Source organism: Pseudorca crassidens, chromosome 1 (assembly GCF_039906515.1).
Source record: "Pseudorca crassidens isolate mPseCra1 chromosome 1, mPseCra1.hap1, whole genome shotgun sequence".
Classification (NCBI taxonomy): Eukaryota; Metazoa; Chordata; class Mammalia; order Artiodactyla; family Delphinidae; genus Pseudorca; species Pseudorca crassidens.
Window position 1 is genome coordinate 7,303,772 of NC_090296.1, and position 72,089 is coordinate 7,375,860.

Below are 72,089 nucleotides of genomic sequence, written 5' to 3' on the forward strand. Positions count from 1 at the left end.
TACGTATTGGTTATTAGCATCCCTGTGACTATGGGAGCCACGTTCAAAAGCAGGACCTCCACTGAGGATTACTGACTCCTTCTTTGTGTGTGTGTGTGTGTGTGTGTGTGTGTGTGTGTGTGTGTATATATATATATATATATATATATATATATACAGAGAGGGAAAAAAATCCATTTGAAATTCTGTAGGTTAGCACCTTGTTTATTTTTAAAATCAAGCACTTTCATAGGACTTATTTTGTGCCAAGAATTGTATTAAGTACTTCACACATATCAGCATGTTTGATATTAGCACCAACAATCCAGTGAGCTATGAGCTACTATTGCCTGTCTTTTACAGGTGAGGAAGTTGAAGTACAGAGGGTTTAAGTAGAGTTGCTCAAGGTCCCATAGCAAGTCAGGTTTGAAGCTTGGGTTTGAAAAGTGTCGGTTCATTCACTAGTCCATGGAATAGCCTGTCTTAATTCACACAAAATGCCCTAGAAGCAGAGAGGAGGGCCCCAGTTGAAATTTTAGATGGCAAAGGATAAGGAAACTGACCTCAAAGAAGTGGCATTTGAATGGGACCATGAAGAAAGTGTGGAGCTGGGAGATGAGAATTATGAGAAGAAAGGAGTGCACACAGATGGAGGGGTGGGGCTTCTGGACACTTCCAGGGACCAGACGGTAATAGTAGTTGGTTTTGGCTAAAGCATAGAGTGCTGTCATTCTGTGGAGATGATCATGAAAGTGCCACCTGAAAGCACAGCACAGGTTCCGTACTGAACGGGCTTTATTTTCGGGGCAATAGGAACTTGTCTAAAGTTCCTATTAAATAAGAAAAGTATTAAGAGAGGGCCTTGGCAAAATTGCTACAAATGTCTAAAGATTTTAACTAATGTTAAAGAAAAATACTTACAGTTGTATGAAATTGTACATTTTAGAATGTATTTAAACATGAAAGTGACAAAGTTTGGGGGCATTCTAATTTTCCTTAATATTTAGGACTCTAATTAAGACATCATGTAATGTTTCCCCTCTCAATTCTTGTAAGAGAAATACATACCTTTAAAAATAATAGGAAGTTGCAAAACAACCCTCTAAAGCTTAATGGAAATGTCTAAATCACCAACTGGAAGATGCAAAACAATGTACCCATCCTATATACATGTATTGAAACCACAGGAAAGAGAAGCAGTTTGATTTAGTCCTTCCCCATTAATTGAACAGGATGACTTTTGAAGATGGAACTTATATATTACCATATTTTGGAAATAGGGACCATTTTATCCACTTGGAACTCCCTGTTAGGAAATTAGAAGGTCAGCCTGTCTGAATCCCTGAAGGAAATCAATGGGTTTTGGAGAGCTTTCCTAGGAGCACAAGGCAACTTCTCTCATTTATTTGTTACTGAATATCTCCAGTGTACATGGCACATTATGGTGAAAAGCCAAAGTGAATGGAGTACAGTTTTCCTTAGTCTTTCCATCCACAAGGTACATAGTTATGATTTACATGCTTGGTTCCATGCACCCATACACAGAAGACTCCCGTAGGAGTATTCATGCTATTTTCCATACCAGCTTGGTGGCCTGGAACACAAAAACATCACTAAAATGAAAATGCTTAACTGATGGAGTGCTGACTTATCAAAGTATAACCTCACTCACACATGCCTCCCATTTACAAGCTTGACAATGGCCAGTCACCAACCTCATTGGTCAATCTCATACTAACTCACCGATTGAGAGATTCTGGAAGAATCTACCAATTCAAAGCAAAGAGGATGCATGCCATTTGCAAAATGAATTTACAAGTCTTGCAAAAGATATAAGATGTCCTAAAGTTGATGGAAGTGGTGGAGACTTTGGTCAAGTCAGGTGTAGAGTCTGGGAGGGGAAGACTAGTCAACATCACATTACTGCCTTACTCTGTTTGTCCCCATATGTGATGCTATATTTGTTTATATGTTTTAGCCCTGCTAGAAGATACTTTTCAGGACAACAGAGATCTTTGAGTTTCTTGTTCTCTAATGCATTCCAAGCACCTAGAAGTGTGGTCTGAACATAGTAGATGGTCAATCAATGTGTGTTCAGTAAATTAATGTCCTCCTTTCTTTTCTAGAATATTACCGAAGGCAAGAGCTTAGTCTATTTGCTGTTGTTGCTGTTTACTCCTTCACCCCAACTTATAGAAAAATGACTGACGCACAATAGAGACTCCATAGACATCTGTTGAATGAATAAATAATGACACATGCTTCTAGTGAGCAAGCTTAAATAAGAAAAGTATTAAGAGAGGTCCTTGGCAAAATTGCTACAAATCTCGAATATTTTTGCAAAAAGTGACCTCTTCATGAACTTCTCACAAAAGGTAAGTACAATATAAAGCTTATTTCATCATGCTATCAGTTGCTTTTATTAAAAAATGGAAAACAAATCCTCCTTCTTTCACTCTTTGTTCACTTTAAAAATTTACATGGGTTTATAATTATAAACTATATATATTATATACATAAAATACATAAGTTAATTTTCATAATGATATTTTTGTTTTTCAAGATAAATTGCTAATTGAATCTATTTTGCTCTGTTATTAACTGTGAAATTTTATTCTTTTCTTTTCCAAATTGATTATTTAAAATGGCTTATTTCCAGTACCAATTCATCCTGGGACAATCTTGAACTTCTTTCATATTTAATTTTATATCCTGCACTTGTCACCTATATTGCACATAAGTCTGTTGTGATATTATTTTGTTAAGTCTTCACAATCGAAATTAGCTGGAAACTATTTCATCTTATGGCTGTGAAGGTTTAACTATTCTTTATTTTAAAATATTTAGTTTTCAACTTTATGCTTTAAATCACATTGCAATGAGTCTTCTATGCACAAAGGTTTCCCCCCACCATCTCACATGATTTCCTTGAGAGTCATAGAATAAATGTTTAAGACTTAATGCTTTTGCCAAATTGCTTTCCAGAAGGGTGGCACCTAGTATATGGCCATCATTAATGTACAAGATTATGAGTTTCATTGAAGCTTTTCATGTTACATGTTAATTTAATAGGCTTAAATAGGGCTCATTATTTAAATTTTTTATCTTATAGTTGACGAATGAATTTGATCTTTCTCTTCTACACCACTCAGTGGTTACCCAGATGTATTTAATCTTGTCTATGAGGTTCTGCTTACATTATCTTTCCCATTTGAGGCAATCCATATTCAAATCCTGGCTTTTGTACTTAATATCAACTTGACATTGGCGGTCATTTAAGCTCTGTGCTTTTCCATTTTCTGATCTATTAAATGGGGGAACCCACTCTAAATAGAAAATCTAGTTCTCTCCTCTGTTTGGTAGCCTCATTACCCACAGAGGAAGAGTCCAAATTTGGGGTAAGATAAGAAGTCCATGAGCTGCCCTCACCCTACACCTTCAGAATAATCACTGGAAATTCCCCCTCCACCTTACACTCCATTGACAAAGTGTTCATAGTTCTCAACAGAGGATGGCATTACCTTTCCGTTCCTCACAATCTCCACACATACTGTTTCCTTTCTCTGAACTGCTCTGTCATGCTCGCCTTTCTTCGCTTTGAGGACTTTTCTTTGTTCTTAAAATTCAAGTGAGGATTTCCCTCCCCTGGGACGCCTCTACTGTGTCCTCCGTTTTAGGTTTGATGTCCCTCCTCTCTGTTCCCCAAGGCCCCGTTGCAAACCCCACACCCCTATTGCTATTGTAGTCTGTAGAAATGTATGACTGTTGCCAAAATCTTGGCTCCCTGTACACTGATGCTGAAATGAGAAACAGAGACAGAGTTTTGGAGGAGAAAGAAAGGGTGGCTTTATTCTTTGCTAGGCAAAGACAGGAACACAGCAGGCTAGCACCTCAAGAACTGTGCCCCCCTCCCTGGGGAATAGGGAGAGGTCTTATAGTCAGGGTTCATGGTCAGGGGTATGCGATAAGGATCAAGACAGTAACAGTCCTGCATTCTTCTTTCTTCTGCAGAGTTTCAAAAGGGTAGGGCTGCTGACAAGATTAGGGTATGTGTAGGGTCTCAGGTGGTCTTCTAATCTCGATGAGCTTCTCTGGTCCCTTTATTCTTGCCTCAGGTGGTTTCCTGGATGCTCCTCCCTTGATTTGCAACTGTTCAAGAATCTACCCTTTGGAACTCAGGGAAGGTCATGGAGGCTGGAGTCTTGCCTACAAGAAATGGGGGACAAAAAGGCCTCTGTGTCTGGGAACCCCATAGGGTCCCACTTGGTTTCATGACCTCTACTACTTGCTACCAATGGGGAGTTCTTAGAGGTAAATGTCTCAGGCAACAGTCTTATGTCTTGGAAAATGGTACTCATCACACTTTGTAGCAAATAAACAGATTTGTTTGAGTTTCTTGTGAGCCTATTCAGACAAGATGATAATATACAACAAGAAATTTAGCTTTTGAATCCCTGATGATCAGGAGATTACTATAGTGCAGAGGTGTTTTTGTCATTGAAGGATGAAACCCATCTACCACTCCTGGGTCCACTTCCCTCCCGAGCTGGGAAGTTGTCCTGAGCCAGGTCTCCTGCTGCTCCATTCTCACCAGGGAAAGCTCCAAGCCGTCAAGAGTAGGCAAGCACAGAAGCCTGGGACACAGGTCCTGCCAACAGAACTAATTGTACAGCAACAATTTGGCAGCTCCACAAAGAACGTCACGGCTGTCAAAGGTGTGTAGAGGAGAGGCCCCACCTACGTGCCCCGTGGGGGGGTGGGTGTTTGTACCCTCAGGATGCCAGGAGGCATGGACCTGGCAGGATGCACCTTTGCCTTACTTATTCATTGTACTCGTAAACTGTGCCTGGGCACAAATAATTTCTCAAGCATATCTCATCGGCTCAAGCAGCAAATCTGGCCTGAAAGGGGAAGTCAGGGAGCCACCCCAGAGCTATTCCCTTGAGCAAATTCCTTGTATCAGCTTGAGCTTGGACCTTGCCCCAATGAAACCGTGCTCTGTTCCAAGGAAGAGAGCCATTTTAGACACAGCCTCCAATCCCCCAGGGTTTGAATCCTGGAGACCCATCTGCAGAAGGGAGTGGTGGAATCGGAGCTTCTCTAGCTGACTTGCCTCTGAGATAACAGATGCTGGGAAAGAGGTCCTCATTGGCTGCCCCATCCTCCACCACAGTCCCGTGTTGAGACCAATCGCCTGGAAAACCCAGAACTCCAGTACTATCTCCTGGACCCTACTTCCAAAGAAGGAAAGACCAGCTACTTATTTCCAGGCACTGTCACATGTGTGCACCCATTTTGCCCTCACGACAATGGAAACCAAGCAGGACCCTGTGGGGTTCCTGTGCATGGAAGCCTTTCTGTCCCCTGTTTCTTGTAGGGAAAGAACTCCAGCCTTCAGGACTTTCCCTGTGTTCCAAAGGGCAGATCCAAACAATTGCTAATCCAGGAAGGGAAGGGATGCAAAGTCAAGGGAGGGGCAGCCAAGAAAAAATAGTGCAGCCTTGGGGCAGGGTCCTTAAGTGATACACATAACAGTGTCTTTAAGCTCTTTATAGAATTAAAACCCAGCAAATGGAAGATTTCAGCTTTCTTCGTACCAGAGAAGCTCAGCAAGAAGACTACCTGAGACCAGATTAGAGGACTGCAGAGATAATTCACACACCCTAATCTTATCAGCGCCTCCACCCTTGAACTGTTGCTATAAAACTCCTCATCAAATCCTCCCAGGTGGGGACACATAGTTTTCGAGGGTAGGAGCCTGCTGTGTCCCCCTTTTCCTGGCAAAGCAATAAAGCTATTCTTTTCTACTTCACCTAAAACTCTGTCTCTGAGATTTGATTCAGCACCGGGTGAAACTCAGCGCTGAGTTTTTGGCATCACAACCCTGCCATGTGTCTACTGTTGCAGTCGGTTGTTTGAAAAGAGCAGCCTGAGGTCTAGGGAACAGTCTTCATTTCTCTAAAGTCCTTCTATTGAATCATTCTGGAGCCTGATTCTGTTCAGATCTAGATAAATTAGGCATGCCCTCTGTAGATCAGTTGACCCCCAGATGACCACGGGTTTTCCAGGAGAAGCAGAACTGCCTGACTGCCCTAGCATGAACGGAACCCCAGCTCAGCTCAGCAGGATCCGTCCACCTTCAGCCAACTGCAGATCCATGAGAATGGGTGCTTATCATATGTGACAAGAAAATAGTAATGATTATGATAATAATATGCATTCAATGTGTGATGTTTACTTAACTAATAATTCAAACAAACTATAAAAAATATGTATTTTTGAGACAAGGGAGAAAATTGAACATGAATTAGATATTGCAAGAATTAGCTATTTGATGATATTAAGGAATTCTTGTTAAGTGTGATCTATTGAGAGCATGAGTGTGTGTGTGTGTGTGTGTGCGCGCTTTGCCCTTACCTATAAGAAAATTGCACGATGAAACACTTCGGGTAAACTGACATGATATCTGAGACTTGCTTTAGAATGTTCCAACATAAGGAAAAAACAATGGGAGGAGGATGAATGAAACAAGACTGATAAATTGTCCCTAATTTCTAAAGCTGGGCAAAGGGCACATGGGTGCTTTTTGCATGTTTGGAAATTTTCATGATTAAAAACGATGTTAGCAGAATTGTCTCTGAGAAATGGGAATTGGATGTTTTTTATCTTCTTTGTGCCCCTTAGGACTTTTCAAATTTGATATAGAAACAATGCATAACTTTAGTTATATTACAAAATAATCTTTCTTGTTCCACATCTTGCATTTTCTAGATACATAGTAGTTCAAGCTTAGTTGCTTAACTTTCTCTCATTAATTTGTATGAAAAGCTCTCAAAAATATTTCACATACTTCCCTGTTTTCCTTGAAAGATATAGTGAAGTATATAAGCTAAGCTTTACTTTGTGACCGCCGTAGATTGCAGGAAAGTCCCAATTCCCCTCCCTCCTTCCACACCCTCTGCAACAAGATTTTTCATCTCTTCCCATCATGAGTTAGAGTCTGTTTCCCATTCCCTTGATCCTGGACTGGCCTGTGACTTGCCATTAGAACATAGCAGAAATGATTATGTACCAGTTCTGAGCCTAGATTTTAAAAGGCTTTGAGGGCTTTCTTGCTCCCTCAAACCCTTATCAGTACCAGGAGAACAAACTCAGGCTAGTCTGCTCAAGTGTGAGGAAGTGTATGCAGTACAGACACTGTCCTAGCTGAGACCACCTAGAATGGCCAGCCTGTGACCTACCCACCAGCTGACCAAAGATTTATGGTCAAGCCCAGCAGAGAGAAACTAGCCCACCCCAATGCCCAGATCCCCCCAGGACCCATAGACTCCTGAAGAACACTCACTGCTTATTATTGCATGCCCCTGAGAGTTTGTGACTGTCTGTTACTTGGAATTATTTTGGCAATAGATAACTGATAAGGGCCTCTGAGTTATAATTTACGAAAATAAGCTATGGCACTAGCTGAATGAAGCAATGGCCTTTGAGCAGTGGAGGAATATTTGTCTCTGCCCTGAATGACCCCCGGGTCCAATGCTTTGGTGCTTTCTGTTTATTTTAACAAATATTTGGCAAGATTTTACTATGACCAAGGCACTGTGTGAGGCATTGCTGAGTAGGTTCAGATTGACATTGCCAGTTTTAGGAACCCATGTTTAGCCAGAGTCATTTACTCATTTTATCCCTTTTCCCAGTGTGAAACCATGGGTAGACTCTTGTGTCTTGGTGAGAATACACTGGGGAACTTGCACAGGTGCTCACTTCTGAGAGAACCACACACCTAGTTTAAGGCTGTTGGACTCTATTCTGAGGATGGTTTTTCACAGACAGAGAAATACCTTACTACATTAAATCCATTAATGATGCTGAAGATCGGTCTTTTTTCCAACAAATCCCTAGAGTTCCAGGCAGGAACTATCTCATGCAATTAAGGAGATACAATCAAACAAGATATTTACTACAGATTTTTTTTTCTTGCACACTCAGACATAATGAATTAAAAACTCTGAACGATAGAAAAACTAGTGTAGCTATCTATAAATCTAGAGAAATAAAAGTACAAGTTATGCAATTTAATCCTAAGTGCCCTTTTATTAATGAAATGAAGCACACTGAAATATTCATGTACATTAAATTTCTTATAATTAAAGTACTGACATATATTTTTTAAAAAGTATTCAAAAGAAGTGACTAGAGCTGTGACGTGTATTCAAAATTACTGTGTTTTCATTCCTGGATTACACTAAATCACTGATTTGAGTACAAATTACAGTTTTTGAAAGTATGTATATATAAAGATTTTCTAAGTTGAGTTCAGTTCACTTGAGCAAGCATATTTAGTTCCTATTCTATATTAAAGAATACCAAGCTGAAGAAGACATTGTACAACCACCAAAAACTTATGTGGATGATATCCTTATAATGAAGTAAATGCTATCCTAACAATAATGGTAACCCCCAGAATCAATATGGGCCCAGGAAAGGACACTTATCCCTGCCTGGGAAAGACAGTTAGTTTAGGGGCCAAGGGAAAGGCGAAAAGTAGAGAGAGTGTTTCTTTGGGTCCAGTCTTCAAATATGAGAAGGGTTAGCCAAAGGAAGGGATAGAGGTGAAGTCTGACCTTGATAGGAAAGTTTGATCTCCACCTCACAAACAAGCACACCAAGGCTGACAGGAGTTGGAGTAGATTTACAGGTTTATAGCACAAGGGGGAGAGCTTGGGATTTGACCTAGGGCTGCCTGATCCTGAAGTCTGTGACCTTCTGCTACGGCTGTCATCTTTTTTCCAGGCACCTCCGTCCTTGTTGGAGGGGTGAGCGGTTTGGGATTCTTGATAACTTACTCTATGTGCACATGAAGAAGCATCTTTACAGGTCAACAACAATGTGGGTTGGAGAAGGAAGTGGATGATTACTTTGGTCTAAAGTCAAACGTGGTTCTCAAACACACTCGATGCATTCTGAGTAGGCAGGTTTGCAAAATGAACTGCTTCCCATAGGAATATAATCCCATCCCGTAGAGTCTAGCTAAAGCCATATCTCAACCATGGAGCTGTCCACTCATCTGAAGATGGCTTCTGGTTTTGAATAATCCTAGCACAGTTATGCATGTCATCATATTTGACTAACACTAACTGCTTACTAAAGGAGTCCTAACTCATGCAGTTCCTCCCAGCCTCCTCAACATCGTCTTCCACTACTGGTTGCTCATTTACTAAGCTCCCACTAAGCTGCTTTTATTATTTCTTCCAACATGTCCATCTCTTTGCTGCCCCTCTGCCCAGTACCCAGTCCCACCCCCTTCTTATCATTCTCCATGGATGCCTGGCTCCTTCTCATCAGGTGGGTTCCAGCTTAAATGTTGCCTCCTCAATAAAGCCTTTCCTGACCATTCAACCTCAACTTTCCCTGAACTTTCCATAAGCATCATCAATCTCTATCACTAGTGCACATGTTTTAAGTCCTCTTAGCTGTGACTTTCCTGGTATTTCTAGGATTAATTATTTGTGTCTGTTGATTTTCTGTTTCGGGGCACATGAATGTGTGGGCTTTGGCTTATTTTTACTGTTTCTTTAGGGCCTAAAACAGTCCCTGACACATACTAAGTCTTTAATAAATATTAATTGAATGAAAGAATGGAAGAATCATGATTCCCACCTGTGGTTGGTTGGTGACGAACATCTTATCTGACTCTTTTTCTAAATGGTAAACCTTTGAGGGCACGAGCTGTTTCCTATTACCATCAACACACAATTAGAACTTAGCTGTTGAGTTGGGTTTGCGATCAAGGACTTAATAATGCCATAGTCTGTGCATCTCCCTTCTAAGCAGGCTGCCTTTTGGTGCTGGTGATTAATATCTTATTTGTCTTTAGCATAATCACTCATTCCAATTATTGGCTCCACAAAATGCTGTTTTGGGGGGCGTACACCTTTCTCTGGCCCAGTGATAAGTATTTATAGTGGTGCATTAGGCTTTGCATATCACTTTAAATGTCATCAATGCTATCCAGTTGATTTTCTCCTCTGTCTCAGTGATGCATTATTTTTTTATCCCCATGCACAGGTGAGAACGCTGAGCTTCACTGAGATGAATTCACTTTTTTGAAACAAGTTATGCCAGAAGCAGAATGGGAACTGTGTCTTCAGGTCTTGTTTGAGTTTACTTCTTATGGCCTCAGCCCCAGTGGGCACCGGAATCGACAAGAAAGGATTGAATCATCACCTTCAAGTAACTTACAGTCACAACCTGCTTTGATGTATTACAAGGTGAGCAATGCAGCTGGCATGGAGTACAGATCCAATAAATATTTAATAAAAGACTGAAAAAGTAGTGGTAAAATCACAGCAGGCTGAATTGTCTGCTATGATTCTATGAATCTCTCAAATGACAATAAAAGGGTCAGTAATTAAAAATCTTCAATAAAGAACAAAAGGTGATATGGTGGTCTTACATACTTAGATGGAGGTAATTCCAGTGAGGTCAAAACAGGATGAACTTATTAAATGCACTTGTGGACCTATGTGTAGTTGAACTTTAAAAATATCGGGCTTGCTATTTCAACAATTTCTGCTCTGCCCCATTGCAAAGTGGCTCAGACAATTTAAGGTGGCTGCACTAAAAAGATAAGTGAGAAGAGAACACCATCCTCTTCATGTATTGTATGTTTTCAGTAGGTCACTCCAGAGGTCCTTGTCCCTATCTGCTCCTTAGAGAGGTAAAAGGTCCCATAACCTTGCATCACTTTAATATTTCAGGTATAGGAAAAGACAGAAACAGCAATGAGAGGCAGAGGACACAAATATACAAGCTGTGGGGAAAGAATGATGGGGGTATGATATGTATAAAAGTAACAGGCCCTTCTGGAAAATGTGTACGGATGCCATTTCTATTTGAAAGGCAGGACCCAGGCCTTTTTCTATTCACTTAATTAATAAGTGATTATCTTTGGAAAAAATGATAGGTATTTTGAACCTGAATGAGTTATTATAATGGCTTGCCAAAAAATAAGAACAAACAAGAAAGCCACAATGCATCTGATATCGTAAATGGTGAAGTGGACCGTTAAAGGAGCTCATTTGCAATCAATGTTCATTTCCTATTCTTTTTAGATTTTAGAGAACCCAAGTGAAAATGTATATTTCTATCCTGTGATAAGATGCACCTCTATTTAGAAACTTGATCAAACAAACCAGTCCAGAACGTGCTGGCTTATATGATCTGCTTGCATAAGAGGAACTCTATGGACTCCCTTGGGTCAGTTAATTCAGCATCTGGTGGAAGTACCAAACACACACTCCATCTGATTTTATTCACAAGTTGCAAGATGTCATATAAAAACCCTTTTAACATATATTATTGGAAATCTCTATTATAGTCCTCCAACTTAGTGAATTTGATTAAATCTCCATGACAGAAAATAAGCCATTGTAACATATGCACTCGTTTTGCAAAGGTCCTATTATAGCATAGGCATGCTAGCCTTATTTTGTTAAAAATGAATGGTCCTGGGAAAATAATTTAGTGAGAGATGAACTTAGGAGAACTAAATGCATTTAGTGCTGAACAAATTACCAAGTGAAATTGCTTTGCTATGAAACTTTGGGCTCATTGTCAGAGATGTTTAGTCTGCTCAAAATGTTTGATCTAGGAGAATGCCTGTGTTCAGAGAGAAATTCAATTTCCATGGTGGGGGCTGGAGAGCCTTCATGAGGCTACCACGAGTTGGCTCAGCAAGGGGCTGGATATGGGCCCTGGAGAACGGAGGGTCCAGTCACACATCTCCAAAGCCCTGGCTCCAAGTCCTGGTCTCAGGCAAGCACAGTGATGTGTCCACGCATGGCTGCCCATTTGCCCTGGTGAGCAGTGAGGGATGTATACATCATAGCCAACTAACCCACACAGACACCCTCACTCTGAACAGGGGCCATCCTCGCAGCTGGGCGTTAATGTAGCCTTCCAGCACCATGCCCAGCCTGGACCATGAGGAAACAACAACTCTAGGACCAGCAGCATGCACAGATCAAACAGTGGGATCCAAAATTATTTCTCTGGTGTGTGCACACTTTCAAAATATTTCACATCACTTACACTGAGGAAGTGTTGCTTCTTAATGGAAAAGAAATAGATAGACTCATAGAATTCTCCAGTAATCCTGGGGCACCTGAGAGATCATCTGTGGTCTAGGTCTAGGCCAGACTGCACATGTTTCTAGATGGGAAATCGAGTCTGGGACAGGTGGGACAAAGAGTTAAAGGAAGTTTGAGAGCCTTGACTGGAACTCGGGTCTCCCAAAATCACAGTCCAGCCTCTTACTTTACACTCAACTTTCTCGGCCTTGATGAAGAAGGTTGTACACTTAAGACTCCACATTACTTCTTTGGTTTTCACTACCAGGAAGCAGCCAGACCAGGAATTGCCCCTTCCAGTTTACAGATGGGGGAATGGAGGCTGACCCAGGTCCATAGGTGGCAGAGCAAGGTGAGGATATAAAATCTTTTGGCTCCTTATCCTGGGGTTCATCCCCATACAAATTCCCTGAATATAAACAGTCATAACCACACACATCAGGCTGGTTGATATGAATTCCAAAACACCTGTGTGGCTCCCTACACCTAAAATTAGTGAAGTTACTCCTAAATTTGGTATGATGTATCATGTTTTATTGCAATTTGTGGTATGAGATGGCATTGAAAAGGTCAACCAAAGACCAAAGGGTCTTGACTAGCAGCAAAGTCCACATGGTGATGTCATTCTCCAGGCTAGGATGTATCCTTGAGCGTTTTGGAGAAATGATGTGACTTGATTGGAAGTGGTGGTTTAAGATGATAACTGGTGGAATTAATTGATAATCATACACTTTGGGAGAGATCCAGAACTGTTTAACCCAGCTGAAAGGAAAGCATGAGATGCTTCCTGCTTGATTCACTTAAAGGTCGAGAAACTGTAGATTTTGAATTGCCTCAAAACTTGAGGTAGCAACGGGGCAACCCACACCTTACCCTCCAAACAACCTTCAGGATTTGGCTCAGAACACCTTAGAGGCATTTCTGAATGTCCCCAAGGCTGTGATTGGGGCTGTCACAGCACCTGGAGCCTATCCCTATTCTAACACACATGCCACCTTGCTCTGCCATCCAGTCCATCTCTCAGATGGACCCTGGGCCCTTTGAGGAAGGTGCCATGTCTTATCCATGGTTCTTTCCCCAGTGCCTGGTACCTAGGGCTGAGACTGAGGTCTCCACACATGTTTGTTAAGTGAAGGAAGGAAAAACAGCCTGCATTACCATTTCTGTCTCAGTAAATATTGACAGAGTCAATTTTCCTACTTGCAGTCTGGTGTCACTGTGTCTGCTATTGCTGTATAAATGTGTGTTAGGCTGGCAAAAGTTCTCTTGCTGCTATTGTGTATAATGTGTGTGTGTGTTTCCCTCTTTAACTGTATAAAAAGCAAGCGTCTCCATAAATCTCCATACTGATCATATGCATTAAAGAAAAAAAACAAAAACAAAAAACACACTCAACTCCTGTCCAAATTCCAAAGGGAGTGTGTGGAAAAGAATCGTGGTGCGGAAGGAATTTGAAACACAAGCTAGGCCAACCCCTGCTTTTTACAGATGAAGGAGTGAAAGGCCATGTAAGCGCAGGGTCTTGTGGATAGTCCTTTGCTTAATTAGAAGTGGAGCTTTTACTCAACCCTGGTATCTTTATCCCAGTCTATTATTCACCCTCTAGGAGCTCTCAACTTAATTGATTTATTTTGTCACTGAGATGTCATACTTAGGATGGGACCAAAAACTGAAACTGGCTATGTCCGTAGCAAGGAAGAATAATTGGTAAATTCACATGCTGTGCTGGTTTTTATCCTTCTAATCACAGGGCCAATTATTCCTTTAAGTAAAGCCGGAAGGTGGAAATAGAGATTAAGAGATGTGAAAACTTTTTCCTGAATTTAACAAGGTAGAACTTAAACGTTTTCTTGGAAGTCTTCTGGACTGAAGGAAGAGTTCAAAGTCAACCACTTCTTGTCCTGTCCCACTTTTCTTTTCTCTTCCCCTTTTCTGACACCATGGTTATTGAGGGTACAAGATGGTATACAATGGGTCTTTTACAGAGTTATCACATTATTAACCATTAAATTATATTTTCCTACTAGAATATTAACACCTTGCACTAGGTTGAATTGTATCCCCCCAAAAGATATGTACAATCCTATGAATGTAATCTTATTTATAAATAGCATCCTGCAGGTGTAAATAACTATCTCCAGATCAACTCATCTTGGATTTAGAATGAGTCCTAAATCCGATGACAAATCCTTCCTGAGAAAAGAGAGGGAGATTTGAGGCACGGAGATACAGAGGGGAAAACCATGTGAAGATGAAGGTAGAAATGGGAGGGGTGCTCTACAGACCAAGGAATTCCAAGGACAGCTGGCAGCCACTAGAAGCTAGAAGGGTGCTGGAGGGTTGGTTCCTTCTGAGGGCAGTGAGGAAGTATTTGTTCCTTGCCCTTCTCCTAGCTTCTGGTAGACTCACATGTTCCTTGGCTTATACATGGCATTGTCCCTATTTCACACTGTCGTCCCTCTATGCATGTCTATCTCTGTGTCCAAATTTCTCCTTTTTATAAGGACAGAGTCATATAGGATTAGGGCCTGCCCTAAAGAGCTCATTTTAACTTGATCATCTGTAAAAGTCCTATTTCCAAATAAGGTCACATTTACAGGTACTGGGACTGAGAAGTTCAACATCTTTTGGGGGGACAAATTCAATCTGTAGCAAAAGGAAGAGAATTGCATCTCTTCTAGGGCCTTCAGAAGGAACCAACCCTGCTGACACCTTGATTTCAGAATTCTGGCCTACAGAACCAGGGGAGAATACAGTTCTGTTGCTTTAAGCTACTCAGATTGTGAGTAGCTTCCTACGACCACCCTACAAAAGAAATAGATACCTTAACAAGCCCATGCCTTCTCGTTCTTTGCTTCTCTCCCTCTTTTCCTTTTGCTACATAATTAGTACCTCTTTACAGGCCAGCATTCAATCTATGAGTTGATTGTATTTAATTTTAATGCAAAATTATGCAGAAATTTATACTTCATTTTGTTATATAATAGTTACTCATAGTTATTGTGGAGGCAAACTGAGCAAAATGGTAGCTTTGATAATATATGTATAACTAGAAACACGTTTTTTCTCTCTCAAGGATATACTGACATAGTTTGGCATTTCAAAGTCACTGTTTTAGGTTGACATCTTTGTCATTCTCTTGACTTCCTCCTCTTGGCTACAAAATAGCTGCTGAACAACAAGCATCAGATCCACACACATTGCATTCAAAGTCAGGAACATAAGTTGACATAGACATGAGGTTTCTCCTCACGTACATTTTTCTGATCAGGAAAGAAATATCTTTCCCAAACACCCCTAGATCCCTACTTACATCTCAGTTGGGAGAACTCAGTTTCATGACCACCTCTAGCTGCAAGAAAATACATGACTTTCTAAGTCTCTGTACTAGAGGATAGACAAGGGAGAAGGGAGTAAGTAATCAATCAACAACCCTTGCCACAATCATAAGCATGCTTTTCAGGGCTATGGGTGCTTTTACAGGCAACAGTCTGTAGATCAGTGGTCCTCAAAATGTAGCATAATTCAGAATTTCCCAGAGAACTTGTTGAAATACCAATTCCTTGGGCCTACCCAGGCTGAAATCTACCCAGGGATATTGAGGCTGCCAGTCCATGAACTGAACTCCAAGCACCACTGGACCAGCATCACTTTTTGTATTATTGGCATCATTGTTTCTGAAAGATTGCAGGAAAATGAGAAGTAGTCAAGAAGGCTATTCTTTTAATTCTATTCTTACTACCACTATTAAATTTTTTTGAAAAAATGTAAAGAGAAAGGGGAATTTCCAACTGCCCTTTAGTTAGCAGCAACTTTATCCATTGACCTGTAGGTAATAGACATTGGTCTAGGATTTTGGAGAACTCTTGTGTTCTGCCGTGATACACCCGTATGACCTTGGCTCAGTTAATACACCTGTGTGGGTCTAGTTCATTAGTGAAGTGGGAGTGCTAAACTGTATTTATTATGACTTCCTTTTCTGCTCTCACTTCTATGAATCATTGTTTTGTTCACTTAGCAAAATGCACTCTTTCCTTTAACAGATACTTTTGAGCATCTACACAGGGTTAAGTCTTGTGTTGGGAGCACCCAGTTTCTCTGTGTTTGCTCTTTGAATAGGATGTTTGATTTCATTTTGCAGATGTAAGATCAAGGTTAAATGAAGAGTCTATGTGTGTTCAATGGCGGAATAATTATTGGATAGAACTGTGCAGACAATGAACACAACTTTTGCCTTGAAAGCTGATTAGATCACCCTTCAACTTGATGCACCTTGAAGGGCCTGAATGGAAAGACTCAGTGTTCCTTAACTCAGATGCAAGAAAAGACTTGCTTCCCTTGCTCAGAGTATATGTTTGCTGTCTTTTGAAAACCAAAGTATGAATTGCTTAATGGATTTGACTTTTCAGTTTTAGTGTGTTAAGAAGAAAGAGAAGCAGAGAGAAAGAGGATCACAAGCCCATTTAGTTTGGTCTCTGTCCCTTGATTGTCTCCCAGGTAGACACAAGTAATTTCAGCACTTAGCACATCAGTCAAGTCTGATTTTAGCTCCAACTGGAATGAACAAGCTCTTCTCCAATGGACTTTTGTCCCATTCCTGCAGATCCAGGTATGAAGATGTCCTGTGTCAAGAGAGAAGGAAGCTGACTTGTCATGGACTCCCAGTCCAGTATCTCATGCCAATTCTCCACATTCCAGAAGGATTAAATAATTACGAGGGTGGAGGCGCGACTGTCACAAACAATTTTGAATGCATCCTGCATTAGAAAGCAGAGGTCTCTTAACGACATCAGATCAGTATGCCAGAGGCTCTTTCCAAACCAAGAGTCTGGCCGGCGGGAGTGGGGCCACAGGCATCTAGGACCACAAACGTCACCCTCAGCTGCTCTGTCAAGCACTCTCTGGCTATTGTTAAAGTTAGAAGGGAGGCATCCTGGAAATCTTCATGTTCCTGTTGATCCAAGGACCATCCTTTCTTTCATTCTCTTTCATAGAGCGTTTGCATGCTTGCACTTTACCGGGGATTAATGAGACTGCACAAGCCAAGTTGGAAAGCCAGAGGGAGAGGCTCAGCCTGTGGACACCACTGAGATCTGAATTCTTCTAGATCCAGCTTTGAGGATAAACCCGTGCCCCGTAGGACAGCCAATTTCCCATTTATCTGCTGAATCCTAAGCTGGACAGCTGCCTCACCCGACTAACGGTCCTGCAGCCCTAGTGGCTCTCCCTGAAATAGGAAATTTGGTTTCTCATTTCAGATGTACTGCTTTAATATTTCTTAGAACTTTTAAGTAGAAAACTCTACAAACAGTATCATAATTTTAGATCTGACTGTTTTGGGGATTGGCATTAGTGGAAACTCCTTTAAAAAATTTACTTTTTTTTTTTTTTCCTTTATGAGACTAATTGTCTCCTGATAGCACCCTGAGTTGTCAAAACTATGGCTCTGTCTATGTCTGGAGATAATAAAACAAGCAAGGTTTCTGAACCATCAGCTTAATAATTACTACTATACTTATTCCTACTACTACTATTACTATTACCTTTAATGCTGTTGATATTATTATTTATATTACTACCAATACTACTACTGTGATGGCTCCTACTGCTACTACTATTGTTATCACTAACAGTACTATTGCTGCTGTTGCTGCTACCATGGCGACAATGATATTGATTACTAGCTCTACTACTTCTACTACCACTACCACTACCACTACCACTACTACTACTACTACAACTCTGTGATAAATAATTGTCATCCATGGCCTCATATACCCTTCATAGTAATCCATTTTACAAATAAGGGTTAGATCAGTTAAATAACTAAAAATCTCAGCTAGTTAATAGTCAAATAGAGACTTCAATCCAGTTATATCTGGAACCAAAAGCTGTTATTTTAAAGATGTTGCTGTATCGCCTCTGATCTCAGTGGTGTGAAAGAAATAGTAAAAATAGCAGGGTCTAGCTGGGGTCTAGAAAGCTCCTGTAAACTTGATGATCATTAAAGTCATTCATTTATTCATGTATTATTTAGTGCAAAAATATTCATGAAGCAGAATCTTGTGCCGGGCTCTGGGCTGGGGCCACCAAGGGGATGAGGACACCAACCACCTGGAGGCTGGAGGTGCTTGGCAACAACCCAAGGTGGGACAGGCCCTGACCTAGAGGCCATTCAACATGGAGGTGGAGAAATAGCCCAAATAGCTGAGATCATTTGTTCCCAGGCAGCTTGTGGGAGGAGCGCCACATGAGCAGAATGGGGAAGCAAAGAAGAAAAAGAGTTGGCCAGAGGGATAAGAGGGCAAGGCATTCCAGGTGAGGGGCACAGCATGAGCAAAGATACAGAGGAACCAAAGTATGACAAGCTTTAGAAGCTCTTCTGGAACTTCTAGAAAGTCAGAGCAGAGGGGCCCCAAACTCTAGGCTCTCAACAAAGGTGTGCACCTGGTCTTTAAGCAGAGGAGTTGGGCTGCTTGAATTTCACTGGCCTGCCTTTGCATGAGTCTCCCTTCCTGGTTTCCATTCCTTTCCAAGCTCAGTATATATGCCATACAGTAGACTCACCACAGCACCTGGTCCCTGTTTAACATCTTCCACTGCAATCTCTGATAAGCTTCCTTGGTTTAACCACTCAAATTCACCCTTTCCTCCTAGGATAGATATGTCTTCCACACACTGTTTCTCCAACTAGTAACACCAGACACTGATGCTCATCCACCCTTATGCTGAAGCCTGTGCCTGGAGCCTGAGATGGTGCTGTGGTAGGACAGACCTGGTTAGGGGAAGCTTATCATGGTTTTACATGCATTCCTCATTCTTACTTAGCTTTTCAATTTGTAGAGTGGAGATGATGATAATTTACTCAAAGTATATCATAGAGGAGCCTGCAAGAAAGTGGTTTATAGAAACTGTAAACTTTGTTGCTGTTGTTGCTGTTATTGCTGTTGATTATCCACATCTCCATGGTCACTTTATACACAATAAACAAGTCATCATCTTGACACCTCCCCTACGTAGACCGTCCAGTCTGCTTATCCCTCTGTTGGTGGTGGCAAATGTTGCAGTGTTCCCAAAGTCTTTGGAGTTGTGTTTTTTTCAGCTCTCAAGTTGAATTTTTCACATGTCCTGAAGCAGTGGAGGATGACTTTTATTTGGGGTGGTTGTTTGGTTTTGTGCCTTAGGAGTGGCTGGATTTACCTTCTACAGTCAAATCTATTATTTTAACCTGAAGCTTTGGGTCCCCTGAGCCACTTCAATGGCTGCCTGGAGAGGGGAAGGGGTGAGCACATTGGGAGGGCGATCAGGTTGTGTTGACAGATGGGCTGGCCAGCAAGCAGATCTGGACTGGAAGCAGTATTTGACAAAGAGGTAGGTTCAAGGTTACTAGTTCCTCTTCCCTTGGCCTCTTTGCTTCCACTCCTCAGTTCTTGGTATGATACACGGTTCTGTGGATTCTCTGGCTCACTTCTCCTGCCACATTCCACGTTTGACTATGTCCCTCTTCCTTCTTCTCTATCTTCCTTCATTGGAAAAGGGGATGGGAAGTCTAGAGGAGGAATAACCCAAGTGAAAAAGCACAAGTAGATGAGGAAGGAACAATTCAGTGTGTCGTTTCTTCCCCGCCTCAAATTCTGTTTTGTATTTGGGGAGGGAGGTGGGGAAATTTGTGGTGCTTGTCATCTGCTTCCTATCATAGTATTTTCTCAGATATCGTGCTAGGTCCCATGAAGATGTTAATTTACCAATTCTCACAACAAGAATAATAAAATAACTGTATGCATATGGTATTTAAAAACATAAAGTTTTGCGAGAGTTTCCACATATTTTATTCATTATTCAGTAAACATTCATTGAGTGTTTTCTCTGCTGAAGCTGCTATAGATGGTGCTGGGGAGTTTACAATCTAGTGTTAGAGCTAAAACAAACAAACAAAAAGCAAACAAATGTAGTAGAAGGACGTAAATCTCTATTACCTTCTCAGAAGAGCATGAGTAGATGACTGGCTAGTGGCCCCTGGTAATGCATCACCGTTGAAATTCGAAGATGTAAACTCATCACCTGTGGACACGAATGTTCCCTCCAGACGGTTAGTTCTTTGAGGCAGAGACTGTCTTAGCTTTCTCACCATTCAGCGCAGCCCAGCACTGGGCACACTTCTGCTTGCCCTTTTTTCAGCCCCTTGGCTGAATAGTCAATGCTTTGATCTGTCCCCATTTCATGAAACTCTATCCTCACTTAACTCTCAGACACCACCATCTCCCAGTACTCCTCCTGCACACAGGATACTCCTTCCCAACCTCCAGATATGGTGAACCCTCACACCACGTGGGGTCTGGATCCTCTTCCTTCTTCTCTCTCTAATCTCTCTCCAGATTTTCTCATTCTTTTTCATGGCTCTAAATAGCTTGTATAAACCAAAGGCTCTCAGACTTCAACGAGCTCTTAGACATTTGACCTCTCCACTTGGGTATATGATAGGAACCTCAAAAATACTTTGTTCAAGATGAATCCCTGTTCATCCTAAACATATTTTCCTCCTAGTCTTCCTGGATTGCCTTCCCCTCCCTACTCTTCCTCACCCCAGTGTTAATATCAGAAGGTAGGAGTCCCTTGCTCTTTCTATTCTCTCAATAACCCACCCCAGTCCAACTCTTGTACCACACTTACATCTCCAATCCCCACACCAATCCCCAACTCCAATGTCAGGATACTGGCTGGTGGTTCAAGCCACCATGATCTCTTGCTGTGCTTACTGTAGTAGTCTACCAACTGGTCACTTCCTGACTAGCCCATCAGAGAGAAACAGGATACATTTTAAAATCTGTCAATCATTTTTTTTTTAAAGCGAACACTCCAATGGCTTCCCATGGAAGCAAGTTTAAAATCCAAAGCCCTCATTATGATGCACAATACAGGATACAGAAATTGGTCTCTGCTTATGTACTTCTCCCAACTTCATGCAATGCCACTTACCTCTTTGTTTCCTAGTACTGTAGCCAACTGAACTGTATTTAGACTTGGCACCTTTTCCCAGGCTGGAAAGCTCCCACATCTCATCTTACAGGTCTCCTCGTAAAGAACACCTCCTCTGGAAGGCCCTCCTAGTCAAGCAACCTCCCCAGTGACTTAGTGTTCTATCACCCTGTTTTATTTTTTCACTGAACTGCCTGCTTACTTATGTCATATGTGAGTGTCTGGCCGCCTAGAATGTAAGTTTCTTGAGGGCAGTGATATGCTCCATGGCTGTTCTTTGCCACAGTATAACTCATGTGCAACACAGTGGCTGGGGCTTAGTAGACTATAAATAAATATTTGTTGACTGAATAAGTAAATCCTTAAAAGTGCCCTGTCCAAGGATGTGTTTACAAGTAGCCTAGCATTATAGTAGCCTCCAGTGTAGGGATTATATTTGTCTTCAAACTAAGTAAAAAAATGTATTTGCTCAAGACTCGTTTCTTAAAGAAATATTTTTTGGGAGAAGAAAAAAAATTCTAATCTTCATCCTCTATTTAAATGCCAAGAGCATTGAACAAACCTACTTAGGCACCTAATATTAATCGCTCTTATGAATTACTTATTTTTAATTAAGGGCTTGATTATTAAACAGTGAAATCTATTCACTGCATGCAGCATATTTTACTCTCTGCTTTGACTTATCTAAGTCTGGCCAGGTAGGAAGGCTTTGAATCATGGGTGTCTATAAGTCCCATGCTAGGGATCTATTCTGTTGACCACCCTGTCTCAGATTCTTCTGTGAACACTATCAGTCTCCTGAGGGGTCCTTGTGAACAGCGAGTAGATCGGAGCTACTGGAAAGCCCAGCAGTAAAGATACCTGTTTACCATTAGGATTCCGTAAACTTGTTTGGGGATGCAACACTTTCATCTCAATGTCCAATGTCTTGCCATGAGAGGTATGATCATTGCGCCAACATCATGTGCACTATAATCTCAGGCCCTAGCCTATGTGCAGTGAACCAGAATGTTGATTTTTAACGAGCTCCCCAGGTGATTCATATGCACCTTTAAGTCTGAGAAACACTACTTCAGATGGCAGAGGATCATCTTATCTCACGTGGCCTTCTCAAGAACCCTTTGCTGTCACTATTATCATCCCTATTTTAGAGATGAGAAAACTGAGGTCCAGAATGGGGATATGACTTGCTCAGTTTCTCATGTCTAATGAGAAGCAGACACAAGATAAGAAGAACCCACGTTTCTGTCTCCCAGTCCTTCAATGCAATGTAATACAGGAATACTGGATTAGAATGAAACAGCAGGAAGTATTTATTTTTTCAGATTCCAAAATAAAAATTTCATCACGAATCAGAACAATGAACCATCCATATTGTACAGACTTGGGAAAGAAGGAAAAGAGACAAAGGAAGTGTAGACAGGAATTTTATCAAGGTTTCTGGAGAAAAGTACTAAATTTGGAGTTTTTGTTCCCTTAGCTCCATCCCTGCAGGGTTGCCATGGCCTGGCTGTGTTCCCCTCCATACAACCTCCTCTCCAGCAACTACTACCTACATGGACCCATTCAGGCCTAGGGGTGGCCCAAGTTTCCTGCTCTTACCAGACCCAACTCTTGTACTATACTTGGATAATTTCACGAAAGCTGACCAGACTTTTACAAATTGTCCCATAAAAAAGGAAAACAAATTAAAAAAAAAATGACCAGAAATATAGATTATCCCAGACTAAACTCCTCTCAAATTCCCCTGATTTCACTGTACCATCTGTTATCCGTTAGAACTCCAACAATAGTGTGTGCTTTTGTAATCCCATTATTATACTTTTACATTTACATGCAATCCAAAGAAAAAATTAATGTATACGATCTGTATAATTAATTAACCATGCATTAATAGATTGGAGAGTGCTAGATATTGTGTTCTGCAACATGTTTTTTTCACAAAATATTATATTTTTTGATATGTATTAAGGAGGAAATCCATCTATCTAGTTTGTGTCTTTAAGAGCTATTCCGCCAGATGTAGATACCATGTTTTATTTAACCATTCCCATGTTGATAGACTTTAAGGTAATCTCCAATCCCTTTGCTCTTGCAAACTGTGATGCATTGGATATATTGCATGGTTCTTCTGGGCACATGTGCAAATGTTGGTCTAGGGAAGCAATTACAACTGGTATTGCTCGGTAGCTGGGCATGCCCAGCTGTCCCAGGTAATGCTAAATTGTGCTCCAAGGGGTCTCCAGCAGTCTGAGTCCTATCAGTGGTGGATGAGTTCTCCAACATTTGGATTATCAAATCATTTAATCTTTGCCAATGTAACATGTGATAAATGCTATTAATTCTTGTTTAATTTGTATTTCCTGATAGCTGGAGAAGCTGAGCATCTTTTTCTCAATGCATGGGCCATTGAATTTCCTCTTCTGATAATTTTCACTTATTTTCCTTTTCATGATTTTCAACATGAGTTTTCGACATTAATTTTTAGACATCCTTTATATATTTTGAATAATAATACTGTTTTATATATTGTGAGTGTCTTCTCTCCTAGTGCCTAGTGTTATGTCTTGTATTGTGTTCATTGATATTTTTGATCTGAGATTTCTTTTTAGGATTTTGATATATTTAAATGTCATTTTTTTCTTTAAGATTCTTGTTTTATTCCATTGTGTGCTTTGCTTAAGGAAGCCCTCTTCATTCCACAGTCACAGGCTATTCTCTTATTATACTTTTAAAAGTTATTTTTAAATTATTGGGTATTTATTCCTCCTTGAATATTTTTCTCTGCTAGGAAGCAGCATACTAGTTATATTGCAGTTTTGTTTTGTTTTGTTTTTCCTTTATAATGGATGAGCATTTCCTCTATGCCACACATTAGTTAGTTGTTTCCTGTACTGTAGTAATTAGGGATTAAATTCTAACTGTTGTAACAATCCTTGTTTCTCTTTGACTTACACAGCTCAATGCAGATCACCTTCTTGCTCTGCCTGGAATCTCCCCCTCCATGGAAGGTCACAGAGATCGGGTTCATTCCATCTTAAACTTCTACCGTCTTGGAGTCCTGCACTTACAACCATGAAGAGTGGAGAAAATGTGACTAATCACTTGGGACATTTTAGGGGCCATATCTGGAAATGCTGTATATCACTTCCATTTATATTCCACTGACTCATTCCTAGACGCAAGGAGAGATTGGGAATGTCAGTTCCCTTGTGCCCAGGAAAACAATGAAATGATTTGGCAAATATCTGGCAGAGTTTCTGTCACACCCACTGATAGTCATATCTCCTCCAGACATGCTAAGTTCTCATATAAGCAACGGTCTGCTTCTGTACTCGTGATTGAACTCATCATAGTTCAATGATCTATTTATCATTTGTTGGACAATACTCTGTCATTTTAAGTTCCAGAACATATAATATATCTTGGTATTTGGTGGAGAAAATGTAACCACATTTTTTAAAATTTGTGAATTTATATTGTCTATTTTGCACATTTATTATTCATGTGAAATTTTTAACTCAATTTGTCATATATTCTGAAGAATGCTACTGGGCTTTTGATTGGATTGCATTAAATTATAAATTTATAGGTTAAATGAGAGATAAGTAACATTCTTTAAATATTGAATCTTGCATGTTCAATATCATAATTTCGGTGAAGTGTTCCAGTTGTATGCATTTTCTTAAAACTTACCAAATTATAATTTTAAATGGTGACCAAAAAATCTGGTGGAGTTGAATACTTGTTTATTTTCAAACTTTCTTCTTTTCTAATAAATGCTTTTCAGCTTTGTATTTCCTTCTGAACACCACTTTAGCTGAATCCCTCAAGATTTTTCTTAATAAAAATATCAAGTGTATTAATAGTAAGTTATAGTACAATGGACTTTCGATGCTCTCTTCACCTAGATTCAACAATTACTAAGATTTTACCATATTTACTTCATCTAGCCTCTTTGTTTGTCTGAACTGAAATAATTGAAAGCAAAGTCACACATATTTCATTTCTGTATGCATATTCAGTAAGCATTTCTTAAAACTGTGATTGTTTCTTATATAACCACAAGGCCATTATGACACATAAATGTAAGCACAGTTGAATTAAATAAAAAATTAAATCTTAGTCTCTTTTTTAACAGATGAGTCTAACCTATATTTATTTATTGTACTTAATATATACTTGAACACAAAGAAATCATATTATTTTGCTTTTTTCCTTATTATTCTGTTATTAGGTTTTTATCTTTTTCAGTCTTGAATTAGAAAGACACTTCTACTCTTTTCGTATAGAAGTTAGAGATTCATTTAATATATTTTACGGCTACTTTCGTATATTAACACTCACATTTAACTTTTCCTTCTGAAAAAGTCTACATTTATAATGACCTATATGGGAAAATAACCTAAAAAAGAGTGGATACATGTATAACTGACTCACTTTGCTGTATACCTGAAACTAACACAGCATTATAAATCAACTCTACTCCAATAAATTTTTTTTAAAAGTCTACATTTATCTTTGTGTTCTCCATGTACCTGAGGAAGACACAGACTTTAATCTCCTTTTACTTTCATTTACTCTTCACTATTCCTATGTTACCTTTTACCAGAAATTTAGCTTCAGTTTCTTATTAAACACATAAAATTACAATTTCATAGTAATTGCTACAGTTGGACAGCAGAGGCTTTCTCAGCTGACCTATACTTAACTGACCTGCCAGGTTAACTGGTTCTCTGCATTTTCTCGGTAAAATGCAGGTTGGAGGCCACTACCATGGGACAAAGCTGCTGCCTTGTGTGCCTCTGCTCTTCTGCTCCCATAGAAGTGCCACTTTTGTTTCTCCTCAAAACTGATTACACCAGGTATAAACCACGTGGTTTAATTAATATTACACAAGTCAACGGAACCTAAGAGCAAAAGGAAAGAGTTGTTTCCATGAAAACCACACTGAATGATTGGAAAAAGGTGAGTAACATAAAAATGCTGTCTAATTACATGTAGATAAGATAAATGTAAAAGAATGAAAACATTTATAAAATACTAGGAAGATCCGACACTCTGATTTCTTGTCAAATTAATTATTTCTCTCTCTAATTAAAAGAAATTAAAAGAAAAAGAAAAAAACACTAGTGATGTGAAGTAGATGTGATTTGTCAGAAACAACATGTAGAAAACTATTCAGCAAAGGCACACTCAGGTTAGAAAACCTTGACCCCAAAACTGGGCAAATGAACCATTTTCAGGTAAAAACTTTAAGGAAAAATAAATTTATTTTAAATAAAAATAAAACCTTGTGGTATTCAGACATTATTTTTATTTCCTTTTTTTTGCCTATCAGTCTTAAATTTGTAGCTATGAAAGCTTCCACTGTAGAATCATTTCCTTACTGTCAATAATTATTATTTATTACGTATTTCTTTGTCCTCTATTAATTTTTGTCTTTTGCTGAATCTCATATTTTGTTTTTCACGTCATATATCTTCTTTCTAGATTACATCCATTACGATTTTCTATTTGTTTTTTGGTGAGATTCTGGGGCTGGTACATTGTTTGAGACACTGTATGGGAGATAAATGTCTTTATAGCCTTCATTCTTTACCTATAACATGGCTAAGTGTGGAATTCACTTCCTCTGTGTGTGCATCTTAAGTGAGAAACTCACAACTGTTCAAATAATCCTATGCTTCCAAAGATAGATATCCTTTCCCATTAGCTTGCAAAGAACTGATATTCCTAAACTGTTCACAAATGGATATAATACTATTTTGGCATCAGAGGCATCTGGATAAAAGGGAATAACATTTTACATATGCAAGTGTGTGCATATTTACCTCAAAATTTACAGAACTTAAAATAACCTGATTTATTCCAGTGCCACACTCTTATCACATATCAAAAAGTACTTCTGGATTGGGGGGGGGGGAAGTACTGTCTTATTTTCTTTAGAAAAATTATTTCAGAAGTGGAAAAACACTTTACATGAAACTTAACCATGGGGATTCATCAAAATACTGTATAAAGATAGTTGTTTTCAGACTTAAAATACAGATATTTTAAAAATTGTATTATTTAGTGAATATAGGAAATAATTTCCAATGGAAAAATAAGTCCTTTCAAGCTACATGAAAGTGAACTTCAAAAATAAGAGAACAGTGTGGAGAAGAAATGAAAAGACAAAGTCAATAATTTTATGTTCCTTTTTTTTAATGCAAGTAAAATTTGGGATGATTCAGGGAGTTTTAAAAACATTTGTATGATTGGAAAATGAGTTTGTTATCTCAGAGCTGTCACACAGCTACTGTTGTATTATTTCTAAAGTTTTGAAATCGGAGCCCACAGAAAAGGCATCAGAAAAGGAAGGAAGGGAGGAAAGGGGGGAGGGAAGGAAAGGTGGGCTTTAAAACATTCAATAAATGAAGAAGAAATAAAATAATTCCATCAGTCATTACAGAGAAGACTTTGACTTAAATCTGTCCTACTAAGTTATTTTAAAAAGAAATATATGAAACTGGCTCATGGAAGGGATTTCATTTCATTTTATAATTTTCTTTCTTAATCTTTAGCATTCTGACCCTTCTTGTCTTCCATTGTGTTGCAAATTGTGCCCTCAAACAATCACCCATGTACCATTTTGCCACTGTGATATGCAGAATAAAGGCCCCCAAACATGTCCATCTCCTAATTCCTAAAACTTATAAATAAATGTTACCTTGTGTCACAAGAAGGACTTTGCAGATGTGATTAAATTAAGAACCTCAGACAGGGAGATTATCCTGGGTTACCCAGTAAGCCTCTGAAATTTGGAAAGGACAAGGGAATGGATTATTCCCTACAGCCTCCAGAAGAGATGCAGTCCTGTGACACCATGATTTTAGGACTTCTGACCTCCAGAACTGTAAGAAACGTGTACAGTTTTTAAGCCACTAAGTTTGTGGGAGTTTGTTACAGTAGCTGCAGGAAACTCACACAGCCACCTTCCAGTTGGAAATATGTGCTTTCTCCAGGTTTCCTCCCTGGCTTTTCTCTCAAAGCTCTCAGAACTTATCCATGAAGATTTTGAGGTCCCAATACTCAGAAGGAGCTCCCCTTTGGATATCCAAGTTTCCTTGTCTGGTGGACCAGAGTCTTTATCTTTTACCCTAGGCCAGTTCCATTTAATAACAAGAAATCGTCTGAGTCAAGCCCCAGCCCAAGCACCCTCCCAGAGTGGAGACCTTCCAGTCTCAATTGCCATCCCAATATTTTCCCCACCCCAGCGGGGGCAGCCACGGAGATCTTTTCATAGCAATCCTGACCATCTGTGCTTTTCAATGACCTTCTACTGCCCTTGGCATAAATGACTTTTAAGCATCAAAGTCCCTCCCCATTTTTGTCCCTTACCTGTCTGCCCTCAGCACCCTTGCCCCCCACAATCCACGCCCCAAACTCACCCACCTTCTCTGGGTCGCCCTGTGTTCCAAGTATGCTCTAACTTCTCCGATTCCCTCCACCTAGAGACTCTCCTATCTCTTCTGTCCCTTAACTCTTCTATCCTTACCTCTTCCCAGGAAATTTTCCCTGATGTCCTCACTCCCTGGAAGAAGTTCAAGTCACCTCCTTTTTTCTCCTTAGGCTCCCATCAGCCACCCAGACACTCTCTATTCATAGCACTTATCCCATTTTTCAACTGCCTGTTCTTCCTAATCGTTTGTCATTTCCCAGGACAATGTTTTTCAAAGCGGGGTCCGCTCTCACCGGCAGCATCAGAATCACTAGGAAATGTCTTTGGAAAGATAATAATCAGGTCACACCCCAGACCTACAGAAGGAGACATTCTGGGGTAGGTACCAGCAGTTTTTTGTCAAGGTGATTTTGATGGATGTTAACTTTGAAAGCCCCTGTTCTGGAGGATAAATGCCATTTCTGTCTTATTCATCTGGGAATATCTGAGCACATATTTAGTGTTTAATAAGTATTTATGAAATTGACACAGTAATTTTCTACTAGAGGGCAGATTGAGTGGCATAGTGGGTATCAGAATTTTAGTACTAGTAAAAATTTTAAGCAGGCAGCATTATTATTTCAATATTATAGATGGGGAAAATAAGGCTCAGACAAAATTGCTTAAAGCCTCCTTCCTTGTATGATAAGCAAAAATTAACAAAAAATGTTTTTTTTACAAATATGGGACATTAATCTAGATCTGACCAATTCCACAGCTGCTTTCCTGTGTCCACACCATGCTACGCTCAGATACTTTCATTTGATGGTTTTCAACCTTGGATGCACAGTAGAATCATCTGGGAACTTAAATAAACGAAGTCTGGTCTCAATGACCAAGTTTCTCATCAGATTGGTCTGGAATGGGGTACTGCTATCAGTGTTTTTAAAAATTATACTCTACTGTGCAACCAGGGTTCAAAACAATTGTTTGGATGGAGCTTCCTGTCCTGACCTGTAGTTTCTTGCTACTTTTCTTTTTTTCCCAAAAAAACTCTCTTTTTTTTTTTTAAATTGAAGTATAGTTGATTTACAATGTTGTGTGAATCTCTGCTGTACAGCAAAGTGACTCAGTTTTACACATATATACATTGTTGTTAATATAGTCTCTTCCATTATGGTTTATCCCAGGAGATTGGATAGAGTTCCCTGTGCTGTACAGTAGGACCTTGTTGTTTGTCCATTCTAAATGTTATAGTTTGCATCTACCAACCCCAAATTCCCAGTCCATCCCTCTCCCTTGTCCCCTCCCCCTTGGCTTCTTGTTATTTCTTGTTGTAGCACTTTAGCCTGGGTGTTTGTTCCATTTCCTTGATGTCTGTAATTCACCTTGTCCCTTGACTGACAACTTATCTCAGGTATCCTCTTTTGGCAACACTGAGGAAATCCTTCGGGTAAGGCTGTGATTTGTCTCCTAACTGCATATACCGTGACTGTGGGTAAGGGGCACTCTCCCCGCCCTCAGCCCCCAGGGTCTTTCTTCATCTCTTGATTAGCTCTCTGCTGGGGGAAGGGAAGTGAGCAGATGTAAATTTTAAAGTGCTTGCAAATATTCGGTATTATTCTTCAACCAGTACAGTTTTGAGTCCACACTGAGAGCTCACGGACTGGGTGGCATCATCCTCAGATTTGAAACATACGCCTCAATATGTGACAGAGCCTAGACTTCAATGCAAGTGTGTTGGTCAAAGTTGAATACTCACACTCCGTTAATGTCTCTTACAAATTACTTTTCTAATTAAGCGCCTGCTTATTAAAGATGCAATCTGTCACTGCACGGGTGATGCCCGACTACACTCCCGTTTCTTCTTTGCTTTGTCCAGATGTTGTTTACTAAGATGTGTTTCCTTAAAATTCTACTTTACTATCCCATCCCTGAAGTCGCCTAGCTGTTAGTAGCCCAGCCAGGTGAGGACCACTCAGTGAAGAACTACAGCTGGGGGTGGGGGCTTGAGTTAGAAGGGCTTTCTTGTTTGTTTGTTTATTTTTTGTTTTTTTTTTCTTTTTTGTTTTTAGACTGAATGAGATAATTGCTATTAATCTGTAGGCTGGGAAGGATTTCTCTTTATATCAGTGGGACAAAAGATGGGTGAAAAACTGCTGGCCTTTGAGATAAGGAGTTCTCCGTCCCAAGGCACAAAACCACGAGTGTCTATTGTTACTAGACATGCTCTATTCGCAAAACTGATGGGGTTGGGCTTCCCTGGTGGCGCACTGGTTGAGAGTCCGCCTGCCGATGCAGGGGACGCGGGTTCGTGCCCCGGTCTGGGAAGATCCCACATGTCACGGAGCGGCTGGGCCCGTGAGCCATGGCCGCTGAACCTGCGCGTCCGGAGCCTGTGCCCCTCAACGGGAAAGGCCACAGCAGTGAGAGGCCCGTGTACTGAAAAAAAAAAAAAAAAAAAAACTGATGGGGTTATAACTGGGCACACATAGTTTGACCATGGAGTTTTTTATGTCCAAAAAGTTTACGAAACAGAAGTAAGTAAAAGGATTCCAATTCTCTACTCCATTTTCCTGCAGTCTATTGAAAGGGATGTGGTGACAGTCCATAGAAACAGTTACGAGCATGTTCCTTGCCCTGCTTCCCGGTCCTGCATGGTCACTCTTCTTAAACACATCTCCCCACAATAAACACACAGAACCATCTTGTCTTCTGTCCCTTATCCACGTGGCTCTTTTTCTGCCTTCCCTTCTCCTTCAGATCTCTCAGCCCTTAAAATGTAGACCCACCTAACCCTTCTCTCAACTGGAAAGGAACTTCCTGTAGGAAGGAGGAAACTGGGGAGTCTAGTCATTAGATCCTTTGTGTGTGTGTAATTTGAAAAGGGTGATATCTGTGACTATTCTCCTATTAGTAATATGTATCCTATAAAATACTAATAAGAGAGACAGCTCATTTCACATTTACTATATTTATTATAGCAAGCACTTTATTGTTTTCATTAAATGTCCCTGGCAAATCTGAATAGGTCTCACTAGGTCCATTTTACATTGTAGGAAACTACATTTTATGGAGGTTACTTGATTTGCCCTAAGTTATAGTGTTGGGCCTTTGAGTCAGAGTCAGTATGCTTAACTGTTCTGCTGGCCTTTCAATGGGGTACCACCTGCCCTAAACATTGTTTTAAAAAAAAAAAGAGCCCTGCAAACTGAGTCTGTCTCAGTTCCTCAGTGAGAAAGCAATGAGGAACAATGAGGTCTCGGAGTGAGTTTCCCCTGAATAGTTTTATCCATGTTTTGCAAACGCTGGCTGAATGCTTTCTAAGAACCAGGCAGTATTCTTGCTTGTGAGATGAGTCTGGACACCAGCAAGAAGCTGGTACAGCAAGAAGAAGCTGGGATTCTAAGGTAGACATCCCTGGGTTCATCTCCTTCCCTCTCACAGTTGTGAGCGACAGGCTCCACCTTTATAAACACCATATAATCATGTGTACTATAAGAATGCCTAGGGTTGTTATTAAGTCAGAAAATACTTAGAAAGGATTTCACCCAAGTCCTGGTCACATTCTGTGATTTCTGCAGTGGGACAAGATGGTAATGAAATGTGGCTCTAAAAAAATGTGAGTCACAAACATAATCCCGAAATTGTGATTCAACAGCAAAACAAAGGCAGGTGACCAACCTACAGTACGTCTTGGGCATCCTAAGTTTCTTCCTTTCCTCTGGCTCCAACAATCTGTTCTTTCTGAACTGGAGAATGACTTGTCCAAACAGCAAGTTGCAGCCAATAAGAGTTGGACCAACATTCTAGTCTGTCTAATGCTTTATCTCCCACTCTGTGCCCTGGTATTAACTACTCAACCTCACTACTCAATGTGAGTGCCACTGCTGAGTGCTGGTATTTCCAACATCAGCACATGAGGGGGAAGTTTCACAAGGGGTACAGAGGAGTGATAGGCTCTGCTGGAGACACAGAACCCATGGATAAATCAGCGTATCCAGTCATGTTGGTTTCAGAAAAAGATCCAGAACTGACTCTCCTTAGACCAACTGGGTCACGTACCCACAGTTGGATCTGTCTTGAATTTCACTAAAATTTTAAGGAGGCTTCTCAACAGGTAGTAACTACTAAGCTAAGGAGTAGACCCAGCTGAAAATACAAAGAAGCAATCATCTGGGCTAAAAACTGCTCATGTGGCTTAGGGGAGAGGTAGGGAGAAGAGGCTCATCTGCAGAGTCTCCTTTGCTGATGACAATTTCATGTTCAAGTGCAAACTATTCCAATAGAATTCAAGGTCTAGTCAAGAAAAGTGAACTCCATCTAGGTATCTCAGAATCATGTTGTTTAATAGGGGAATGGGTAACACGTGTGACAGAGAGTGGAGAAATTCCATCTGGATCAAGGGGTGCCCACAGCAGGGATGGCCCAGGGGAGGGGGGACCATGGAGGGAAGGTTATCCACTGGAACCAGAGCCAGCAAAAGACACAACAACTGCTGGAGATGCTCAGAGAAGGGTAAGGGGAGATATACTCTTGTTTCTCCCCTGTTCTTACACTCTGGTCTTCCAACAGTGTCTCCCTGTAGACCAACTGTGCAGGAAACTGGGCAGTCAAGTCAGGGAAACAGAGCAGGGCGTGGCTGGGAAGGGATGGTCTGAGATGACACAGACAGTGGCCACACCTGTCTTGGAGGACTTTGCCTGTGAATCTGCCTAATAGGAATCCAGGTGTCTGAAAGAGTATGGCCCATCTTCTGCTAGTTCTCTCCCAGCCCAGAAGAGAGGAACGAGGTGGGTAAGGAGGTTGTGATGCTAACCGCTCCCCTCCCATGATATTTAATTAGCTAGATTGTCAAAGCTATAGCCAGGATGCCTTTTTATTTGTGTTGAAGTGGAGAGAATATGGATGAAAACAAGATCCACTTTCTCCAGGGTTACCCTGTGAGAGGCACTATGCTAAACATAATCTACTGATGTCTCATTAATCAGCTCAACAATCCTAGGAAGTCAGTTTTATTACCTCCATTTTACTAATGAACAAACCAAATGAAGTTGTGAAAGGGCAGTCGACTTGCCCTAGGTCACACGGCTTCTCTGCAGAAGGTCCAACAAGGGTTGGAACCCACCTCTGTGTCTTAAGCACACTTTCTAATATCCCCTGTCAACCAAACGGGTGACAAAAACACAGGAGTGGTAGAGAGTCCTGATGTGTTGGTTGTTTAGTGAGCACTCTAGTTTTCTCTGTTTTAGCATTAAATGAACTAAAAAAGGAGAGTGAAAAAAAGGAAAGAAATGAAAAGAATAAGAAAAAACCAGTCTGTGGATTTTGATGGATGATAAAAGCTAATTTCAGCAGAAAGTATAAAAGAGCTGCCTCCTGTTCTCCCAGAAGTAACAGTGTTTCCTGTTTTCTGTACAAATGTTGAGAGATATCAATGCTGGATCCTTGAATCCCTTGCATTTCCCTGCCCATTACCTTCTGCGAGCTGTGTGTCACCCCTTCTCTTCCTTGGGAACCGAGGTCCCCTCCTAGAACATCTCTGAACTACTCCTCTATTGTGGAGAACAAAACAGCACAGTGACAACGATGAATGTATTGCAAAGTCAAAAGCATAATTACTGAAACCAAATGGAAACAAATTAAAAAAATGATAATTCGTGTGAGGCACCCAAGTCACTCAGGCTGCTTTCTCAGAGTATCTGAATAGCTTCACTGCAACAGGCGGACACAAAGTGTTCTTTCCAAATTATCCCCAGGGAGGGAGCATGGCATGGAGGCGAAGAAAGGGCAGCTGTGGGACCAAAGCTCATGGCCTTGCCTCTGCCTCTGACCCTGCCTGGAGGGGCCTGGAGAGGGGGCTCATTCATCTTTTTGTTCTTCCTTCATTTTCAAAATACATTCCTGCGGCAGCCGGGGCTCTTTAAAGAGTATGACTGAGTGTTTCTTTGAGAAGCAGGCGGCGGCAGATGGGTAAGTGTGAAAACGTGATCTATCTGGGATCTCACACTATGCAACATGCACCAGACACCGCTGGAATCACAGCTTTCAGGGGAAGAGCTCTCAATTTATGGTCAGAGCACCAAGCCTAGCATTTGGCTTTTGGACCGGAATGAACTAGGATATCCAAGAGGTGGGGAGTTGAGCCTCCTTTGCGGGATCCTCCCCCAAACCAACTCATTTATATTATCTTGAAAGATATAGGCAGCTGACCAATTTGTTCCTGTTCATTGTAAATTTTTATGCACACCACAGTATTTGGATTCATAATGTTGCCAGGGAGGTGGTGGTCCTTTTCCCCCAAAATGGTATCTGTAACTGACATCTGGCTTAGCCACCCTGGTACCAACAAAACCAGATAAGGAAACGAACAAACACAAGCAAAGCCAACTCGATTGAAGATGCACAACTAATTTAAAGATCATTAATACAGTATTTAATTCCACAAATATTAGTAAGTACAGACCATGTGCCAGACAATATACTGACCCTGGAGGAAAAAAATAGGAGACATACTTTCTCTTCAAAGGGATCTGCGCTAACAGAGAGAACCCAGGGGATGACTCTGGATTTCCCTGAGTGCATAGAGGTGTTCACACTGGCCTGGAGCCCTTAGAGACCTGCCGGAAGGGGTTTTTGCCTTTCTCCAGCTCCTAACCTAGTCCCTGGCCCCAGGGGAGCCCTATTCATGTGGTGTGAATGGAAGGGAGCCGACCGCAATCAGAGAAGGTGATGTTTATGCTGGATCTTGATGGATGGATTGAAGTTTGCCAAGTAGGAAAAGATGAAAGTACTAGAAGGTGGGAAATAAAATTGCAAAGATCAGGAGGGTGGGACACAGAGGTGAGCTTCTGTATGTGTCTTGGTCCCTCTGGGGTTCTGGAGGCTGGAAGTCTGAGATCAGGGTGGCAGTATGGCTGGATGCTGGCGGGACCCTCTTCTGAGTAGCAGATGGTTGCTTCTTGTATCTTCACTTGGGCAAGGAAGCTCCCAAGGCCCTTTGATAAGAACAAATCCCTTTTTATGAGAACTCCACCCTCAAGACCTCATCACCTCCCAAAGGCCTCACCTCTAGATGACATCACGTTGGGAGGTAGTGTTTCAACATGAATTTTGGAGTTTTGGACATCCGGTCCATAACAATATGGGAACAAATGGAGAGTTTAGATACAGGAAGGTGGGATTCATGAGGGGAAGGGTATCCTCATCATCCCCCTTTCTCAATACGCTTTGTCTTCACAACTAGCTGTCTTTGCAACTAGCATCAGATATGGATCTTTAACTAAAGTCTATGCCCTGAGTCTCTTTACAACCCAACATCAGACCCCAAGCAAAAGTGAAAACCTCATGGAGTACACTTCAGATTGTCAGGTTTTCTGGATTATTCACTGTTTTAAAAAATTAAAGTAACTATACTTTTTGAAGTTTATCTCTAAGTTATTCGTATCCTTATATTTTAATATTTTACACAAGCTAATCCTGTACCCCAGAATTTTGCATTAGGACACAAGGCGTATTCGACTTCTATACGGCAAAACTAATCCCAACATTTTTAATGATGATTTAGGACATTTTAATACCCCGATAATTGTTTACTCCATTTTAAAACTCAGTTTAACAAGTCTTTTTTTTTTTAATTCAGTTAAAATTCAGATCATTCCTCATCCTTGCAACAACGTCATTGGTGAGCATCACTTTCCCATTTGACACCTGAGGAAATGGTGTATCAAAAATCTGCCCGAGTTCATAACTAAAAGCAGCAAAGAGAAGCACTGACCTGAGCCCTGTCCTTCCCTGTGTCCTGATGTCCTCCCAGCGTTTGAAGCTAGACAGAAGATGAAATTACCTGGTTCAAGAATGAATAAGCCAGAAGTCTATTAACCCTCTACCAGCTTATTTCCAGGTTTCATGATGGCCATTCCCTCACCTGTAGAGCTGCCCTCTAAAACCAGAAGAGAAATAGCATCAATTCTTATCTGTGCTTCCTGTCCACCCTGGGCTGCTTTCGGAAGATGAACCAGGAATCTGGTGAGCTGCTCTCCAGAGTGATTTGTGGAGTCATCGCTGATCCTTATTCCAGCTGCTCCCATCCTTTCTTAACAGTTAACTCATGTCGGAATGCAAGAGAGCAGATGACCACAGAAATCGAACTCTCCAGACTCGGGCTGATGTCAAGTTCCTGAAGCATGAGTCATCCAGGAAAAATGAATAATGAAAATGGCTAATTTATAACTGGGCACATCCAAGAAAAGGGTATGTGTGTGTGTGGAAGGAATGGGTAATGGTAATTTTTCTCATTAACAACAGAACTGACTTGAGTGATTAATCTGCCACACAAATGAGCTGTTAGGATCATAAAAGCCGCCGTGCTGGACACTGGAGGACAGGTTGGGGAGGCCGCCTGTGCTTGACCACCAGCCCAGCACATTGTCTAGCACTTCTCTCTCCACCAGCATCACCCAGCCACTCAGAACTGCCAGGTTCCCATCCTGATATCAGCTGGTTGGTGCCTGAACCCTGGGTAAGCATGTCCCTCCCTCTTTTCTTTTCTTCTTTCTTCTCTCCCCTTGCCTTTCTCTTTAACTTTAGATGTGTCTGCATCTCTCTCTCTTGCTCATCTTTCTGCCCCTCCCCCATCTTTTGTTTGTATTCTGTCTCTGAATTTGCAACATCTGGAATTTCCATCCTTCGCTCCCTCATCTGTCTTTCTTCACTGCTTCTCAGCATCCCCCCTCTTCCTTTTCTTGTCATCTTCCTATCCTGCCCTTTCTCCTTCCTACATTAGCCTTTGTCGGCACCTTTGACATAAAATCAAGCCTCAGAACACTGAAAGTGGAAGGACTCTTAGGACAGAGCTTTTCAAACTTTAATGTGTACACGAACTACCCAGGGATGTTAAAATGCAGATTCTGCTCCGGTAGTGCTGAGCTGGGACCTGGGATTCTGCAGTTCTCAGAAGGTCCCAGGTGATGCTGATGCTACAGGTCCCAGGTACCACACACTTTGAGTACCAACACTTTCAAGTAGCTCTATGCCAAGTGCTGCACTGAACAGAGAAGGAGACCAGGCCCTAAAGGGGGAGAGACTTTCCTGGAGCTTGGACACTGAATGAGCTGCTGGCAGGATGGGAACTTGGTTAATCTCTGGGCCTGCTATCTTTACCTGAGTCAATGTGACAGCAAATACCTCCTTCCTTCTCTGAAGCTGGCTGGTCTTTGATGCGCTTTAGTTTTCATATCTACAACTTAGGGTGGAAAAAACCCTATCTTCCAATTTTGAGGCAAGGTTTATAGTTCCGAAAAACAGATGTCTTAGACTCAGTTCTGGGTTCAAATCTCAGCTCTGAGTCTAAGAATATCACCTCTTTGAAATTGGATAAATCATCTACTGTTTGGGGGCCTCAGTTTACATTTAGATAATTAGTATTTACTCTGGGTAATTTGGAAAATTAAGCTTCAAGTGATATGCATAAGGTACCCACTTCAGAGGTGGTACTCGGTAAAGTCATGCTCACCTCGAGCATGTGCTCTCCACATTTACCTTAGGGTTTCAGACTAACAGTTCTTATTTTCAGGGTGGACACCTGTCTTTCACATGGAAGATGAGGAACAGCAGGACCTTCTCAAATCCACTCCAGGCGTTTGTGGTACAACAGACTGGTATTTACGTCCCCATCTCCCCGAGCAGGCATCTTCAGGCTATGACCCACTGCCCACCAAGTCCAAGTCAGCTTCCTACCGTGGTTTCTTATCATCCATCATCTTTTCTCAGGATCCAGATGCAATGTCCACACCTTCCCTGAAACAATTCATCCACATCCTGGGCTACATACTCTAGCCCAGCTACAACAATCTCGGGAGCGAAAGATAATTTCACGTGGGAGGATAAAATGCTTTACTTTGATATCCTTTATATGAGTGAAATGACCAATCCTCGGGCAAGAATCCATTGGTGTTTGCTATTAATTTTGCCTTTATTACAATTAGATTTCAATGGCACTGCTTTTCCCCACCTCTCTCTTTTTTCGTTTCCTTCTTTTTCTTCCCCACCAGTGCAAGTTTAACTTCATTTCTCCGGATGAAATAACTTGCTCCTTTTAGCCAAACTCCTACACTGCCAGACGACATCAGCCAGCTGAGAAAACTGTGAGACTGTTGGCAGTTTTTAGGGTTTCCAGGGGGAAGGGAGGTAGATATTTTATTTTTATGCTCAACCCTATAAGTCACAGGGACTTTGAGTTTGAGGGTCTTTGGTCCCTCTCAACAGAGCACAGCATCTCATGGTGCCATTTCCCCAGGGTGGCCCAGGGACGATATTTCTTGAACAGCCTGAAAACCAGAGTGAAGCTGAAAGACTGTGCAAAACATAGACTGAAAGATCAGGTGAAAGTTCTGGGCTTTATTCTGGGCTCAGACTGGCTGCTTTATTTGTTAGAAATGTGACACAGGGAAGCCATTCTTCCCTTCAAGTTTCACTGTCCTCAGATGAAAAATGGAGTTGACACTCTTTGTCTCCTGCAGTAGTTTCGAGGGTTATTTGACTGTGTGTATTTCTCGTGCCTAGCAGGGTGTCTGGCAGAGAGAGATGCTTTATTCATGCCTACATGCTTCCTGCAGCCCCAGGTCCCCGACCACTGCTCAAGCCATCCTTCCCCTGCCCACAGCCCCTGCTTTCATATCCCCATGACATCTTTCTGAGCTTAGTAAGACCAGGGTTGTACATATGACCCTGGTTTATGACTCACACCAACAAAAGCTCCTGCGCAAATGATTTTGGGATGTGTGTGTGTGTGTGTGTGTGTTTGCTTTTGCTTCGTTGTTTTATTTTTATGACATCTACCATATAGCTGAATATGTTTACATTCTGATTTCAGAAAGCAGGAAAGGTAAGATGTTCACTTAAATTTAATTAAAGGCCATGGAGTATGATTAAAACAGATGGTTTTTGAAAATATGTTGTATGTGGTTGTTTTTCTTTTCTTTTTTTTTTTTTTAAGAAAAATCAGCAATATGATTTTGCTGGCCTTCTTTTCCTGAGTCTCTTCTTCCCACTTGGATTTCTTGTTCTCTCTTCTTTTCTTAAGTTCTTTCTGCCTTTCTTTCTTATTTTCTAAAAGGTTCTGGATTGCTGCCAGTTATTATTATAAGCTGAATGCTTTGGCTTTGAGCCAAAATGCTGATAGTTAAGCATGAAGCCAAAATGGATGGTTTTTCTCCTGTCTCCCTCTCGCAGACTGTCCCCCACTGCAGCTGACGGGAGGGAGGAGTGGGCAAGCACTTCTGCTGTCCAGATTTTGCAAATGTGCTCCGATAGTTGGGGGAGCAAGTTCATATTAGGGATATAAAAGGGAAGATAATTGTAAAAGGTTAGTGTGAAGATTTTTAGGGTCATTTCCTAGCTATTAGTTATTTTGGGAATCAAGTTAATTATCTTAATCGGGGTCGGACAGAGGTGTAAGGCTTATCCGTGGTGTGTAGTGGTTTCAACGTGCAATATATTCCTTGAAGAACAACCCATTTCAGGGAAAGGGATCCTGAAATGTTAGGGGAAAAAAACACCAATCTTTGCACTCACTGAAAATTTTCAACCCTCATGTTCAAAGAGAGGGGCCTTCAGAATAAAAATCCTGAGAAGCGGGGTGTGTGAGTTTTCTATGGCTTCTGTAACAAATTACTACACCTTTAGTTGTTCAAAACAACATGCAGTTATTATCTTATATATATTATCTTATTATCTGGGGGTCAGAATTCCTGAAATCAAGGTGTCGGCACGGCATTCCTTCTGGGAATTCTGAGGGAGACTATGTCTCTTGCCCTTTCCAGCTTCTAGAGGTCACCCACATTCCCTGACTTGTGGCCCTCCCAGCAATGATATTACACTGACCTGCTCCACCATCACACCTGTTCCTCTGCTTCCATGGTCACACCACCTGCTTCCTCTGATCCTCCTGTTTCCCTTGTTATAAGAACGCTGTCACTAAATTGGGCTCCCTTAGAAAATTCAGAATCCTCTCCCCATCTTAAGATTCTTCATTTAATTTTATCGGCAAAGTCCTCTTTGCCATGTCAAGTACCATATTCCCAGCTTCCCAGGCTTAGGACGTGGGCATCTTTGAGGAGGGGCATTTTTCTGTCTACCAGGAGGGGCTTTGCTGCTTCTCACTTGCTAGCCCCCGGGTAACTTGTGGAAGGCCCAGAATGTGAGATTCCAGATGGCTACAGTCCCAGAGAAGTCACTCTACCCTTTAATTTAGCTGAAGGGCATCCCTGTGGACATTCAGGGTTTGGTTGTTCCACTTCATACTCTATTTTTAAAGCCTGGGACTTAGGTCTGCCTGTGGAAACCAAAGCACAGGTGTCAGGACCTGGAGGAACCCACCTCACCCTCATTCTCAGCTGCACAAGTCGTGGGAATGACTTCTTCCTCCACCACTTGCTTGGCATCCCCTCTGCCTTCCCAGCATCCGCCCCTCCTGCCCCAGTGCACACTGGCGCTGTCACTGCGGAACAAGCAGATACACTCCAATACAAACATCTGGAATGACCTTAGGTCAAAAGATAAAAATACCTAGGGACTGATTCCAAACTACACCTGGGCATCTTGAGATTTGCTCTTCCCCATAACATACCACTGTGCTAAAAAAGAAGAAAATTGAAAGAAAGAGTTCCTCAAACTCAAGTCTTCCCACATTCTTTCTTCCCTTGCCGTTGTGATAACAATTTCCACAGAGTCAGGGTCCTTACACTCAGTTCCTTTTGGTAGAGGATTTCACAAAATCGTAAAATGAAATTGTATGAAAATCATACAGACAAATCCAGAACATCACATGTACAGGACATTTACATCTCAAACCCAGTTCAAAATGTGTGGCATGAAGAATCTCAATCTTCCTGGATTTTTAAGCAACAGTTTTTGTAAAAGTGAGCAAATTAATATATTGGCAATTCAAAAAAAGATAATCAATCTGGGTAAAAAAACAAAAAGAAGAAGAAGAAGAAGAAAGAAACACTAAGTCTTGCCGGAGATGAGAGATCTCTGAGGTTAAGAAATAGAGTACACATAGAAGTGTGTTTGTTTCATATAGAAACTCGATATTGCACATTTGCAATAACCTTTGCTCGATGAAGATATTAAAACTTCATGGCTTGAATATGTTTTTGTACAACTGAATAAACAAAAGAATATTATTTATAATACTCCCCAGAGGAAAGGCTTAATATCTCTTCATTGTTAAGGATATGTGACTTAAATTGTTTTTTCAGGTCTCCAAATGAACAAGATTTCTGGTCTCGCTGACATTCATGGATGTTAGAATATGACACTGAAGTGACAGCTGACTCAAGGAAAGAAACTCGCATATTTTTTTTCTGAAAATTTGCCTTTATGGTAAGGGAAATTTGGGGATCATTTTGTGGCATTTTTGTTCCCTGTGTCTTCAAAGTGAACAAAAGAGTGTGTGAGGCTGTCCTTAAAGGCAACACAGGGGACAGAACTGAGATTCTTTGCCCAGCACTGCAGGCAGGCTTGAAAAGGAGGAAGTACAAAGGCTGGGAAGCAGAAATGACTCCAGAAAGAGCAGGAGAATAAGCACATGGGTGCTGGCCTGGAGCTGAGAATTGGCACGTGGTAAGGACATTTTCAATATGATGCACTGAACTGACCATTTGGGTGTTAATTAAACTCACTCGGCTCTTAAAGGGAGAACTGGCAGCTAAGATTAAAGCCTTATAATTTGTCAGTTGCTCATGACAGATGTAAAACTATTCAATATAATCAATTATAAAGGCATACACTTTATCCTCAACATGTATAGTCTATACTTCAGATATTTTCAAGTCTTAAAGAGGGAGAAGCATTCCAAGTTATTTTTCTTGTAAATAAGGCCCAGGAGAACATATTTCAGGCTCTTGTTGAATTTGGATCTGCTCTCCACCCACACTCAGAGCTTCTGTTTATCTTTATGCACACACATGATCTATTTTATGAATCCCTAATTTTAAATCTCTTAATTGAGGTAGGGGTCCTCATTCCTATTCTTGATGCCACATTTTCTTCACATGTCTCTGTTGTAATTTTCTTATCTAGCATAAGTCCACAAATTTAAGTCTTTGGTCTTTACCTGAAACCTCCTTCTACTGACAAAGGAGGAAAATTGGACATGAACTTGTAATAAAGACATCCACGTTCTAAATACAACTTGGCCCCATGACGTCTTCTACCTGAGCCTGGCTTTGGCCTTTGAGATAAGAGTAGATCATACCCAGGGTCCTCTTCCTACTCTACTTCCATCATCTTTCCACCAGGGGAAACTCTGCAGAAAGAGCTTACTTATTTCAAGAGTTTCCTATCCAAACTTTTCAACAACTGAATCTTTTCTGTCACTTTTTGTGGGGGAAAAAATAAAACATCTTTCTTGGCAATCAAGAAAATTATCTCAAAGACATCCCTAATTATTTCTTTGCCCTCCTGTTGGGCTGACAACTGTTGGGAGAGAAAACAGGCTATTGTGTGGATCATATCAGAAGATCTGAATTTGCTTGTTCCCTCTTTATAACTCAGAGAAGGTTATGTGATCTTTACAAACTGAATTTTCTCCTCTTAAAATATAGACATAGTGCCTGCCCTGCCCTACTTCAGAGGAATTTTTGGAAGATCTAAAATGAGAATGTGTGTCAAAAGAATTTGCCGCCCAAAGATGCATTAATAACACATGTACCTTGATGATCCGTCCCTTGGAAGCCACAAATTTCACTGTACCGTTCCCTGGATCCCATCACCTTCAGGATAAGTTCTTTTGTTTCACCTCTTCTCCCATCCAACAAAAAGCCTGTTCCCCAGCCATGTGGCCATCTTCTGGTCTTGATCTATGTCATCCTCTTGTACACTTCAGAGACCTTCACATTCTTTTTCCTCTGCCTGGAGTATCCCTTCTCACATTTTCCATCTGATTAAATACTTCTGTTCCTTTTAGTGATGTAGTTTGTAAGAAGGCCTCCCACTGCAGCTTTTTATTTAAACACAACAGTGATGAGAAGATGTGACAAATACAGTTGAATTCTTCTGGTCTCCTTCACTGATCTCATTTTTTTTTTCCTCCCCAGAAATGAAAACATTCTTTTCAACTTAGCAATTATCAGTACCTTGAGTAGTTTTTATAAATGTCTAAATATGCATGTTGCCATAAAATATATTGTATTATGAAGCATGTTTTAGTATTTATGTATATGCTATCATACTGAATATATGTTTTTGCAACTTGTTTCTTTTTATTGACTATAATGCTAGAATCTCTTTACTAAGACCAAAGGATCAAAAGGTCTCAAAACCAATTTTTTTTTCTATAATGTATTTGGCAGCCAAATCTAACCTAACCTGAACCCATTAGGTGGCAAAACGTGACCAGAATTGATATGAGGCTATTTATGGCCTTGATTTATTCTACTTTAGATTTTTTATATTTTTTTCTGCAGAAATATTGGTATTTTTGGTTTTGTACTGTTGGCTCAGGTTCTGGTGGAGGTGTTACCAAAATATAAATATATGCCTCTCTGAAATGAAAAAAAAAAAAAGCAACAACAAAAAAAAACAAATCCTGAAACACATCTGGCCCCCAAAGCTTTGGAAAAGAAATTTGGACTGGCATGTTTTTGAGATCAATCCATGTTGATTCATAAAGCTCTAGTGCATTAATTTCAATGGCTTTAACAGCTTGATAATATGACATTGTATGATATGACTCAATTTATTTATTCAGTTTCTGCTTGATGGACATTTAGGGTATTTCCAATTTTTCACAATTTCATACAGTACGGCAATGTGATTCTAGTACATGAATCCTTGTGCAATGAATAGAAATTTGCTAAAAGTTCAAGTAGTGATGCACAGGGTATATGCTTTTCTAGTTTTATTATCTACTGCCAAATTGCTCTCCACAATGGCTGTTCCAACATAGACATGAACTATTAGGGCAAGAAAGATTCCTTTGTTCCACATCCTGGCAAACATTTGGGGATCTATGGTCTAGGAAATGATCGTTTGTGTATTCTCCATGCATGCTCAAAATGAACAATTAATCTCCAGTTTAGAGGGTACAGGGTTCTGTATATTTCATTATATCACACTCAGTAATTATGTTGTTTACATATTCTAGATCTTTATTATTTTGTTCCTGAGACATCAGTTACCGAGAGAGGCATATTAATTTCTCCTGCTATAATGTTAGATTTTTCAGCTTTTTAATGCAATTCTGTCAGTTATTTTATATAATTTGAGAGTATATAATTGGATTATGTAAGTCCTGAATTGCAACATCTTCCTGATGCATTTTTGTTCCCTATAATACTTTTGGACTTCAGCGTTTTTGTTTTGTTTTTTTCTTGATATTAAAATAGCTACACAAGCTTTCTTTTGGTTAGTTTTTCTCAATCCTTTACTTCCAGATTTGATAAGTGATTATGTTTCTTTTTCTCTCTCTTGTGCAATCTATCTATTTGTTATCTGGCAGGTTAAGCCCATTTAAATTTATTATGACTACTGATATATTTGTATTTGTTCATAATTTTTTATTTTATGTTTTTTATTTATTAAGTTTTTTCCATTTTTTATTTCTGTATTTCTTTTGAATTGATAAAATATTTTTTATTCCTTTTTTCCCCCCAATAAGCTGTAAATTAACCATTCTATAACTGTGCTTATAACTATTACTATTACTATTATCTTTCATCTTTGATTTAACACAGTCAAAGATTGAAAAATATCTTTCCTCATTTCTGGAACAAGGAAAGAACCTTCACTTTAACCAACAAGGACCTACTGTCTAGCACAGGGAACTCTGCTCAATATTATGTAACAACCTAATTAGGGAAAATAATTTGAAAAAGAATAGGTACATGTTTATGTATAACTGAATCACTTTGCTGTACAACTGAAACTAACACAACATTGTTAATCAACTATACTCCAACATAAAATAAAAAGTTAAAAATAAACAAATAAAATTAATTATTGAAAAAATAAACATTGTTTCAAAATTTAATACCACATGATATCTGTGTGTGTGTGTGTGCACACCTGTGAGTGTTTCTTTCTGACATACATCATTTAGTTATTCTTTCAGCAAGGTTCTGTTTCTGGTAAATCTTCATTTGTGTTAAAATGTCTTTATTTCACCTTCACACTTGCATGACAGTTTAGCTGGTTATAGAATTCCTGGTGGACTCTTCTTTTCTCCAGCAATTTGAAACTGTGACCTGTTCTCTAGTCTGACTCAACTGACTGCTGTTGTTACTGTTGATTATACAGGTCATGTGACATCTGACCTCCTGTTTACCAGTTTTCTTCATCTGATTTGAATCTACTATTTAACTTATCCCTTGAATTTTGAATTTTACAATTTTAATTTTTATTTTATATTTTCTATTCGGGTCCTTGTTAAATTTTCTGTTCTTTTTTGGATTATCTAGTTTTTGTTTGTTTGTTTGTTTGAGTCTTTATTTTTATCGTTTAAATATTTTTTATCTCTATTATACTGGTTTTTACTTAATTTCTTTGATATTTTGTCTATCCTGTGACAAAGAAGCCACTTCTCAATAATACCAAAATAATAATCCATGTGTTTGATCTCACATTACATGTATACAATACCCTCAGTATAACAATTCCTACACTATTACCAACAATATAATTATTAAACTGCTTAAGGTTTTACTTAGAGTTGTATTTAACCTTTTACCTCCTCCACTTTATTTTAAAGTTGTTGCATATATTACAACTATATACTTAGAATAGCATCCAGACAATATTACAATTTTGTGTTTTGCATTCATTCATATTTTAAATATTTTAAATGGATGAAAACACACATATATATGCCCAAGTATTCATCATCTCTGCAGTTCCAAGTTCCCTTCTAATATCAATTATTTTCCATCACTCTAAACAATTCTATTTAGCAATTCTTTAAAAACATATTTGTTGGTGACAAATTTTCTTAGTTTCCCTTTACATAAAAATGTCTCTATCTTTATTGCTGGTAGGGATTTTTGTTAGATATAGAATTCTAGGTATACAGCTATTTTCTTTCAAGAATTTAAAAATACTACTCTCCTGTTATCTGGTTCCAACATAATTACTAAATGTGACTTAATGAAGTATACAAAACCCTATACTCTCAAAATGTGACTTAATGAAGTATATAAAACCCTATACTCTCAAAATTAGACATCAAATGTTGTTCTATGATTTCTGATGGAAAATTCACACTCATTCTGAATTGTGTTGCTTTTATATGTAATTTATTTTCCCTCCTCTCTGCTCTAAAGAGGATTTTTTTTTTGTAATTTATTTTTGGGTTTCAGCATTTTAAACTATATTTTTGGGCATATTTCAGATTATCTTGTTTGCATTTTGCTGAATTTCCTGAACCTATATATGTATATCTCAAAATATAAGAAGATTTTAGCCATTATTTCTTCAAAAATTTATTTCCTTACCTATTTCTTTCTCTTCTTCTGGAAATTCAGTCTCATGAAGTTAGACTTTTAAAACTTCCTCATGGGTTCCTGAGTCTTCTCATTTTTAATTTTCTTTTTCTCTCTATTCTTCAAACTGTATAATTTCTATTCATCTATCTTCAAGTACACTTATTCTTTCTTATCTCACCTCCATTCTGCTACTGAGAACTTTCAGTGAATTCTTTTATTTTATATATTGAATTTGTCAGTTCTAAAATGTCCATTGTGTTCCTTTTTATTGTTTCTACTTCTCTGCTCAGAACTTTTATCCTTACATTTGTTTCAAGAGTGTTTGCCTTTATTTCAAGGATGAGATTTTATAATAGCTGCTTTAAAAGTTTTGCCTGGTAATTCCGACGTCTGGTTGATCTTGTAGTTGGAATATGATGATTGTCTTAGCTTTATAGAATTGGTCAGATTTTTACTTATTTGTTTGTTTTTCTTTATCAAGTGATTTGGGATTGCATCCTGGACATTTTAAATATTATTTTGTGAGGTTCTGGGTTCAGTTAAAATGCCCCAGAGAACATTTATTTTTGTTTTGCTTTAACAGGCAATCAACATGATTAGGCTGACACTGCAACTTCCATCTTACTTTCTGTGGTTAGTGGCTCTAACGTCAGCTACATTTTCAAGGTCCTTGCTCTGCCGTTTGGATCTGCCTGCACATGTACCACCCAGGAGTTAGTCTGGGGTTTAGTCTGTGGGTAATTTCACAGTCCAGTTCCTAAAGCCTTTGCTCTGCTCCTTTGGCTCTTCTCCACCCATGCATGGCCCAGGAATGAGTCTTGAGCTTATGCTTATGCATAGAAACAGTGGGCCATTTTCAGATCTCTCCTCTCTGGATTTTCCTCAAAATCTTTCTTAGTATCCCCTTAACAGAAAGCAGGGTCTTCTCTTAGAATTTTGGATGTCTGTGATGCTGTGGGATTGGTAGTACAGTTCACTACTAGGGTTGCCCTCAAAACATGACTAAGAGAGAAAAAAAAAAATTAAAGGGGAGGGAGAAATTACCCCATACTCTCTGACGTGATCTTGTCTCTGTCCTCTGGCTCAAAACAGGGTTTCTCTAGGATTTTTTTTTTCCATGCCCACTGTACATTTGATCATTTAACCTGTTCTTGAATCAAAGCTGGGAGATGAAGGAGGGAAAAAAGAAAACCCTGAAAATATCCCTGTAATGGAAAGTTATTCATGTTCTTACTTCAGCTTACAACCCACCTGTTATTGTTTAGTTTCCAGAATTCTCAAGTAGTTTTATTTTGTATCATGTTCAAAGATTTTAGCTGTTATCAGATTATAGTTGATGTACTCCATCTTGGCAAACATTGGAGTTTTTTTTGTTTGTTTGTTTTTAATTTATATATTATGTTTAGGTATTGCTTTGGACAGTTTTGACTTAATTTTGCTTTAAAATATATAATATATTTATATGGTTCTAAAGTTAAAACTATAAGACATGTTTGTTGTGGGTTGAACTGCATTCTCTCAAAAATCACATGTTGAAGCTCTGACCCCAGAACCTCAGAATATGACCGTTTCTGGAGATAGGGGCTTTGTTAAAATGAGGTCATTACAGTGGTCCCTAATCCAATCTGACTGGTATCGCTAGGAGGATATTTGGACTCACAGAGAGCCACAGGGCTGTGCATATGCAGAAAAAAGATCATGGGAAGAAGCAATAAGAAAGCAGCCATCTGTAAAGAGAGACACCTCAGAAGAAACCAACCAACACTTTGATCTTGGACTTCTATCTTCTAGAACTGCTAGACAATACATGTCTCTTGTTTAAGCCACCCCATCTGTGGTACTTGGTTATGGCAGCCCTAGCAAACTGATACAAGAATGCTGCACTTTATTTTTTTCTTTCTTTCCTGCCCATTCTTCATTTTCTCAGTGTTTATGATTTTCCTTCCTACATGCTGTAATCCTCCACAAAATGTAGCTCTTCTTTATTTGCAACAACCTCTTAAGCTTGGTATTTTTATGTCTCTCTTTATAGATGCAGAAACTATTAGAGCTGGTGAGCAGGAGAGCTGGCCTCTGACACATGGCTACACAGTCCAAGTGCCTCCTGCCCCATTGCACTGCTAAGTTAAACTCACGGCAAATATGAAGAAGAAGGTGAATGAGCAGGCATGAGATTCTCTAGGCTCTCATTTAACTGCAGCTCAAAAGCTGAAGAGTAATGTAAAAAAATGTCATTTTAATTCAATGATCTTTTTCTTTTTTTTTCTTCAAACTATTGTTCATGCAGTCAGGGCGGTGCAGATCCCTTCCTGAAAATTTTTTGACAAACTCCAAGCACCATTCAAAAATGTGAAGGGCTCTCAGTGGGACCTTGTTATTCCGAACATTAATAACAAAGCTACTCTGTACAATACAATACAACTTGATTTTGTATGGCACCCCATTCAAGCAGGCACCCCAACGGAAGCCCACGTATCCTGTTTTTAATCATATTTGAGTGATTTAATTTCAAACACACAACCACTTTTGCTTAATGCAACCTGCACTTGAAGAAAGTTTCCTTCGTTGACAACCAAGTGAGAGCATGACAAGGGTTTTATTCTGACTCTGACTCAATAGGCCACATTTTGTCTCTGATGAGGGCATATAAATACCACATAGGGGAGGGTTAACGGTGGGTGGCATGGGATTTTTTTCCATTTTCCCCCTGGTAGGAAGTACTTATGTGCTAAAATTACAGTATTGAATGACAACAAGAACTATCAAAAATGCCTTAATTTTTTTTCCTTTCCTTGAAAAAAAAGAAAATGTTTACCCACCAATAATAGAAAGGCAGCTTGGTAAAGTGGAGCGAACAGCAGATTGAGGTTCTTGGCTTTTACTCTAGTCTCTGCCAACTAACTGACCAACCTTGCATTCTTAGGCAAGTCACTCTTCTTCCCTTATGTTCAGTTTCCATGCCCTGGGGAAGCAAAAGTTCCACCCTTTGAAGCTTACACTCTCTGTCCTCTTTCTTAACATGGATTCCTTCTTAGCTCTTTCTTCTTAGTCTTGGTATTTCACTATTTAAGAGTGTTCACTGATCCATGACCACTTAAGTTACAGATGCTCAAAGAAAAGTTCCTGTCTGAACAGATTTTATGAGCTAAAGATAATGTTTTGGGATGGGGTGAGACCATGCAACTGGATGGAAAGATAGGATTAACATACACAGTTGAAACTGACACCAGAAATCAAGAATAGAGCTTTCTTACCCTGGTTGTCTATTTTTAATTATGGGTGACCAACAAAAACTTACTGAATGACAATGAGGCAACCTCTCAACAGGAGGATGTTCCTGTTGATGAATCACACAGACAGGAAGTGGCAGAGCCAGCATTTGACTTTAGTTGGTCTTAATCTAGCATAAGCCTATTTAGTCAGGATGCTATTTCACTTTGCAATTTAAGGTAGAAGATTTCTGTCTCCAGATTTGCTTCCTTGGCCATCCCTAGCACCACTGAGTTCTTTCTCTGACTCTACATCACAGGAATAGAGAAGCAACAGACCTCCTCTTAAATAATATATTCCCAGGCCGCCAGGGCAACTATCCTCAGACATGGGAAATAAAAATGCACATTGTCTGCAGTGTGGTCTAACAAATTCAGAGAACAAGAACAATTATTTTTATTTATCCTACAGGGCATCTATGACTTCTGTTGGCTGTTTACTTGGTCTTCCACTTCCTTCTATTCCCAATCTTGCCCATCATGGTGAAGTAAGACACCAGGTAACCTGTCTTATGACTCTGTTTCCTTAAGTGAAGTTGATTTTCAATTGCCCTGATTAAGAGATAAAAAGGAGATGAAGACTCTCCAGGACCTTTCAGTACTATTGCCCTTGTTCACCCCTCACCCAGTCCCAGGCTGTGCCTGATGGCTCAAGTCCTGAACTGGACCCTGACCCTTGGATTAAGCAACCTTTTATGGCTCCAAGGCCATACATGTTGGTTCTTGTTTTCACGGACTTTGATCCTTGGGACTTTCTATGCCTTTGACTCAACCTTAATTCTGGCTTATTTAGCTTGTTTTTATCAAATACCAACATCTCCAGTCAAGCCCAGCACTCAGAACCCAATCCCAGCCACTGACTTATTTTGAGCTGCCTCTGATCCCTAGTGATACGGTTTCTTAGATCATACTTCTCCACTATCATTCTAATCATCTTCCAAGAATTAATCCTAAATCTTTGACAGGAGGAATTTAAGAATACTGAACTAATAGGCTACCTTTTAGGAACTGCGTGGCTTTTCCCAGAATCAACAACCAGTACTCCAACACCAACTGGATGTCTGACAATCCAATCCAGTTCTGACACAATCTATGTGAAGTCAATGCAAGTCCCATAGGTTAAGGGACCACAGGACTTCCCTGACTTCAGACACCAGCTGCAAGTGGGGTCCCTAGGCAACCCACACTTCTACCTAGCCAACTACAAATTTGGAAGCTTCCACAACTCCCTAATCAGGTTCAATAATTCACTAAAACAATTCACAGCACTCGGGATAACACTTACAATTACTGGTTTATTACAAAGGATACAACCGAGGGACAAATAGAAGAGATGAATAGGGCAAGGCAGTGAGGGGATGCAGTGCAGGGTATACCACCCTCTGAGAACATCCTTGTGTTCACCAACCCAGAAGCTCCTCAGCCTCAACCTTTAGGGGTTTTTATGGAGGTTTCAATACATAGGCATAACTGATTAAATCACTGGCTATTGGCGATCAAACTCAATCTCCAGCTCCTCTCTTCTTCCAGGGGAGGTAAAGAAGTAAGACTGAAAGTGCCAATTTTCTAATCATGGCTTGGTCTTTCTTATGGCCAGTTTTCATTTTGAAGTTACTTAGTCCCCTCTCTTCCGTGAGTCATCTTATTAGAATACAAGCAACACTCTTATTACCCAGAAAGGTTTTAGGAGCATTATATCAGTAACTGTTGACAAAAACCATTTTTTTTTATTATTATACCACAGGAAGTTATTAGAATTTGAACTCATGAGCATTCAACCCAGCCAAGATTCCAGAGTGATTCATTCATTGGGCCGAGGACAAACCCTTCTTCAACTTGCAGGATGCTGGGTCAGCGAGAACTGAAAAAGGGCTCAGCTGAGGGTCAAGCACACTTGTGCTGCCCACAGAGAGACTGTAAGTCACCAAAATTTCAAGTACCTGTTACATGCCAAGTGCTAGGTGAAGCTGTGAGATTACATCTGGGCACAAGGTGAATCTGTCCTCCAGCAGCTATGGTTGCATGAGGCATGCAGTACTCATGCTATGCTGAAGAATGAGACATCTCAGAAGGAAAGTATGTTTGAGAGGAACGGGAGCCATAGGGAAGTAGCAGGAACTGAAGAAGAAAATACTGAATCCATTAATAGGATCTAAAGGGAAGAAATGGGGTGAATGACCTCTCTCTGTGAAACCTGGAAGTCTAAGATGTGTTTCTCAGTTTCCTCTACCAGAGGGTCCAAGCCACAGGATATCCACATGAGTTTGACCCCTCTCCAAAGCAAAGAGAACTCGTGACCAAGCACCTGAAATAATCATGATCAGCAGTGAATCCAGTGATTAGGAAGAGCCCCCCAAAGCCTTGAGCTCAGCACCAATTTGCAGGCCAGGTGAGGAGGGTGAGGATGGCCAACTTTGGGATGCGGAACCTCAGGCATCTGAATTCAGAGCTTCTGTTTTCTGATGCGCTTTACTTTGAGTGCACTTCACAGCCAATGGTCCAGTTACTCCTGGGAAACCATTCTGTGCATTTACCCCGTGTGGCACTTTGGGAAATGTGGTAGGCACGGCCCTACTCATTAAATATGTGTATTCATGTATTGACATTAAAGTAGAAACAAACTAACCTATTTATTATTTGTTTTGTTTTGTTTTCCTTTCACATGATCATGCCTATTGTCATATAATAAAAAAAAAGCTTGTGCTTGAAAAAAATTTTTCCACTCTTTAAGGACTCAGGAAAGGTGGGGGCTCTGATTCCACCATGTGTGCAAATCTCCTACCCTCTCCCTGCTCTCACGTCAATGCAACAACACTCTCCTATGGGATGTTTCCCAAAAAAAAAACAAGCACTTTCCAGGACATTAGTCCCAGAGGTTCCCTTCCAATACTCTTCTTTCCAATAGTCAATAGTCAAGTTCACTCCCATGTTGCATTTAGAGCTTGACTCAAGTGTAGCCCAGAACGGCATTCCCTGCCTACCATGTATCTAGTATACCCATCTCCCACACACATCGCTTCTACCCTCTTACTTTGAACTTCCTTTGCATCTTACAAGTTGATTTAAATCTATTTGCACACATCTCCCCATTCTAAGAAAACTCTGTGGAAAGTTCTTTGACTATTTTATTCCTGGCTTGAATTTAGAGCATAATCTAGCACAAAGTACATAATTAACTATTTGATAAATGACAGCTGTTTAAGTATAGGTGGTCATGTCTTATGGTATGAGACCCAGGAACTCTGGTCTAGGATGACTGGACTAAAGAAGAAACAGCCAACTTACAGGGTGGCAGGTAGCCTAAGAGCTTTACCTCTCTGGAATGAAGTAACCATCAGATCTTTTGTCTTTGGGGTTGGAATGGGAGATCCTGAGACAGAGGCAATTGATACGGAGAAAATTTGTAGGACAACAATTTCTAGGTCTCATTAGAGTATGGGTGTACAAGTTCTTACTGCTGAAGGCATAAAAGCAATACTCAAGGGTTCCAATGCCTGGAAAAACACTGAATCATGAGGCCCAGAAATACTGTGATTCCTGTTCTTTCCAGATAGTTTTGAAACCATCCAGGGGTTGGACAAGTGGCTAATAATCCAGTTTTCTTTTTGCACATGTGTCTCCCTACACTAAACCCTCCATGCCTTGAGTAAATTGAGAGGATCTTTTGTTTTTTTTAGAAACCGAGACATCCTAGCAACCTCTTCATGTTTTCTGCGGTTTTTAATGCCTGGTAATGTCAATATATGTTTAGATTACAGAGAGAAGAAGGGGAGAGAATCAATGAAAAAGGAGTGAAATCCAAAATAGAAGGAGGGAAGTTAATTAACTTCTCTAGAGGACCTAGTAAATACTGTTAATTGTGTGGGTGTAATTGTTACATTTAGTTTTTCACATATATTAGGATGCTTTTGGATATATATATATATATATATATATATATATATATATATATATACCCTAGAAACTGGCTTGAAGAATAAAGGAATTTATCTCCATTTGGGAAGTCAGGGTCTAGTGTGAATGTATCACGGGACTGAACTTCATTTCTCTTCTGTTCTTCTGCCTCCTTTTGTTGTGACAGCTTCATCCTCAGGGTGGTTTCACCTATAGTCATTTGATGGATTCTAGAAACTCCAAGGCAGCACGCTTCCAGGGAGCAGAGTGAGAAGGCTACTTTCCCACATCACAGCCACAAACTCTGATTGGTGGGGGCCTGTGTTCCTGAACTCCTTGCTTTCCAGAGGGACAGGATGGCCATTATCGACTGTGACAATTCAAGTCCCACTCCTGGATCTGGAGGTCTTTTCCACCCTTGTGAGTCACAAGAGCTGCAGAAGGTGGAGTGGGACATCTGAATCTAAGATAGATTCTTTCAGGGGGAAGGAAGTGAGGAAGGGATGTATCATCCCCATTGTACAGATGAGAAAACTGAGACTCGGTGGGATTAAGGATCATGTCCACCCAATACTAACTGACCACACAACAAGTGGCAGATTGAAATTTGTATCCAAGTCAGTCTATTCTGAATCTTGTGTTTATTGCCTAAAGGATAAAGGTGGGGTGGTGGGTGGCAGGGGGAATAGAGGAGGGAAAATAAAAGAGGGAAAAATAGCAAAGAGAGGGAAAGCAAGAAGTAAGGAAGTCACAGGCTTCCTCCCCCAACAGGCCTTGCTAATGTACTAGGGCCAGCTTAAGAACCAAATGCATCATGTGGTTTCCAGTTCATTACTCCTTGGCATCAGGAAGTTCTCATTTGTGAGAAGAAAACAATGACTTTAAAAGGCTCATAAAGGTTCTTGGACATCAACAGAGGCTTCCCCAAACATAATTTCATTATATTGGGAGGAAAGTGAATCTGCTTTTTTCAGAGACAATCTTCTCTTCCAGATATATTAATTTACAAATGAACAGAAAACAAGTGTCCTGCGGTTGGCTGAACTCCAGATATTAGAGGAAGAAAATAGCTGAAGTTGTTCAACGAAAGTCAAATGTAGCAGAGATTTCCATGCTTGACTTTTAAAGAAGCTTCCAGATTTATAATTTCATTCTGAGGCTGGACCTCTTAGAACCTGAGAATACTAATATCTTAAGAGAAAGGACATTTTCCTTCTGACCTATGAGACAACCTGGCCTGTTCTTTCTGCTGTGATATCATCATTACCTGGGTGTCATGGATCAGGGTGGAATGTAGGCTAAGATTGGGAGTGGGGGGATACTATGGGCCACAGTGCCAGGCTCTAAGCATGGTGTTCAAATAGGTGTAAGCACGTGGACCTGATCAGGCAGGTGAGTTGGACTCACAAGGCTTTACACAGTAGGCCTTACTCAATACTCAGAGTCAGATCTTCATATGATTTGGCTCATTTTGGAAGAGTCCTCATATGTGACAAAGATTGCAGAAGCCAGTGTTTCCTAGGTAAAAGTCTGAAAGGAGCTAGGTAGGTATCCAGAGCCCTGGATAATTAGGACAAGATTCTAGGAAGTCCACACAGGAAAATTAAGTTTCCATCGGAAGGCTTATGTCCTGAATCAGCAGGATGAGAATAAAGGATGGCCGTTACCCAGAGGGAATATTTCATATCAAATGCTCGAATTCACGCCACACCAGTGCATTTGGTGGTGGGCAACCAAATATTCTTCCAAACTCATCTGTGTTTGAGACTTAATCATATACTTTATTGGCTTAATTGTGTTTCAGTTTCCTCAGCTGTAAAATGGAGATAACAAACATAATTCATGGAATTGCTGTGAGGGGGATTGTCATAAGGATTAAAATAATAAGTGTAAGCAAAGCACTTAGAATGTTGTGTGACACATAGAAAATAATAAAAATTAATAACTACAAAACTAGCAATTAATATAATTATTAATAACTACAAAATATACATATTAGTCTGCTTGAGATGCCATAACAAAATACCATAGACTGAATGGCTTAAGAGACAGAAATTTATTTTCTCATAGTTCTGGGGCCTGGGAAGTCCAAGATGAAAGTGTTGGCTGATTTGGTTATTGGTCAGGGATCTCTTCTTGGCTTGCAGAGGACCACCTTCCTGCTGTGCCCTCTCATGGCAGAGAGAGAAAGAGAGCGAGAGAGAAAGCTCTCTTGTCTCTTTTTATAAGGGCACTACTCCTATCAGACCAAGGAAGGGCCCGGCCTCATGAACTAGTTATCTCCCCAAAGTCCAGTCTCCAAATACTATCACACTGGGGATTAAGAATTCAATACATTAATTTGGGGAGTACACAAATATTCAGTCCATGACAACCTATATAAATAAAGGTGCCTAAAATTTCCATAAGACTATCAGGTTTTCCTAGGCTTCCAAAGATGCTTAGCATGGTAAAATGATACCATAAGAGTAGGAATTAATCACATCTAAAAGTGTACACTTGACCCTGTGTTTTCCAGAGTTCTAGCCAGTGATTTGTCAAAGTTAGTGTGATAACTACATCATAGTCTTTACAAATCCCCATTGAGTATTCTGTTAGCATCTCTGCCTGGATGAAACTTTGGCCTGAGAAATGGTATAAGTGACTCTCTCTGGTAATCCATGTTACTCATCCTAGGACTGCCTTGAAGAACTCAAATGCTTAAATTACTCTCTGCCTCATTTTACCGGCCAGAGAGTTGGATTCACTCAACATGGAAAGTAGTACAATACAGATTAACATTTGTTGTGGAAATCACGCCATCCCAGGACCCTTGACATCTTCTTTCTTTTTTCTATTATTTAAATTAATAAAATATTTTCTCCAAGGATGCAGATTTTTTTCCAATTCATTTCAATTACCTGACACTTGTACTCACAATTCCAACTTTGCAGTCTATGGTAAATATGACCGATATTTCAAAAAATGTTTTTCACAGAATCCTAAAGAAAGCTTATCATTGTTTAACATAGAGCACCACACAAACCACTGCTGATCAACATTTGCAAATCAGTATAAAACCAATTTCCCATACATGTTTTAGTACCTCCTAGGTGAACCTGAAGAATGGGGACTTTGACATCTTTGATATGGTAAAGTCTCAGGGATTTTAGAAATATCTGGGTTAATGGAAAGATCAGTGGAGTAATTACAGATGTTAGAATTAGATAATTACTTGAATCCTGGTTATCTCACATTCAAATTCTACAGCTTTGATTAAGTCAAGGCAATTCTTTATGACTCAGTTGTTTCATATGATGATAAGAAAATCTATTATCTACCTACAGATGTAATTTGTCTTAAGTGATATTGTTTGCCAAACCTTCTGTACAAGATAGGGTCTGAATAAATGTTAATTCTTTTCTACCATAAGGTACTTTTATATCCTGTGTGAGCCAACTTTGCATTCCTGAGAAATAATTAATGAAAATTTCTAGACTAAACTTAGAGAACTATATCCACAAAAAACTTCCTGTGAGTAATGGTATTTTGATGAAGGGTCTCATTCTGGTCATAACAGAGTAACTAGTATTAGACTAAACATAATGACAATAACAATTACAACTCTGAAAAAGTAATTTAAAATATTTTGAAGCATTGGAGAACAAGTACAAATAAGCAGATATGATACTTGAAATGAGAAGTAAATTAGACAAGTTTTATATTTAACCAACTTCTTCTGTGTAGACATAAGGGAAGAAAACTCAGACATAAAAGAGTTACTGGGAAGAGGAGAAAGAAATGTGAATTTAAGGCTGGAAATTAATGGGGAAGAGAATGGAGTGGAGCGGGCCACATTTGGGAAGCCCCAAGTTCTGCATACTAGTTATTTCTAAATCTTTGACTGATTCTTAAACCTCATATTCATGAAGAAGTCACCAAAGAGCACAGCAGAAACCAGCAGATGAGAGCTAAAGAACTGAGTAATTTCAGCAGTTACTCAGCATTGGAAGACATAGCTGGAGATGATGTCCCACCAAATTACAGGAGTTTGGTTAAACTATAGACTCTTCACTGAAAACACAGAAGTACTATGTCATAAGAACAAGCTCTAAAACCGGGGACTAAGCAAAAAACACAAAGAAACAAACAAACAAAAAACTGGCCCTAGAAAGGCCTATATCCAATCCAAGATGATCTTCTAGTAATTTAATTGCCTGTCAGAAGAAAGAAAGAAACAACATTATTTTGAGGAAGATAACAAATTCAGAGTGTCTACATAAACCCACAATATCATATATACATAAAAATTTATTTAACATAGCAAGAAGCAGAGAAATGTGGTTGATAATCAAGAGAAAATATAGTCAAGAGAAGCAAACTAGCAGCTAACTTAGGTGTTAGATTAGTAGAAAAGGACATTAGTACAGCTGTTATAATTTTCTTCAAGGAATTACAAAACAAGTGAAAAAAATTAGTAAACTGTTGAGCATTCTCAGGAGAAATATGAAAACTGTAGAAAAGAACTCAATGGATATTTTAGAACAGAAAAATAGTATATATGAAATAAATAGTGTGATAATGGACTTAAAAGAATTTTGAATATATCAAAGAAAGGATTAGTGAACACATCAATATAAAGTGAAGGCCAGAGATGAAAGAAAATATTGAAAACCTCTAAACAAAGCTTCAGTGGCATGTGGAACAGTATGAAACTGTCTACTGTGCATGTGATTAAGGAGAAGAGAAGGAGAGGAGAGAAAAACTGGAGTGGAAAAATAGAGAAAAAATAGTGATCAGATGTCAAAATTTGGAGAAAAAAAAATCATTCATAGGTCAAAGAAGCTCAGGAAATCACAAACGGATAACACAGTCAACCTGATGCAAACAATAAATAAAGAGAAAAAAATCTTAAAAGTAGTCACAGAAAAATATATACTATATTCAGGGGAATAAATATAATAATGAAACCTGACTTTTAGTTAGATATGATAGCTGACAGGAGGCAATGGAATTATATCTTTAAAGTGCTGCAAAAAATCTGTCAACTCAGAATTCCAGATACAGTAAAAAAAAATACCCTTTAAAAGTGAAGGTATGATTAAGATATTTCATATTTAAAAAAAATCTAAGCCCCTCGGCAGCAAACTCACACAATAAGAAGTGCTAAAGAAAGTTCTTCAGGAAGAGGACAGTAATATCAGTTGAAAATTCTAATTTACGCAAAAGGAAGAGTGCCAGAAGTTGTATATACATGGCAAAATAAAACTGAAATTTTTAAAAACAATTTTAATACCTTCAATAAATAATTAATGCCTAAGGCAAAAACAAAAGTGACATTATAAGACAGGTAAAAGTAAAATGTAAGGCAACGGCATCATACAAGATGTGAAAGGGAATAAGAAGTGTGCCAGTGTATGGTTCTGACCGTATATTTAAGGTCATATAATATTTAAAAAGAGACTGAGATAAGTTACTGCAACAACAATTAAAATAATAAAATAAAGGGATAAAGCAAGTAGATTCTACCTAAGAAAAATGGAATCTTAACAAATACTCAATTAATCCAAAAATGGCAGGGGAATAAAAATAGAAACAAAGAACAGCTGGGACAAATGGGAAAACAAAAGTAGCAAGATGGTATATTTAAATCTAACATTAAATATAAATGTTCTAAACATGCCAAACAAAAGGATAGTATTCTATAATGGATGAAAAAGCAAGGGCTGACTATATGTTTACAAAGGAACCCTTCAAATATGATGACGCTATGATTATAAATATGATTATAAACAAATAGATAGAAACAAATGAAAATAAAATAAAAATATGTGAGATAAAGCAGTGTCTGGAGGAAAATTTAGAGTCAAATTCTTGCATTAGAAATGAAGGATGTTATCTAAGCTTCCATCTTAAGAAACAAGGACAATGAGAGAAACTCAACCCAGAGTAAGAAGTAAAAACTAAAAAGATGATGATATACATTTATATCTCTAGACTGATCAAGAAAAAAAAAAAAGAGAAGGAGATCACCAATATCAGAAATAAAAGGTTAAACATTATTAAAGATTCTACTGTTCTATAATCATCAAGAAGATAATAAGGAAATATAATGAACAACTTTATAACAGTAAATTGACAATTGAGAAGAAATGAACAATTTTATTAAAAGACACAAACTACTAAAGCTTACAAAACAAGAATAGACAGCTTGAGTATCCCTACATTTATTAAATAAATTGAATTAATTTTTCTAAATTTCCAAAGAAATTCCAGGCTCAGATTGTTTTACTGGTAAATTCTACCAAATGTTCAATTCACAATTAACAACTCTTACACACTCTCTCAGCAAATAGAAGAGATGTAAACATTTTCAAACTTATTTTATTAAATCAATTTCTCTGATAATCTAAGATTAGAAATACAACAAGGATGTTCACTTTCAGCACTTCTTTTTAACATTATCCTGTAGGTCTTTGCAAGTACTAGGTCTGAAAAATAAATAAGTCATAATAAGATTGGCACAAAGAAGTGAAACTATCTTTAGCCTTAGGCGGCTGATTATTCACAAAAATTACCCTAGGGAATCTAAAAACAAATCAAACTCCCAAATGCTTGCATTAATACGTGAATTTAGCAAGGTTGCAGATATAAGATAAAAATGCAGAAAATATTTGAATTTATATGAGAAATGAACAATTAAAAAGTGAAATTTTAAAATCATCACTTATAATATCAAAAGTCACAAAATATATAAAAATATATTTTCCAATAATTTGCAAGACCTCTACTCTGAAAACTGCCAAACACTGCTGAAAGACAGATTTTAGGGACCTAAATAAATGGAGAGATGTACTATATTCATGAATGGGACAACCCATCAAAGTGTCAAATCTCTTTGAATTGACCTATAGATCTAATAAATCTCAATTAAAATTCTAGAAGATTTTATTATAAAAATTGACATGCTGATTCTAAAATTAGTGTAGAAATTTAAATGATCTTTAAAGAAAACAATGAAGTTAGAAAACATATATTCTCTGATTACAAGTCTTACTAAACTACAATATTATAAACGGTGTTATTGGAGTGAGAATATCAAGACACATCATTAGAATTCAATAAGAAATCCAAAAGTAGACTCACAAACATGTGGCCAATTAAGTTTTGGCCAGGTCATTGTGCAATACAGTGGGAAAAAGAAAGTATTTTTCAAGAAATGTTGCTGTATCAACTAGATAGTAATATGGAACAAAAGGGACCTTACCTCACACCACATAAAAAAATTATTTTGAAATGGACTGTAGAACTAAATGTAAGCAAAAACTCTAAAGATTCTAGAAACAAAAAAGAAGAACAATGCTGTGACCTTATTTCTTAAAATACAAATGGCATTAAACATAAGAGAAAAATAAAATCAGCAAATTTGACTTCATGTAAATCAATTACTTGTCATCAAAAGAAAATATTAAGAAAATAAAAAGGCAAGCCACAGAGTGAGAATAAAGAATTTGTTACACAAATAATTTATATCCAGAATATATAAATATTTAACTTCCACATATCAAAATAAGAAGATCACAGTCCAATAAAAATGGGCAAGAAACTTAAGCATTTATTTCACTAAAGAAAGTAAATGAAAGAACACTAAAAGGTGCTCAAAATTATATGTCATCTAAGAAATATAAGTTGAAACCACAATAAAATCAACCCACACCCACAAGAATGAGTAAAACTAAAACACCGACTACTACAAATAGCAATGAGGTTGTGTAGCAACGGGATTTCATACATTTTTGGGGTAATGTGAAATGGCACAACCATTCTGAGAAAACTTTCATCAGTTTCTTTGAATGTTAAGCATTCACTTATCCTATGACCCAGCCACTCTATTCCTAGGGATTTATGGGAGAGAAATGATGATATATGCCCACAAAAACATGTGTATCAGAATCTTCAAAGCAGCTTTATTGCTTATGGTTAAAAACTAAAAATGATCCAAATGTTTATTATCAGGGGAATAGATAAACAGGTTTTGGTATACTTATAGAATAATACACAATAATGAAAAAAATAACAAACTAAACTAAATACATAAAAACAACATGGATGAATATCAGAAACGTTATATTAAGTGAAAGAAACCAAATACAAGAGTAAATGTTGCATCATTTCCTGCATATAAAAGATCACTTGAAGTTTAGTTTCTTTGGAGTTTAAGAATGGGTAATGACTAGGCTATGAGAATAGAAATAATGTGAAGCATTTAGCTGTGAGGGTCAGTGGGGATTAACTGGAAAAGATCATGAGGAAATGCTCTGTGGTGATGAAATGTCCTGTTATCAACATTCAGTGCCTTGAAACATTGATTCAATTCTTCCCTTTGTGCAGTGTGGTTCTGTGCTTGGTGGTTCTGTGACTCTCTGTAATATGTCCTGGGGTTACCAGTTGTCTGGACTGACTTCTTACAACATGACAGACACAGAAGCAACCTCCTTTACAGGCTAGGTCTAGAACTAGCAGAGCCTCATTTCTGCTACATTCTATTGGTCAAGTTAAATCACAAGTTCATCCCAGATTCAAAGGAAGGAGAAACAGATTCTGTCTATTCATGGGAAGGGCAGCAGGCATATATAGAGAAACGACTGTTGGCAGCTTTTTGGACACCATTTAACACAGTTTACGTGTTGGTTACATGAGGGTACATTTTTGTCCAAATTCATCCAACTATACTTTTAATATCTGTGCATCTCACTGTATGTAAATTAAAGCTGTAGCAATTTAGAATCCTCATCTTAAAACTTTCTAGTTCAGCATATGACATAAAAGCACGAGAAGGAAGAAGTTCTAATAAATGCATATCAAAATTCATTCATTTCCTGAAATTCATTTGGCTGAACTCTGTTTCCAGAATCAGTTAAAAGCATAAAAGACAGTCTGAAGACCAAAGGGCAAATTAAAATTGCTCATTAGGTCACTTGCAAAACTCTGTTTTTGAAGAGTTATAATCTATAACTTGGCTACTTGAACAAACTAGTCAAAGCTTGTTGTAATTGAGTATTTTATCTTATGCCAGGGGAGAGGGGTCTTCCATGATTTGTACCTCTATTCTCCCTTCATTTTCAGGAATGTAGAAGAAGAAGTAAAGTCCAGTGATGGAAAACATTGGTTTGGAGATAGACTGCCTGGGAGAGCTCTGCCACTCACTAGTTGTGTAAACTTGGACAAGTGGATTCACCTCTCTGGGACTCATTTTCCCTGACTATAAAAGAGAAAAAATAATGTCACCTACTGATTGAGTTGTTAGAAGAATAAAAATAAGTCATTGTAAAGTACTTATCATGGAGTTGGGCATATACAAGGGAGCCAATATGTGAAAAGGTAGGAAGGTGATAAAGATAAAAATATCAAAAAAACATAGAAATCCCGTATCTCAGACGCTAAAGACCTTCTCAACTTAACCACGCCCTTGGCACCCCTCCCTCCATTCAGGATCCTGCAGTCACACACATACACCAGTCCCACACTCTCTGTCTCTGCAGGGCTCAGTTAGTTGTAACTAGACTCTGGATTCTTGTCATCATAGGATTATGGGTGGAAATGCAAATCCCCCCTAAGGAAGAACTTTGCCACTATTAGGCTTGTCTGTAAAAGAATGGATTCCCTGGTAAAGAGTGACTTTCTAATAACTAGAGGTAATAAGTGAGAGAAAAAGGCTTAATAACTATTTCCAGTTTTGCTCCTTAGTGTTCCCAGAAGGAAGTGTGCTTGAATTCACCCTAACTGTCCATGTGTCTTTGTACGGGTCAGCCTTGTTGAACTCGATTTCCTCACCTATAAAATGGGGATAATAATAACCATGGCAAAGAGCTACCATCAGGATTAACAGTAATATATAACAAGTACCTAGTCTGCAGTGGATACTCTATGAAGTTATCATCACTACACTAACTGTTATGAAACCCCTATTATATGTCAAGCCCTGTGACGGAATTCGCAGTCCACTGGGAATATAGACATAGAAAGATATACTTACAGTATAGAGTAAAAACAGTTTTGTGAAATATGAAAACAATTCTCCAAGTGCCATAAGGAAAAACTAACTGCCTGGGTAATTATGAAGTAAAACTGAAAATTAAAAACAAAGCGCAATTATATTTGATTATTAAATTTGAAAGATTACTGTGGTGCTTGAAAAGCACTCTGAGATGTTTATACTTGGTACAGTCGGAAATGCAGACTTGCGATATTAAACCTGGTGAAGGTTATAATAGAGAACAGACTTTGAAGCCAAAAAATTATGGTTTGAGTATTGATTGAAATTTTATCTGTGACCTCAGGTAATTAATATACACACTCTGTGTTTCAGGCATCTAATCTGAGTGGGAATATTACCACCTTTCTCACCATGTTGATCGTGAGGTTTACGTGGGATAATATATCAAAGATCACACAGCACAGAACCAGACACAGCTGGATAAATGCCTGGTCCGTCCTACTGTGAGATGGCTCATATAGGAGTTGGGATGCCTTTAGTTCCAATAACAGAATACCTTAACTAAGAGTGGCTTGAAGGATCAGAACACTTTTATTATCTCGCATGACAGGTCCAAAGGTAGGTCAACACAGTTGATCAACTCAGTGGCTTAAGGATGTCATCAAGAGCTCTTTTTTCCTGAGGTTCTGCTGTGCCATCTTCAGCTGGTTGGTTTCATCTTTCATCTGCCCTTCAAGATGACAAGTGCACCTCCACACATCATGTCCTTATACAAAGATATCCAGGAAGAAGGTAATTTCCTCCTATGTATCTGATATATGTCTTCTTATAATATAGTGGCGCTCAAATGGTTTGGTCTCAGGACCCCAAAGAGCGTTTATGTGATTTACGTATATCAACATTTACTTTAATAGAAATTGAAATGAATAATTTCAAAATATCTATTTACTTTACAAATAAAAACAAACCCATTGTGTGCTAATAAAGTATCATTTTAATGAAAAGCAACCATATTTTCTAAACCAAAAACCACAGCTGTTTTTTTTTTAATAAAAAAAATTAGTGAGAAGTAGCATTGCTTTTCTTTTTTTTTTTCAAATCTCTAATAGCTGGCTCAGTGGAACACAGTCAGATTCTCATGTAAGTTTCTGCATGCAAGTTCTTGGATAGGCCATTTTGGTTGAAGTATCTGATAAAAACCTGACCTCACACAGAGGTGAGAAAAGAATGTGTACTTTAGAAGTCTTTTCAGTTAATTGTAGATATTTTTCTTTTCTACTACACCAAAACTCCAAAAGTGGTAGTTTCTTGAAAGTTAGTTGCAATGTGGAATCTGAAGCCATAGACTTTTCGTATTCTCTTTCATGATCTCTTGCACTTTGAATGGAACTTTTGTGCACTCAAAATCTTATAACATCATTCATTGGTTGTTTGGAAAATATTGCTTTACCGAGTCATGCAGAATTTCCAAATGTTGACGCACTTCATATACAGCATTTAAAAACAAGTCACTGCTTATCCCATCAAAAGACAAAGTCTTTACTTATTGGGAAGCTCTCAAGCTCATGGTGGAAAGTAAAAGTTATCTAAAAATTCTACTTTTTTCCTTCAAGGTTCACATTTTACCATTAGCAGCAAATACTACCATTTGTTTTCCTCTGAAGTGGAAGGCTCACTTGATTCATTTTCACAAAAATATCTACCAAATACCCAAGTTTAGTAACTGTAGTTTGTCAGTTGTTCTTTCAAGTAAAAATGGTGAGCGTGTGGAAGAAGCAGCTGGTCTGATCTGTAAGTCAGTCACATACATGTTTCCCAAGTACCTGGGCACACAGCACAAGGGCCTATCCTGACTTCCATTTCGTCACACAGAATATTAAAAAGATTGTACTCGAGGGTCGAGATTCGAGACAATTAATATTTTTTACTGCTCCATTAGGGATATGCTTAAGTATAACTGGCATTTTTTTCCCCGCTGTTTTCTTTTTTTACTGCCTGTGGTTGTAAATACAATAACCACTGGACAGCATGGTGCCACCCCCCTGATTCATGCTAAGGCACCCACGGTTTTACCCTGTGTCGCTCTTGCACACTTTTGCATGTCAACACAGTGACAAAGAGAAATAACATCTTAGTATTATTACAAAAAAGAATTATGCCATCCTTGAATCCAAGGAAAGTCACACTTGGAGAGCTGCTGTGTATTTTAATAGGTAAGAAAATTCAGCTTTAATTGTGCAAACCTCCTAACAGAGGAAATACAATTTTATAGTAAAAGGTTGATTGAATAAGTCTCATTAAAATATCCTCTATCTGGTTTTATTTAGCACAAGACTAGATATTTTAAAAATTATTATAACAATTGCTATCTTTTATTTATTAAAATGTTAATACATTTTTACTGCAGAAATTTAGACATATAAAAATGTAAAGATAAAAACAGTTAAATGAAAATTCCCCCAGCTGGAGATAAATCCTGTTAATATTTTAGGGAACATCTTCTTTTCTTTCTTTCTGGGCATTTATACTATTTTGCAATGTGCCTTTTTTTTTTCACTTAACATGGTCTCATGAACATTTTTTCATATCATTAAATATTTATGGACAACATCACTCTAAATTATTCAGTTCCTGTCCTGTCAGGACATCACATTCTGCCTGCAATGAGGTGGCGCAAGGTTGCTTGGTGAGACAGTTCTGAGAACCAGGGGACTGGCATTTTAAGAATTTTTCCTCGTGATGATGGAGTTTAGTGATGAAGTCCTGAGTCCTTGTGGACTTTTGGCAACTGCTGGTTACTCAGGAACATCCCATGTCCCTGCCCTTTGTCTTTGATTTTTCTTCTCACCATTTCTATAGCCACCCTTAGGTCCCCTTACACCTGTTGGGCTAGGCAAAGCATCCTTCAAATCTTTCTGACACCAGCTTCTCCTTCCTTATATCCTTCTCACGTTGGTACAAAGCATCCTCTTGAAATGGCATTTTCTTCCCATCACCCTTTGGATCGTGAATTTCCATGACTCCCTTTAGCTCCTATTGCAAACGTAAACACCGTAGCCTATACTTAAGGGCTTTCCACATCCCTCCAACCTTGATTCTTATGTACCTCTTTACCTAGACCTCCAATTCCATCCAGTCTGAGGGATTACATAGCACACTGTGCCAGAACACATTTTTGCAGAATGACCACAATAGCATTTCTGGTTCTACTTGTTTTTCCAGAAACTTTATATTTCTCCATCAAATATTATTGTTCCCTCCCTTGAAAAGTGGGTGGGCTTTTTAGATGCCTGGGACATGGCAGGAGTGACGCTGCATGGTTTCTGAGGCTGAGTTTGAAAAGGAGGGACTGCTTCTGCCTGGCTCTCTCTTTGCTTTTTGTTTGTTTTATTAAAATATAGTTTACAATATTGTGCTAATTTCTGGTGTACAACGAAGTGATTCAGTTTTATATATATACATATATTTTCATATTCTTTTCTATTATAGTTTATTACAGGATACTGAATATAGTTCCCTATGCTATACAGTAGGACCTTGTTTTTCATCTATTTTATATATAGTAGTGTGTATCTGCTAATCCTTAACTCCTAAGTTATCCCTCCCCCACTCCCCTTTCCCCTTTGGTAATCATAAGTTTGCTTTCTATGTCTGTGAGTCTATTTATGTTTTGCAAATAAGTTCATTTGTATCATTTTTTTGGATTCCACATATAAGTGATATCATATAATATTTGTCTTTGTCTGGCACTTAGTATGATCATCTCTAGGTCCATCCATGTTGCTGCAAATGGCCCAGTTTGAAAAGGAAGGGCAGCTTCTTCCTGGCTCTCTGTCTTTGGACATACACCTTAGGAAACCTGGGCCAACATCTAAGAAGACTGGCTCCCCTGAAGCCACTGAGCTGGAGAAACCACATGGAGGGAGAGGGAGAAGGAGATGGTGCCCCAGGAGCCTCTGATGTTGCCAATACCAGCTGATTGAGTCTCAGATGTGTGCGTGAACAAGTCTTCTAAGGACCCCCATCTCAGACAGAGAACTGACCCAGCTGGCACTGAGTGGAGCAGACTCAGGCTGTCTCTGCTGAGCCCTGCCCTAACTGCAGATCCATGAGCAAAATAAATGCAGTTGTTGCCTAAACCATTAGATTGTGGAATGGTTTTTAACGTAGCAATGGACAACCAGAACACACTTCTGCCCCTTATTTATGGTAATCCAAGCCCCAGGAAAACCTTAATACTCAGGCCACACTCTCACATAAAACTATCCACAATCTGTCTTTTCCTAGTCTAAGAGCTCTGCATTCCTTAAGCCCTTATATGCTTCATTCATTTTCTGCTCATGCTCTTATCTTTTTATTCTTTTAAAGAAATATCATTTGACCTACACAAAATAACAAATTTAATATGTGCATGTTAAGAAGCATGATTATAAAATGCCATAATGTATACCTCACCATTGCTCTGTGAACACCCCACACAGAGAATTTTGGGTTTATCAACTTCCCTTTTGAAATTGTATTATGTATTTATGTTTATTCCTAAACTATATACCGTTTTTTTTCAAATTATTTTTGGTTTTATAAAAACAGAACCATTATCTATGTAACAGTCTACACCTGTCACTTTTCAACCTACCTTATACTTTAAAACATATTTATGTTCGTGTGTAACATTGATTCATTTTAACTAGTATGCAAATTCCACTGGGTGAATATACCTCAATATATTCATTTATTTTCCAGTTGATGGATACTTGAATTTGGTTCAGTTTTTTGCTACTATGAACACTGCTTGTATAAATACTCTTGTACTTGTATCTTAGGTCACATGTACAAGAGTATATACACCTGAGAATAGAATGAATGTGACATACTTGGGAATGGAAATGTACGTTTATGAGATAATGCCAGATTGCTTTCCAAAGAGGTTGTACCAATTTCTACTCCTAATAGCAAGATATGAGTATAATCATTAACACTTGGCTTTGCTGGTTATCTTAACTTTTACCTATCTGTTGATTGTAAATGGTCTTAATCTGTATTTAACTTGTTCCTAATTAGATTGGGTAGATATAGATTTAGATATATATGAATGGGACTGTTCAAGGACTTTATCCAGATTTCTGTTGAATCGTATTTTTCTTATTGATTTGGGTTAGACCAAATATATTTTATATATTATATTTGGATAATATATATCCAAATGTATTTTGGATATAAGTATTTTGTTGCTTTGTATGCTGCAACTCTTCTATTTTGTGGCTTGTCTTTTTGTAACCTGTGTGGTGCCTTTGGATGAATGTGTTAGATTTTAATATAATAAAATTTACAATCACATCCTTTATGTCATTATGTCTTCCTTAGGTGAGATGGTAGGGGGGTGAGGAGGGCTTCTGTATAAACACCCTTAGAAAGAAAGAGAAAAACAAATATCATATATTAACACATATATGTGGAATCTGAAAAAAATGGTATAGATGATCTTATTTACAAAGCAGAAATAGAGACACAGACTTAGAGAACAAATGTATGGATACCAAGGGGGAAGGGGGGGTGGGATGAACTGGGAGACTGTGATTGACATATATACACTATTGATACTATGTATAAAATAGGTAAATGATAAGAACCTCCTGTATAGCACAGGGAACTCTACTCAGTGCTCTGTGGTGAGCTAAATGGGAAGGAAATCCAAAAAAGAGGGAATATATGTATAAGTATAGCTGATTCACTTTGCTGTACAGTAGAAACTAACACAACATTGTAAAGCAACTATATTCCAATAAAAATTTAAAAAAAATATATTTTTAATGTTATTTCTTACATTTTGGTCTTTAATATATGTGGAATTCTTGTAAAGTGGGGATCCATTTTCTTTTTTCCCCATATGAATAACCAAAAGATCTAGACTATTCATGCATTGGTCGATTTTCCCCAATTTCCAAAATGCATTCTCTATTCCAAGTTTCAACATATGGGTCCCTATCAGGGCTCTTTCTTTTGTTACACTGAACTATTTAGCTACCTCACTCCAATATTACATGCTCTTAATTAGTATACTTTTTCTATAGAACTAGAAGCCTGGTAGGGTAAACTGCCCCACCCAGCTTATTCTTCCTCAGAGTATCTTGATATTTCCTAGGCCTTTGTACTTCCATATAGGTTTTATCATCAGCTTGTCAAATTCTAAGACAACCTATTGGGAGTTAGATTGGAATTGCATTGGGTCTATAGATCAACTTGAGAAGATTTAACATATTAAAATATTGAGACTTTGTATTGCTAAATATGGTATGTTTATCCATTTATTTAGGTCTTTAGAAAAACTTTAAATAAGCTTTATTATTTTAATATAGGTGTGCATCTTTAACAGAATGGTGTATATGCACCATATGCTTTTATTGCTATTGAAAATAAATGGTATTTTTATCATTTCTGCTTGAATATGGAAATGCAATTTAAAATATATTGATTTCATATGTAACCATTTTCCTAAACTCTTATTTTTAATAATTTGCAGATCCTTTAGTGTGTGTTGTATTGACAATCATGAGCCGTAAAATACCGGGGTTTTATTCTTCCTTTTCTTTCTCCATGTTGATTTTTCCCCTTACTCTGTTGGCTAGGATTTACATGGCAATGTGGGATAGAAACACCGAGAGTGAGCATCCTTGTCTTGTTCATAATTTTAAAGAGACTATTTCTAATGATTAACCATGAAAAGCAATATTTGCCATAAATTTTGGGTAGATATACTTTATCACATTAAGGAAAGTTCTTTCTATTTCTTGTTCACAAAGAGTTTTCATCATAAGAGGGTACTGAGCTTTATTATTTACGTCTCAGGCATCTATCCTGTAATCTTTTGAGAATGTTTTTTTCATTCAGCCTAGTGCCTTTGAGACACATCTATGTTGTTGTGTGTATCAAGATTTCAGTACCTTTTACTGCTGAGTGGTATACCATTACTTGGAGACATTTACCAGTTTGTTTATACATTCACCCATTGAAGGACACTTGAGTAGATTCTAGTTTTGGGCAATTACGAATAGAACTGTTAGACTCATTCATATAGGTTTTTGTGTGGATGTAACTTTTCATTTCTTTAGGATTAATACTTTGGAGTGGGATTGTTGGGTCAGATGGCAAGTATATGCAAAACTTTAAAGAAATTGCCAAAGTGTTTTTCAGAGTGGCCATACCATTTTGAAATGCCACCATCAACGTAGGAAAGTCCGAGTTGCTCTGTACTGTCACCAGAACTTGGTAATGCTCTAATTCTAAAAAGGACATAGTAGTATCTCATCATGGTTTTATCCTGCATTTAACTAATGGTTAATGATGTTGAATGTAGATTCATGTGCTTATTGTTCATTGGTATATCCTTCTTGAGAAGTAATTGTTGAAGTCTTTTGCTCAGTTTTAAACTGGACTGTTTGTTCTTACTGTGGATTTTTTTTAACATCTTTATTGAAATATAATTGCTTTACAAAGGTGTGTTAGTTTCTGCTTTATAACATACTGAATCAGCTAAACGTTTCCATATATCCCCATATCTCCTTCCTCTTGAATCTCCCTCCCAACCCCCACCCCACCCCTCTAGGTGGTCACAAAGCACTGAGTTGATCTCCCTGTGCTATGCAGCTGCTTCCCACTAGTTACCTGTTTTCATTTGGTAGTATATATAAGTCCATGCCACTCTCTCACTTTGTCCCAGCTTACCCTTCCCCATCCCCATGTCCTCAAATCCATTCTCTACGTATGTGTCTAATCCTGTCCTGCCCCTAGGTTCTCCGTAACCACTTTTTTTTTTTTTTTAGATTCTGTATATATGTCTTAGCATACGGTATTTGTTTTTCTTCTTCTGACTTACTTCACTCTGTATGACAGACTCTAGGTCCATCCACCTCATTACAAATAACTCAATTTCATTTCTTTTTATGGCTGAGTAATATTCCACTG